General features: G+C 35.7%; 1 long non-coding RNA gene across 2 annotated transcripts; it reads left to right on the forward strand.

Annotated features, from left to right (window-relative positions):
- The first annotated feature begins 3,258 nt into the window (after positions 1-3,258).
- LOC140634960 (uncharacterized) lies at positions 3,259-25,699 on the forward strand. Of its 2 annotated transcripts, XR_012032286.1 has the most exons (4): positions 3,259-3,449; positions 7,297-7,418; positions 18,920-19,003; positions 22,850-25,699. It is a non-coding gene; the product is annotated as an uncharacterized lncRNA (long non-coding RNA). The 2 variants fall into 2 exon arrangements; XR_012032292.1 differs by lacking the exon at positions 7,297-7,418 and having other exon boundaries at positions 3,263-3,449.
- Positions 25,700-72,089: the final 46,390 nt, after the last annotated feature.

Genomic DNA, 72,089 nt, shown 5'->3' on the forward strand with positions numbered 1-72,089 from the left:
TAAGAATGACTAAAATTAAAAAAATAATAATAATGACAACACCAAGTGCTGACTCAGCAATCCCATTCGTAGGCACTTACCCTACATAAATAAAAAAATATTATTCATGCAAAAACCTATACATGAGTGTTTATGGCAGCCCCATTAATAATTTCCTAAACTGAAAACAAAAATGTCCTTCAATAGATGAATGGATATACAAACTGTGGCATATCAATATAGTGAAATATTACTAGGCAATAAAAATAAACAAACTATTGATGCTAGAAACATCTTGGATATCAAAATCATCTACTGAGAGAAAGAAGCCAGGCTCACAATATTGCATACAGTATGCTTCTAGTATATGATGTACTTGAAAAGACTGTAGGAATGAAGGTCAGTGGTTGCCCAGGTTTTGGGCAAGGGGACGATATGATGAGAAGAAAGCAGTAAGGGAACTCAGAAATGGATATTGAGGCTGATGGAACCATTCTGTAACCTTACTGTGCGGTAAATCTATGGCTGTGTTAATAATACACAAAACTATACGCTTAAAACATTTTTTTGCTATAACTTAATTTTTAAAATACAGTAAGGAAAAAGCTCTTATAAAGAGTGAAATAACATATATATTAAAAAGGAAAGAGTATCAGCCATGGTGTCAAATTATAAAGTGTAACAATACCCAAAACATTTAAAATAAATCTTTGTTGGAAATTTGGAAATTTGAGGCATTTGAGACTTTTTTGTGAGTAAACATTGTTGAATCCCAATTCTTATTTCAGGACTTACCTGACGCTGTGGACATTCTCAACGGCAGGAGGGTGGTGACAGGCTGACAGAATGGAATGGAGTCTGAAGCAAAGCCATGCATGTATCTGACAGGGCAGCCTCAGGTGGAGGAACCAGCCTGCCACCCCAGATAACTGCCTCTGCAGGACACCAGTGACTACAGCTGAGACATGATGCTCTCAGCAGAACTGGTCAAAATCACCAACTTGTGGTCATTCTTTTTAAAATTAGGAAGCACTTGTGGAAAATGTCCCCCTTGCCTAATCTATTGGAGAAAGGGTGGGAAGAGATCTAAGAACAGCCTAAAGCTTTTATGAAGGATGCATGTGTTTTTAAAATAGATAATGAAATGAGAGCAAGTCTAGACTGTGTTATGAAGTGAAAAAAAAAAAAAAGTTCCAAACAGCATGGTTAGCATGATCTCATTTAGTATAAAACAAATAAATGCAAGAAAAATATTTTTTAGATAAAGTATATTACTTGGAGGAATACCTCTGTTTATAAAATATATGTAGCCATTTAAACAAATGAGATAGCTCTTTAGGTACTAACATGATTTTGTCCAAGAGTTCCATGTTGCCTGAAGAGCATATTGTTCTGAATGCATCCCTTTCTATTAAAAAATAACTTTGTGTAAATTTATTATAACAAATATGCTAATATAGAGATATTGATGATATAGATCTAGAGGCATATTGTGTGTGTGTGTGTGTGTGTGTGTGTGTGTGTAAGCATAAGAAAAATGAGAACTGTTAATAGGGTTTTCTCAAAGGTAGACATCCTTGTAGAGGATAAAGGAGAAAGAGAGTCCTTTTGCTTTTTATAATTTAAGAAAATACTTCCCATCCCTAATCTAAATATGCACACTTATTTCTTTTAACATGAAGGAAAAGACAAAAGTAGTAGAGTAAGTGTTAACATTGGTTCTCCTAGTCTGATAAAATGAGATATAAATGTTATCTGCTTTTTTGTGCTTTTCTGTGTTACCAATATTTTTACAGTAAATAAGTATAGCTTTTTCAGTTAAAACATTATTGAAAGTACCACTGAATAGAACAAACGATATTTGAGTCACAAACCCTTAATTATATATATATAATACCTTCATTATTTTAAAAATTAAATGCATCATGCACATTCTACCCCATGCATATTCTTAACCCAAACTTTTAAAAATTAGATAAGCCTAATCTTCTAAGATATCAAAAAGGCTTACAGAAATGTAAGAGATGTGTTCCAAAGTTGAAACAGGGTAGAAATATCTTCCTAACATTAAAAATATCACGTTTACCTTTCCTTTCCCCACAGATGCATATGAATCCACCCACATCCCGAACATTCCAGTTATTTATGGCTCACAGTTACATAGTCAAATGAAGTGGTCGCACAGTCAGAATATGTAGATCTAGAGCTTTATAATGGGCAACCCCCATCTCAGTAGTTTATTTAAAAGAACACATGTGTATTTCTTATGCATACTACTTGCCCATCTATGGTTTCCTGGAACCCTGCCCTAACTTGTCTTTACTCAGGAACCCAGGCTGGAGAGCGCTCTCCCTCTGTACATGTGCTGGGAAAAGGAAGAGTGATGAATCACATTCTTGAGTTTTAAATAATCCTCCAGAAGTGACATGAGTCACTTCCTCTCACATTTTGTGAGCCAAAGCAAGTCAAACGGCCATACCTAACCATAAAGGGGTGGAAAAATCAGATCCGACCATTTGCTCCAGAGAAAAGCCAAAACCATTTGATGAACAGAACTAATGTCAACCATAGTCAGAATCACAAGATAAACAACAACTGACACCAGTAAGAATCCAATGGATTTAGCCCATTAAACTTACATTTTTCACATAACAGATTTGTTTTAAGTTGCATGGTAAAAAAACTTTACACTTTTTCTAGTGCCCCAAAACTGTTGTTCTTAAAAAAGGAACTTGAAAAATATTCTTTCATTTTTTCTAAAGAAAACAAAATAAAACGAAACAAGATCTTAAGCCAATTGGCCATTTTCAGGTATCAGACAGACATGACCCCGTAAGGGTAGAAAAATATGAGAAAAAAAGATTTCTATCAGGCTTAACCAGACTACTGCCATTAGTAAGATTTTTTAGAATTTTAATTTATTTGGTTTATTATCTAGATATATTTATTTATTTTACCAAAGTATTTTTGAATGCCTACTAAGAGCTGCGGGTTTTGCCAGGCAAATGCTGTCAACCCTTTGAACTCCTGTGATCAGTGTTAATATTTAAAAATTATGGGGTATCTGGATGTCTCAGTTGGTTAAGCATCTACCTTTGCCTTAGATCATGATCTCAGAGTCCCAGAATCAAGCCCCACATCAGGCTCCCTGCTCAGCCAAAGCCTACTTCCTCTTCTCCCTCTGCCCCTCCCCCCACTTGTGCTCTCTCTCTTGCTCACTCTCTATCTCTCAAATAAGCAAAATAAAAAAAAAATCATGAGTAAATGAGGTGTAATCTAATCTGCTTGGAATCGTGCATAAACTTGCTTCTGGGTTATGTTAGCATAGATTCCACGCCTAGGGAAGAGGACAGAGCATAGCTCATTGAGGTTATCGCTGGCATCTGCCTTAGAAACTGAAAATTCAGGACCAATATTTATGAAAATGTATGTGCTCACAGAAGTTAAGGAGCCATGATTTCAACCTTGGGGTAAGTTCTATCTTTTCATAAAGTGTTGACAAATCCTCGTGCATTCCTTTCTTCCTGCCCATGCCACCCCTCACCACTTCTAATCTCTATTTCTATGCAGCATCCTTGTGGTCACACTTGACTGTCTCTCAAGAAAAGACTTCTGGTTTCAGAGCTAAGAAAGCTGTTTTCCAATCCCCAAAGACTTATCAAAAATCTGAGCTCTTCACTTATATCTAAGAAATAGATGTGCCATTTATTCACACACATCAGAGTAACCAACTGCTTAAGAGGTTCAAGTTTTTGGTAACAGGCACTGGCTATTTACAGATAGCGTGTTTTAGGTTCAACTAGATCGCTTCTGAAAATGTTTCATGGTCCGGTTTTAACACAGATCATTAATATAATAGTTAAATCCTGGCATTTGGAGGATAATTTTTCTTTAAAAAAAGATCATCTATTGAATTAAAAAAAGATATAATGGGGAATAATGTGTATCTAATTATTAATGTACTATAGAAATTAGCTTTTATATTGCAATTTATATTGCAATTACCTTCTTTGTGTTTTAAAGCAGAACAATACAGAAGAAGAACTTCTTTATTAATGCCTAATAGCATGGTAATTTAAAATATTCAAGTTTCTTTAATAAGGTAGTGTATGAAATGTTACTTAATTTGACAAGATTAATTATACAATTAATTTAAGACTGCTCTCAATTAAATTAGTAAAAATTCTTAAGCTTGCTGCTTTTGAAAAGAGCGCTGGAACTTAGCATGAAGTGAGATACCTATTAAACATGATATTAATTAGACAGAGATAGAATAATGCATGTTTTGTTAATAGAAAAGGCATTGTCAAAGAGTTGGTAAAGAGGTATTATTTCATTACTTTAATAATAATAATACTCCAGCCCTCTACACAATTTAGAAGGATCTCCAACAATACTGGAAAATACAGTGGTTTGGGCATACTGAGAAGCACTCAAGACAACAATGACACTAAAACTCCTATTTTGCCAGTCCTAACTTCATGTATTTGGGGATTTTTGCAGACAAAAGTATTGCCAAAAGGAACCGACTGCTGATGAAATACCTCCAAGGTGACATTATCTTGGTGAATTCACCGTAGTCCTGTGTCTAATCTTCAGCTTTTCAGGTCCAAAGGCAAGCTTGCCAGAGTCCCATAGTTACTTAGATCCAAACTGACTGAGAAATATGAGTTAAATTCATAATTCACTGGGATATAATCACAAAATTCTCATTTATGTATTCACAGTGGAGAAGGCTACCCTTTGGGGGACCAGAAGGCCCAATTTCTGTATTTACAGTGAGCCCTTTCATGATATCAGAGTATCTGGAAAACCATTTTAGTGATGTAAAGGTTATTTGGCATACAGAGAACTATTGAGTATAAATCATCTTGGCTGCAAGAGAACCAAAACATTTTTCCTTTTCTGCCACAGAAACCACCTCTCCAGTAACCAGAATATTCTTATTCCTCAGATTTTCTATATTTCTCTCTGCATCCCCAAACCCTCTGCCCTCTCCATGTGGCTGGATCTGTGCTAATTCTATGGCTGGAAGACAAAAGGATGAGGGTTAAGTTGCAGGTTTTAGAGTTTGGTTGGCCGTATAGTGCAAGTCAACTAGAAAGAGGACAAAGAAACAGAGGTGAAAATGCCATTGATCTGGATACAATTAAGTCTTGTCCTGAGCCAAGGATCTTTCTGAATATTTCATGTAATTTTGCCTGCTTTGCGTGGTTAAGTGTTGCATTTCTTAATCCAAGTGTCATACTTCTGGGGGAAAGAGAAGTGTCTAGCATATTAAACCCAAATGGTTCCCTAAATTGGGTTGGGACAAGGGGAAAAACAAGATCTCTACTAGTTTATATGGAGGGAGAAGGAACTTTTTTCCTCTGGGAGGATGCCAAACTGCATCAGGACTATGCCCAGGGAGCAGAAGTGAGACTGAATGCAGTTCTTCCTTCTCCCAAATTTCAGCTTTCCTTTGACCCTAGGTAGGGGAGCCATTGACTATTGCACAAAATGAAACATGATTCATGGAGATTCATTAGAGACATCAGGCTGAGGTAGATTACACATAACCATACTATGAAGGATTCTTCTAGGATCACTCATACAAATGAGAGTAAAATGTACGGTTAAAATAATAGGAAAATTTTTTTTTAAATTCCTATAAGAGTTTGAGTGAATCATGTGGTTGTTAGTCTTGGTTTAAAATGCAGAATGCCTCCAATTTATAAATAACAATAAAGAATTTTGGGTAAACACAACTATAGAGATAACTTTTCCTAAATTAATAATTTTCAGATGAAACAAGAAAAGTGCCATGCAAGGAAAGCTCACACAGTTAATGGTAGAGTTGGAGCTCAAATCTAGGTTGACCTTCAACCCAATGTATTTTATATTATACTTTGCCATTAGGTAACTCTTATAAAGTTGCATACAATATAAATAATTATAAATAGAAAATCTCCCAAGTTGTAAAACCACTGGAATATGTTCTATTAAAGATTATTAAAATATTCAAATAAGGCATGCTCAATGGGTGGCTGTCCCAAGGTGATAGTCTGTATGGAAACAATAGCTTGCATTTGTTGAGTGCTATGTGCCTGGCATCAGTCTAAAGACAGATCATGTTCCCATGGACCTTTCACTAAAAATTGGTGCTCTGCTTTGTCCAAAACAAATGATGGCTCTAAGTCATCTAAAATAAAATTAATATTCTTAATATATAGTAGAAAAATCATCATGTTAATATTTGCAATCCACACTAAACTTCTATCCATCCACTTTACCAGTATTTAAAACTGAACTGATTAAAATGCACTGCACTGGTATTAAAATTTCCATCTTACAGTGAGTTCTTTGTGACTCCACCAGAGTGGAATGCTTAAGTAGAAACAATATAGCCATCCTCAGTTAGAATTTAATAAGGAATAACAAAGGTCCTGTAAATGGAGTTGCTCTGCTATCATCTAGCTATCTATCTATCCAACCATCTATCCATCTATCCATCTATTGATAAATGTCTGTTGAAGTTAGTGTTTTACATCCATACACATACACACTCACACACACACACACTACTTCTGATCAAACCAGTCATGATCTCACGTCTCCAGTGGGTGGTCCTTTCTGAGAATAATGGGTTACCTACAGGGGCATTAAGTATTTAGCAGCAACCCACTAAGCTACTGCTGCCTAGGGATGTTTAATAGAGTTAAACAGGAAGTGCTGTGGTGTTATGTGAGTCCAGAATTTGTTTTCAGGAAACACAGCAAGAAGTTAGTCTTTCCACTGAAAGCCATGTAAAGAGTCTTCATGTTGCCATAGTTATAGAAGGACTCGGCTTACTCAGGACAATGCCACCTCCAAGGAAAGGAGGAATTGGGGTCTAATATCAGACTCACTGTATATCCTTCACAATTTAATGTGTAAATTTATAGTATGAATAATAGGGCTCTTATATTTATAATGGATGCCTCTTTACAAGCTTAGAAAATCCCCTAAATTTCAAACACTGCTGAAAAATGTTCTTTTAATTCATATAATACATAAGCAATGAGTATTTGTTCCAAGGTGATGATTACTAGCAAACAATAGCACATATTTGCTTACTGAGTGCCTGGCATCATTCATTCTAAGCATTTTTTTTGTATATTTCACTCAATTCCCACAGAAATCCTGTCTGATAGGAGTACAATTACCCCATCCCCTTTTTAAAAGAGGAAATTCAACAGAAGTTAAGTACCCAAGACCATACAGCTAGGAGATGGTGGATCCAGTTTCAAATACAGATAGCCTACTTCAATGTGAAGGACACGAATTTCTTTAATACAGGGAAAGGAGATGAGAATACATTTGGGAAAAAGAGCTACAGAGACCAAGGCATCCAGAGGCATACTCCCAAGTTCTGAAACAAGCTTCTTTCACCTTCAACTTCCTAGAAGGATCCTATAAGGGTAATGATCTTATTGGTCCTTTAAGAAGCTCCAGCTCAGCTGCTACTTCTTTTTTTATTATTTTTATTGGAGTTCAATTTACCAACATATAGCATATCACCCAGTGTTCATCCCGTCACCTCAGTGCCCGTCACCCAGTCACCCCAATCCCCCGCCCACCCCTTTCCCACTACCCCTTGTCAGAGTTAGGAGTCTCTCATGTTCTGTCATCCTCACTGATATTTTCACTCATTTTCTCTCCTTTCCCCTTTATTCCCTTTCACTATTATTTATATTCCCCAAATGAATGAGACCATTTAATGTTTGTCCTTCTCTGATTGACTTATTTCACTACTACTTCTAAGGCCATAAAACACTGTTGTCAACTGACCATTCTTTTGGAGATTCTGCTAACAGCTTGCCTGTTAACTAGGTTCAATTAGCTGGTAATGACTCCCGCATATTCTTGAGATTAACCAAAGCTTTATTTCACTTTTTTTGTTTTACTTAAAGTAGCTTTATTGATGTATAGTTAATGGCACATAGCTAAAGTGATGATTTAAAGTGATGATTTCATAAGTTTTGAGTATGCAGTCCATCCATGAAACCACCATGACAATCAAGATAATACTTTATCCCTTAATCTACAAAATTTTCTCCTCCTCCTCGGTAATACCTCCTTCCAACCTCTCCCCTACGCTGACCCTTTCTACACCTCTGCAGTCTTTTTTTTTTGTGATAGACTTTATTTATTTTTTTAATAATAAATTTATTTTTTATTGGTGTTCAATTTGTCAACATACAGAATAACACCCAGTGCTCATCCCGTCAAGTGCCCCCCTCAGTGCCCATCACCCATTCACCCCCACCCTCGCCCTCCTCCCCTTCCACCACCCCTAGTTCGTTTCCCAGAGTTAGGAGTCTTCATGTTCTGTCTCCCTTTCTGATATTTCCTACCCATTTCTTCTCCCTTCCCTTCTATTCCCTTTCACTATTATTTATATTCCCCAAATGAATGAGACCATATAATGTTTGTCCTTCTCCGATTGACTTATTTCACTCAGCATCATACCCTCCAGTTCCATCCATGTTGAAGCAAATGGCGGGTATTTGTCATTTCTAATGGCTGAGTAATATTCCATTGTATACATGGACCACATCTTCTTTATCCATTCATCTTTCGATGGACACCGAGGATCCTTCCACAGTTTGGCTATTGTGGACATTCTTTAGGCTACCACTGCAGTCTTTAGGCTACCACTAATCTGTTTTCTGTTGCTATAGATCAAGTCGGACTTTCTAGAATTACACATGAATGGAATTCTACAATATGTAATCCTTTTTTTGTTGGCTTTCTTTCACTCAATACAATTATTTTGAGATTCCTTCATATTGTTGCATATGTTACTAGTTCATTCCATTCTGTTGCAGAACAGTATTCCACTGTAAGGATATACCACAATTTATCTTTTTCCCTGGCTTCTGGGTATTTGTTTTTTCCCAATGTTTTGGTTATTGCCAAAAAGCTGCTCTAAGCATTCACAGGTAAGTTTTGTATAGACATGTTTATTCTTCTTGAGTAAATATCAAAGAATACAATCATTGGATCATATGGTAGATATACACTAAATTTTAAAGAAACTGCCAAAAAAATTTAAAACATAAAAAATAAACTGCCAAATATTTTACAAAATGATTGTATTATTTTACATTAAAAATAATAACATCTTAGAGTTCTAGCTCCTCTACTTCCTGTCAATATTTGGACATTCACCCTTAATTTTACACAACCTAATAGGTGTTTAATGTTATCTCATTTGGCTTTAATTTTAATTTCCCAAATGACTAATGATGGTAATAATATTTTCATGTGCTTATTTGACAAAAATTTCTTCTTTGGTTAAGTACACATCCTAAAATTTGTCCATTTTTAAAATTTAGATGTTTGGTTTCTTATTATTGAGTTTTTAAGAATTTTTTATATGTTCTGGATATAAGTTCCTTATAAGATATATGTTATTTTCTCCCTGCCTTTATGATATTGTTAGTCATACATCTCACAATTACATATGTTACAAACCTTCATATTATATATTATTTTTAATTAAGCAGTGAATTATCTTTTAAAGAGTTATTATCTATAAAAAATAAATATAAAAATATTGCTTAACCACGGAGTTACCATTTCCAGGGCTTGTTTTGTTTTGTAGATCCACATTTCTATCTGGTATTTTCTTTCTGTCCAAAAAACTTCTATTAACATTACTTGTAGTATGTTCTTATGCAGATGAATTCTGAAATTCATCTACCTGAAAAAAAATTGTTTCTCTTGGGTTTCGAATAGCATTTTAGCTGAATACAAAATTCTGGGTTAATGGTTCTTGCCCACAGTATTGTAAATATGTTCCCCATTGTCTGCCTGCTTGCATTGTTTCAGATGAGAAATCTGTTCTCATCCTTTTCTTTGTTCCTCTGCATATAGTGTGCCTCTTTTCTTTGGCTGCTTTTAAGATCTCTTTGTCACTGGTTTTGTGGAGTATGATTATAATGTGCCTTCTTGTTGTTTGTGTGTGTGTGTGTTTCATGTTCTTGGGATTCTCTGAATTTATAGGATCATACAGGTTTATAATTGTTACCAAATTTGAAAACTGTGTATTGATTATTTCTTCAACTAGTCAAATCTGACTTCATTTCTGAATCGCTTTCTCCTCTCTCCTTCAGACTCCAATTACATGTATATTAGTCTGCTTGAAGTTGTACCACTGATCACTTGATATTTATTTATTTTTTCTCTGCATATTTCATTTGCTGTATTTTCTACTACTATGTTTTCACATTTACTAATCTTTTTTTCTGCAAAGTCTAATTTGGCATTAATCCCATTCAGTGTATTTTAAATAAAATCATTGACATTTTTATCTTTAGAAGTTCAATCTGGATCTTTTTAATATTTTTTATGTCTTCCATTAAGTTTTTCATCTATGATAGAACACAGTTAAAATATCTTTTAGTCATTGATGGCTAATTTTAAGATCATTTTCATTTTTGTGTCAGTTTCAATTGCACTTTCTGTGACAGATTATATTTTCCTACTCCTTTGCATGACTGGTTACTTGATTAAGTGCCAGAAATTGTGACTTTTAGCTTTTTGGGTACTTGATATCTTTGCATTCTTACGGATATTCTCAAGCTTCACTCTGGGGTGCATTTAAGTTACTTGGAAACAGTTTGATCCTCTGGGTCTTGCTTTTTAAGATTAATAAGTAAAGCTAGATTAGTGTTTATTTTAAAGTTAATTATTCTCAAATATTGAGGCAAGATCCTTCAGCACACCATAATGCTGTGTGAGTTCTGATGTTCTGCAGCTAGCTGCGGGAACTGGCCTAGGTGTACATTAAACATTCCAATCCTTTGGATAGTTCTTTCCAAGATTTGCATGATGTTTCCCACATTCATGGGCTGATCAGTTCTCTATTGAATTCTTGGAGGAGGAACCCCTATAGCCAGGGTTCTCTCTTTGCAAAGATTTTTCTTCATACATATTCTTCACTAAACTCTCAAGCTATCTAGGTCTTCCTGTGTTCACAGCTCTCCTTCATAGATTCAAGAAGTCTGTTTCTGCCTAGTTTCCCTCTTCTAAGGCAGTAAACTTGGGCAATCATGTCTGTCAATGACTGATATTCAGCGTCTTGAAAGCATTGGTTTATATATTTTGTCCAGTTTTTTTTTTTAGTTGTTTTAGAAAGAAGGTAACTCTAGTCCTTTATTTTCTAATTTGGCCAGATTCCCTCTACTATGCAGTTTAGCCGATTACAAAATCTCAAAAAAGCAATCTCTGAAAATTTATAAAAAACTGAAATAAATGAGCATAATTCTACATCAAGTTAATGTCACAGAAAATAATACAAAGTCATTTAGAGCACACAACTCTGTAAATCTTTATTGGTATATATTTTAATGATTCATAGAGATACAAAAAAAATTTAGGCTTTATTTAGAAGTGTAATTGTTAAAATAATGGTAGTAATATTACTTTAATCAACATATATTCACATATGTAAAAAAGAAGTTAATGTGGTTAGGAATAAAATCTTCAGCATAGGAAAAAAAATCTAATTATGAAAAAGGTAAATGTTTGAAATATTTACTTACAGATGGAAATATTAATATAAGCTCATGATTTACTTTAACAACACTTATTTCTTAGGCCTGTCCATTGAGGAGCCTAGAAAACATTACAACACAGTAATAATGAACATACCAACAACTTGGATTTTATACTCTAAATGCCATTTCCTACGAAAAGAACCAGGGTTCTTTGGAGGAATGGCTGATCCCATCAGGTTTGGGCAGGTAAAATACAAGATGAGCCTGGAATGCTTTATGGGAACCCCCAAACAAAGAGGCTTTTCAGGACTAATGGTCATGGGAAAAAGAAATTTGAGGCCTACAGTTGCTGTGATAGGGGAGTTTGAACATCAATAAGAATAATGAATACGATTGCTTCAAACATAGTCACTACACAAAAACCTATGAGTTCATAAGAGAAAGAGAGCCAAAAAACATACACACAGCTTGACTGTAAACTAATGAGCCATAACTGGAGTACCAACTCTTTACTATGGAAACTAGCACTTAAAAGGAAAGAATTATGAATTTATCCTAACTTTTTTCTATATAAATTATATTTCTAAATAACTAAAAGAAGGTAAGATCTTCTCCATAGAAATCTTCTGACTAACTCTTAATCCTATACCTGCTGAAGCCAGATAGTATAAATGCAAATTAGGATTATGTTACCCTTTATCAAGGGCATAAAAGTAAATGTGGGTTGAATAAAACTAAATGAGCTTTTTGCCTGATTATTCTCATATAAATGCCATACACCATTTGTCAAGAGGCAAATACAACTATGACAAATAGGCAAGGCATTTTAAAATCTATGAATCTGATTTCTCTTTTTATGTTGTAGTAACCATTTATGGATAATTATAAGAGCTATCTCTGCTTTATCAGCACATCAGTGGACAGGAAAGACGATGGTGTACTTCATCACATTAAAAAAAAAAAACTTATTTGGAGCTACTGAACAGATCTATACTTTTTTGCCATGAGTTTAAAGCAACTATGCTTCCAGCCAGGGATAGTGACTGAAAAACATAATTGTGGGTGCATTTGGCATAAGTAGGATAAAAATGAGAGAATAAAGAGTGAAAATATTTTTTTGAAAATAGTTCAACCATATTTTGAGAAATTGTAGTAACAAAGTCCTAAATGAAATAAAAATCAGACATGGAAAAAAATCAATGAGATAAAATTTTTAAAAGATTAGAAGGTAAAAAACAGCAAACACAAAACTTTCTCTAGAGACTTCCTTAGATGAGGCAATATACATTAGTGTTTTTGAGCAAAGGAATTTTAGGAAGCCAACTATGAACTAGCTTTGTGACTAATTTGGGCAAGTTGCTTAACTTTTCTGAGCATCATTTCTCTCTCATCAGTTATATATGGGCCATTAGTGTACCTATAGCATGGGCTTGTCAAGAAATGATTAAATGAGTTGACATATATAAGTGTTTAAAATAAAGACTGCACATATTAAGTTTGTAAAAATCTTAGCTGGGATTATTTCCTTGACTTAATGTTTTCTTAAATCTCCTCCCATATTTGTTCTCTAGCATATAACTGAATGCAAAATTTCATTCTTTGATGTTTTCATGTTAACCATTTGGAATTATGGAATTTCCTCAAAAAATGACTGCTGACACATGATAGGTATCACTGATGTTAACGACGACCTTAATAGAGAGAGCTTTGATAGTTCTGAATAAGACATTATTGAACAAAAATGATAGTTTGTAGATTGAGGAGGCAGACAAGCATGCTTGTCTAAATAAAAATAGATGGAAGATTACTGAGATAAGCATAATCTATCCTATCACAGTCCCTGATGACTTGCCACCAAGGAACTGTAAGGACTGGTGAAAGTCATCCTAAACCTAATGGCTTCCATTTTAAAGAATTGCTAGTAATATATCTTATGCCAAGAAGGAGACACTGTAAACTATACTTCTTTTTCTTTTAAATAAGAGAAAGAGAATTCAGAGAATTATTGGCTAATAATTTCTACACTGAAAAGACTGTATAATTAATCATCAAAAAATCAATTTGAAAACATCTACAGAAGACTAGGCCATTGGCATTTTTTATGAACAGTTCTAGACTGATATAAGCTCCATCTATGACAGAATGGCAGGGCCGCTGGATGGGGCAGAAATGATGGACATAATCCATCTTGATTTCAGCAAGGTGTAGATCCTGGCTCCTGTTACATACTTATTAATAATGTTGGCATGATATTCTCCATCAGTGTTCTCCTCTCTGTGCTCTGACACAGGTTTGCATTGGTCCTGTTTGCACCTCTAGATGGTTTATTCCCATGTTCATGAAGCCAGACATTGGGACCTAAGAATGTCTTACATTTAATCAAGCTGTGCCTTCTGCAAGGATGTCTTGCTTTACTTCACTTTCTCAGACAGTGGTATTTTACTTATATTTCTAAGATTCAACAGAAGATTCACTAAGTCTCCTTTTTTTTGAATCATCCACTATCTCCCATGTGGTCCTCCAACTTTGTTTAGATTCTTTACTCAATTAGAGACCCAAATGCTCTTAACTGTATCAACTGTTCAAAAATTATGCCATCTGTAGGGAGATAATTAATGTGTCAATTTTGGTTATTGGCTTTGTATTGGTGGATGAGTTCTGTATATATGGGGTAAAAGAAGATACCAAAATGTTTTAGATGGTATGGAAGCAAATTAACAAGAGATGAAAACATAGTGGCTCATTGAATTACATCAAATAGAGGCAGCACAGATTCATGAATCCTTATACTACCTTAGTAGCTTTGTGTCTTTAAATAACAAACTTTCTGTGCCACATTTTCCTTACCCATCCCCTATTTTTAATGGCATGCTTTTTCTCATTGTTTAATCCACACATCCCTTGAATAAAGACTATGTTAGTTTCACTCAATAAACATTGAATGAGTGAATGGATGGGTGCATAAAGGAACAAAAACTACAAGTATCAGTGTAAGCTGGGCCACTTCATTATAAAATATTTACACTGGTTGTTTTTGATAGTCCTACTACATTATGAAATAATGAAATCTTATACATAAAAGTTCAAAATCAACATCATTGTAAAATTATTTCAGTAAAAATTTTTTTGAATAAACTCATATGGCAGTTTGAGACTGCCCTAATAAGGTACACCAAGTTTTCTATGTCAACATAGAACAGAGACACACACATATTTCTGAGGGAATCTGGTTTGGACTTTTCTTTCCATTTATAACTAAAGGCAATTTTTACTGAGTAACCTGTTCTGGTTTGATTATCTTTAACTCTCGTCTTCCTGGTAGACAAGAGGTACTGCTTAATAAGTGTGAACCAAGGTGCACTCCTATAGGTTTGAATTAAAGAAGCCTAAGGTGGATAAAAGAATTTTTGTGTCTTCCATGTTCTGTCTCCCTTTCTGATATTTCCCACTTATTTTTCCTCCTTTCCCCTTTATCCTCTTTCACTATTATTTATATTCCCCAAATGAATGAGACCGTATAACGTTTGTCCTTCTCCAATGGAAGACTCCTAACTCTGGGAAAGGAATAGGGGTGGTGGAAGGGGAGGTGGGTGGGGGGTGGGGGTGACTGGGTGGCGGGCACTGAGGTGGGCACTTGACGGGATGAGCACTGGGTGTTATTCTGTATGTTGGCAAATTGAACACCAATAAAAAATAAATTTATTATTAAAAAATAAAAAATAAAAAAAGTTAAAAAAAAGAATTTTCGTGGATCGTATGGTTATAACCTTAAAAAGGGGGCTCTGACTCCGCACATACCACTATCTTACTCTGATGGGAAGGACCAACTCTGCATAAAAATAACTTTTTCTTAGTGTAGTAGAATATGGCTCCATTGAGTTAGCATTAGGACCTTTACCCACAAGAGGGGGAACATATTGATATGGAAGATGTTAGAAAGATTTAGAGAGCATGATTAGAGGTTTCTTCTCTCTGGTTTGGTTCCTCCTTACACTTTATCTCACATATTTTATTTAGGTGTGCTACTTTTCCATGATTTGCATGGTAATGAAAATAGATATTAGCAAATACATTTTTAGGAAGACTCAAGTATTTATAGTATTCAAGTACTTCTAGAGTAATAGCTGCAGAGAGTACTAGAAGTATCATAAAAAAGTGAGTCCTCAAGATTGTCAAGCAAATGTTTTAAGAATCAAAACAAGGACAGATTGGAATCAGTATCTGGAAATGTAAGGGTATTTTTCTTAATCTAATGGAAAACTCATATTCAGCATTCTTTCAGGTGTGGAGGAGGGAATCTAGGTATTCCTAGGGAAGTCACCCTGATTAGCATGAACACCACATTCACTTAAGGGTGAAGAGGACTAAAAGTTAAAGAAACAGTAGTTGGGGGCCTGTGGGTTACCTAGACAGATCAGAAGGGGTGAGGTCCTAGCCTGAAGCAGAGGCAACAGCAGGAAACAAGGTTGAGACATAGTGGATTTGAGTGGAATTGCTAAACCATGGTCAAGAAGGTCAGAGAAAGAAGTGAGAAGATCCTGAGATGTACTTCAAGGACTAGAGGGTGAAAGGGGCAACCTTCTAGCAGAAGGCTATCCTAAAGATCTTAAGGATTTATGTGCCCACCTCTCCCACCTTTGAATTTACAGGGCTTTCTAACATTATCATCCATATTCATAATCTAATATGTAAGATTATTATCTTATACAGTAATCAGAATGCCAAATGCACAAATGTACCCTTTGGTAAACTTTTATTGGCCAGCTTAGAATTCTGCAACAATCTTCACACTAAACCAGATCAGGTCTCCTGCTGTTTTTTTTTTTTTTTTTTTTTAAAGATTTTATTTATTTATTCATGATAGTCACAGAGAGAGAGAGAGGCAGAGACACAAGCAGAGGGAGAAGCAGGCTCCATGCACCGGGAGCCCGACGTGGGATTCGATCCCAGGTCTCCAGGATCGCGCCCTGGGCCAAAGGCAGGCGCCAAACCGCTGCGCCACCCAGGGATCCCCTCTCCTGCTGTTTAACACAGGTGATGCACACACAAGGTTTGAAGTCCCATAGATGAGATGTGGGAGAACTTCAGACTAACCCCACTGTGTTCTTTTAGCCCCCTCCATAGGCCCCCATGAAGCCAAGGAGACTCACTAGGAAGCAAGTGGAAAATAATACAGCGAGTTTTCAAAACTTGTAATAACTTTTAAAGCAGGTACCTAAGGGTAGAAAGCAGAGTACAATAGTTACATGGGAAAGGCTCCTCTACAGACTAGCTATGTGATCTTAGAAAGATACTTGATCTCTCAATGCCCTGGGACAACAAATGCACAATAGGGATAGGCCAGTACTTCTCTCACAGAGTGGCTGTGAGGATTGAATGAGATAAACCTGTCAAGTGCTTAACACAGTGCTTCTCACTTAGTACAATTTCAATAAACATTACTGTTAGTAAGAGTTGAGGATCATTTGAAGGTTGAGTATGTTATATATTTATGTATTTTATTATATCACATATAATAATATATATTTACATATATACATAAAATAAAGCAATTTAACAACCTGTAGTGTTTTCAAAATAGCGTATAATACAATAGAGGAAGAAAGAGGGAAGAAATAAATGTTTTCCATGAGAAATTCTAACACACCTTCAAAAAAGAGAAATTGAAGACTATGGCTTTTGGTCAATCTGAAATTAAAAGCCCTGAGGTCTAAGAAAATTTTAAAAAGTACATACCTTTCTGAATAAGTGAACTAACACTTTCCTAACTTTCAAGGGATTTTTGTGAGACATGTTGAAGTGAAGAGAAAAAAAAATTTCAAAGTAACCTAGCTAGTGAAGATTTCATAAGTTCTTCAAATACTGTAAAAGAAAAATGATGTATCTTTAAAACTTTCCATCTAGATGAAAAACTATTTTTTCAGAAAAAAGAATAAACAAACCATTTTTACATTAGTCAATTAAAAATGGAAAAAATAGTTGAAATGTCTAGCCCTTCTCTTTGAAGTATTTTATTTTTGCAGCATAGAATTGGACTGCTGGAACAGATTTCCTCTGCTGTGTCAGGAGGGTCTTACTGCAGAAGATTATTGCAAAAAAATTTTCCTCTTTTGAAAGCACTTACTTTTCTTCCATTGATGCTTATAATGGCCTATTATTTAGTTATGGATTAAATAAAAGATTTAAAGGAATGAAAGAAGTTGAATGTGGGCATGTTAAAAAGTTTTTATTTATTCATTTATTTTTTAACTTTTTATTTTGCAATAATTATAGATTCACATGAAGTTGCCAAGATAATAGAAGGAAGTCTCTCCTACTCTCTCCTGGTGGTTATATCTGATATAACTATAATACAAAAGCAAAAACAAGAGTTTAATTTTAATGAAAGTTTTGTAGATGAAATAGCTGTTCTGTGCAGATGTGCACATGTGTGTGTGTGCCCATGTGCATAAGTGGGAGGTATCCTGAAATTTCTCTAAGAGTTTCAGCCTGGAGGCAACTTCAATCAATAGCAGCCTACTCACTGGAAGGGCAGAAGGCTGGGAAGCCTCTAATAGTGACAGCAGTCTTGTTTGAAAATCAGGTCAAGCCCAGCAGGCTTGAGACAAATGGAAGAATAATCTGGAGTTGCAACCAAGACCCCTGTGTCAAAGCCTCTACTATCAATGACCAAACAAAACAACCTGACAGATTGGAAGAAGATTTATGTGATACATAGATCTGTATCCATTATCCCTTTTCATTCTCCCAGAGAAAAGGCCTAATACTAAGCACGATAGATCTTTAAGAGGTTTGTGTCCTTAAATTCCATCAGAAAATACAGTACAAAAGTAGTGCTTCTTAGTCAGCTTGTATTATGTCTGTATTATCTTTAATATGAGTTCTTATCTTTAATATGGGTGCTCTGTGAATTGGAAATATTTTTTAGGTCATGCTCTTGAAAGTATAACGTATTAATAAAAGTAATCCGGAGCCACAGTTGACTGGAGGCAATGGGATGACATGTAGTGCAGATAGTACACTTCCTGACACTTCTCCCTCCAGAGGCTTTGCCAGGCATCACTAATCAAGTATGGCATCATGTCCCATTGGACCAAGATACCATTTTTCACATGGGGTATCAAGCAGCCAATACCAGCTGATTATACTTGGCATAAGAAATGGAGCCTAATCTGGGGTGACCGGTGATAGGGGAAAGCTTCCATAAGAAGTCAGGTTTAAAAGCAATTTGACAGAATTGAAGGAAGAAGATTAGACAAAGAGAAGAATCAAATACTTCATGGCCAGATTACTTTTACTAGTAGTCTTTAAATGTTTGTTTATAGCTATATCACTGGGACCTAACAGTATGTTTCATACAGCTGGTACTCAATGCATTTTTTTTCTCAATTAATGAATGTTTTTTCTTATTTTAGCTATCAAAGAATGATAACAGAGAGGGACACCACCTAGCTCTTCAAAGCAGATCTCCATAGGGGAGGAATCCATTAAGGGATAAGGTGTGGTCTGGTTTGGTTCTTAGTTCTTTATGTCCAGAAACATAATTCTATAGTGTCCTGTTCCTAGAACTGTTCTTCTTCCAGTCACAACACTTTGGAGCCTTTTGATACTAGGTTTTCCTTTACAATAAATCATATTTGGATTATTTAATGTTGCATATCTCTGCCTACACTGAAACTGTACCACTAATGTCTTAATTGCTACATTAGCTTCTTAAATTTTCAATGGATTTTATTTCCTCTGCTTAAAATTATTCTATGTTCTATTAATAAATGAACACTATATAACAAACTTGTTTTCTTTTACTATTACAAAAACTTTTAGGTATTGTAGGAAATTTGGAGTAATTATGGAAAAAAAAGGCAATATAAAAATCATTCTTAATGCCGTCAACCAGAACTGACCAGTGTTAGCATGGTGATTTGTATTTTAATAGCATTTCTTATTTGATGATATATTGTTTTCCTTTCACAAAAATTTTCTCATGTTATGCATATTCCTTTGCAATATGCTTTACCCTACCTAACATATATTAAATATTTTTTCTGTAATGTTTTGTTTGCTAACATATTGACTGAATGTTGTCTTACCTCATAGATAGTGAATAACTTATTAACCATTTCCTTACTGATAGACATTTCCATTTTATGCAATGAAATACTGCTGTCATAGTATAACAATGAGAAAATTATCCAATGAGTTCCTTGGAATAATTTTTAAAAGATTATTTCATAATTTAAAGAGATGAAAAAATTTAAGTTTTTCAATATATACTGCCATAATGCCTGACACAGAGATCATATTGATGAAACTCCCACAAACAAAATGTAAAGAATTACCACTTTAATAGGTAAATCAAACAGATTAGATACAACTGAAGGAAGAACTGGTGAACTAAGAAATAAATCTGAGATAATTTATCCAGAATATAGAATACAAGTGAAAATCTAGAAAATACTGAAGAGACATTAAGATGTGGAAGATGTAATTAAAAGTTCACAATCTGGGACTCCTGGGTGGCTCAGCAGTTGAGCATCTGCCTTTGCCCCAGGGTGTGATCCTGGAGTCCCAGGATGGAGTCCCAGATCGGGATCCCTGCATGGAGCCTGCTGCTCCCTCTGCCTGTGTCTCTGCCTCTCTGAAATAAAAATAGAAATAAAAATCTAAAAAAAAAAAAAAAAAAGTTCACAATCTAACAAGAATTTAAAAGGAGACAATAAGAACAATTTGGGAAGAAGAATATTCAAAGATGCAGTACTGAAAGGAGTTCCAGAATTAATGAAAGATATGAATCATCAGATTTAAAAAATCAAAATGAATTCCTCAACAGAGTAAATAAAAATAAATCTCAAAACAGTGAAAGAGAAAATCTTAAAAACAACCAGAGATAAGGCAATTCACTTCCAGTGGAAGAGAAACTAGAATATCAGTAGACTTATCAACAAAAACATCAGAGATAAAAAATAATAAAATTATAGAGTCAAAACTTTGATGGAAACTGGATTTTATACTTAGCAAAACTATTATTCAAATGTAAGTTTAGAATTTTTAAAAAGTGACAGATTTTACTGCCTAAAATTCTTCACCAAAAGTAATGAGGAATAAAACAGTAGTAGTCCAGAAAAAATACTGAATTTAGAAAATTGGTATGCATGTAGGTAAATATAAACAAATACCGAGCAATGAGCACAATAATAATGATAATGATAATGATTATCTTTAGGAGTTGAAAAACAGGATGGAAATAAAATACCAGATGATAACATTTTAAAATGGAAAGAGTGTGTGGAATTAAAGCGTTTTAAAGTATTTTTATTGTTCAGAAGAATAGTAGACACAGTGCTTAAATTAAACTTTGTTAATTTAAGTTGACAGGTTAAAGATTTCAATGTAAATGAAATTTCAGTAAATGAAATAGAAGACAACTTAGAAAAGAGATAGTTTAAGAATATGAATAAAACAAGAGGAACCTCATAAAGTTAAATAGATGCATATTTTAGGCCTAAGCAATTCTACCCTAGAATACTTAGATGTAAATAAGAATGAATGAAAAAAAATAAACATGAATGAATGAATGAATGAGCAAGCCAATACAAGATTTTAATTACAACATTGTTACAGTGACACTGAAAATTGAGTAAATAGGCTTTGGCCTATTCATGAGATGAAATACTATACATAATTAACATTAACTATATCTACATGTGTCAAGATAGCTAAATATCCAGAATATTGAGTATAAAAGTAAGTTGCTAAAAAACGTAGAGTATGACACTATTTTTGTAAGCTTTTAAACAGAATAGTACTCTCTTCTACACTTGGTGTACAAAAAGTAAAGAACAAACTATGAAGGAAATGTACTTTCCAGCTTCAGAATACTAGTTCCCTCTGAGAATGGAGTAAAAGAATTGGATGGAACTTTGGCTATATAAAACACTTTATTTCTTTAAGAAATACAAGTTTGAAGGAAATATAGTGATATCTGTGTAATCTGACTTGGTTGATGCTGGACGTCGTCATATTTTATTTTCCGCACTTTGCAGTCTACTTGAATCAATTCAGACTTAAAAATAACACTTAAAAGAAAATATCTTACATATCCAAATTACATTAATGAGATAAATGTTTTTAAACAGGTTGCTTCAAACAGTTTGCTACTCAAGCATTACTTAGCCAAAACTTGAATATCTAAAGCAAAAGACATCCTTTTTAAAGTAGTTTGGCTAAAGACTAAACACTCCTTCCTGTGATATTCCAATTGTTCAGAAACAATTTTAGAATCCATCTTTTGTAATTTCCTAAAGCTGCTTGTTGGTTTGAGTTACCATGAAAATAATATTATTTTGTATTCAAATCTTGTGTATTACTTCATGGGCACTCAACCTTCCAGTCACTATTTCTGTGATGTGAATTGTGGTCAGGCAGCATATACATATAGAACACTTGGTACTCAATGCCAGGCATAACACAGTTCCTGCCCTCATGGGGCTTTTTGTCTAGGAGTCTCCCAATAAATCCAGACTCTTCTGCACATGAAATAAATCTACCCTAGAAAGGGAACTACAAGCTATAGAAGGGGAGTGAGGGAGGAATAGCCTTTTCATGTAAGAGAAAGGAGCAAGAACAACAACAACAACAAATGGTGTAAAACATGAAACAGTCCAAAAGTCAAAGAAAAATTGGAAAGAAACTTCAAGGTATATGAAGATAAGAAAAGTAGCGTGAGGGATGCCTGCATGGCTCGGCAGTTTAGCATCTGCCTTCGGCCCATGGCTTGATCCTTGGGGTCCCTGGATCAAGTTCCACATCGGGCTCCTCACAGGAAGCCTGCTTCTCCTTCTGCCTGTATCTCTGCCTCTCTCTGTGTCTCTCATGAATAAATAAATAAAATTAAAAAAAAAAAAAGAAAAGTAGCATGAAATGAAAATAAGACACAACTAAACAAAAACTGTGATATGAAAGGCTTAGGATTCAGAAAGAGACCTGGAGAGAGACAGAGACATACAGAGACATTGTCCTGCAGAGAGATACTAAGTGAATTAGGAACTAGCGTTCCATGCAGAAGGAAACAAAATGTCAAGTGCTTTTAAAGGCCATCTCGAAGAAGAGAAGCCGCGAGACTGAGAAAGACCAAAAAGAAAGATGATCTGCCATGATAGCTTTCGAATTCCACCTCGATGAAATGGCAGATATATAACCCAGCAATTGTAAATGCCATTTACTTTGTACTACACCCAGCCTTCTAATTCCAATTAAGTATGCTGAATTCTTTGACATATGCAGGGCTCGAAAGGACGAATTTCCAACACTCTCTTAAGAGAATTCATTAGAACTTTATCTTTCAGATCTGGCTGCAAGAAACCTTGAATGCCTAGCACTTGATTGAGTGTCCTTCATAAGGAAGACGACCATTTTTAACTCGGTGTCTGGGAGTCTGTTCCAAAACAAGATGGAAATCGCCGCCTGAAAGCTTCAGTTAAAACAGTATAATGAATGTTACAGCAGATTTCAAATATTGTAATTTGTCACATGTTTATCCCCCAAAGAAATCTGCAATAAAATCTCAGGGTGTGCAAGATAAATGTGCTGAGTGCACAGAGCAGTGATTAAGAGTGTGGGCTTCCAACTCAAACAGAGCTGGCTTAAATCCTGCTTCAGCAGTTTAGCAGGAGGCAGCCCTGAGCTCACTTTTGCCCTCTGAGCCTCAGTGTCCCCCATCTGGTAAACATGGCAAACGATGGCTACTTGTGTAGATGAATTTTGAGGAAGTAGGCAGGGTAGGTAAAAGTTTGGTACTATCCAGCTAGTTTCAGCGCCCATTCACTACTTGCAGGGGTCTCACCAACAGCAATGACAAGTGGTATAGTAGTGTAATGGATGTGCTAATGCTCACCATTACCTTTACCCTATATACTTAACTTTGCTGTGACAGCCCAGCTCCATGCAGATCACTTCCACAGGGAAGGTTTCCCTGAACTTTAGCGTACATCTGGTCCCTCTGCCACAAGCTCACATTTAAGTGTTATTTTATATTTGTATTTGGCTCATGCTAGCTCCTCACTGTGGCTAAAAGTCCTTGCACTTAGCACCTAGAGCTGAAGCTGACAAAATTGTCATCTGGTAAGAGCCTCTTTCAGGAAAACACTGAATCATAGATTACTGAGTGATAAATGAACAATAATTATTAACAATGATTTAAACTTACAATTGGCTCCGAAAAACCTTGTGCATCTGTTTCTGCCGCAGGGACATGCCTGGCAGTGGAAACAAGGACACACTCTCCTTAGTATTTGAATTCAGTTGTTAGCTAAGTCATTCATTCTGCTCTGTAGGATGAATGTCTCTGATTTCACCCAGTTTGCGTTCATCCCACAGAAAGCAGTCTTATTTCCTTAATAAAAAGAGAATTGTTGAGAAAGTGAACTGGAACATGTAGCAAATATACAGTTCTAGAAAGACAGAAAGAGAAGCACAACTTCTCATTCACCCAGATGCCAGCCATCTGCACACCTATAAGTTGAACCTTATTTTTTATGTCACAATTGTATTCCTTAAAATAAGATGGCAAATTGCTGTTACTACAGCAACTGAGAAAGAACTGGATATGAGATATACCATGAAGACCACAACGTCTGATGGTGACCACAGATTACACTGGGAGCAAATAGAAGCAATGAATCATCAAAGCAGAATGGGTACCTTCCCTGCCTCGCCTCCCATCCTCCACATTCTAGTTCCCTAACTAATACAATGGAGTGAAAATTTGAATGCTAAATACTCTACATTCATAAAAAGAAATTGTGCAATATTAAAAGTGCTGAGAGCCAACTCCATATGGCAGAGGGATTCAACCCTGGTCATAGTGAGAATTAGCCTGGAGTGCTTCTGAAAACCATCCTATACCTGAGGTTCACCCCCAGAGTTTCTGACTCGAGTGATTCTATGGGCAGTGAGCATTTAGAACCATGATAAACCATTAATTAGTATCAATGGACTTACTTCTGAAAAAATAGATAATTTTCTCAGTAGATAGAAAAAGAGATTTTCCTGTTTTAATATGTGAATGTTCTAGGCAACAAGAGGGGAAAACGTTATGTATTCACCAGAACAAAGAAGACAAATTTCACCTTTTTGTGTGTTCTTTGGGTAAACAAATGTATGGTGGTGGACAAGAGCATTGGCGTTGTCATAATGGAACCACCTACAGAGGTTTCTCCAAGCACAGATTTATAGCATTGTCTTCTCTTCAAGTCTTATAGCAAACTTCCTGGCAGTCCCAGTGTATGTATGACTGTGAACCTCAGCCCCATCACTAGCTCTAGATCCTGCTGTGCCCCAGCAGCCGACTATGGTCTTGTGCAGATCTTCCCTAGGATTCTGAAGTCCTGGTATAAATAAGAGAAACCACGTGGTTGCTCCCAACTGAAGAGACAGCTGGTGTCCATCCATTCGTTCTCACATTCAGCTCACTCTCCTTCTCACTGGGACTCTGCAGTGGCTATAGGTGTGTCCTCCTGTTCCCCATGGACTCTTGACTGGCCAACGAGGGTGGCTGAAGGGCCCCTGACATTTCAGAAGTGGGGGGTCTAAGCACAGGAAACTTTGGTGTATAGGAATTCATATTTTCACCAATATTTCCTGGGCTTCAGGGCAATATCTATTTTGTACCCCCAAGATACCTTACTAATTTCTTAAATGGATTATGAGGCAAACTAATGATTCAGAAATTAAAGTTTGCATTTTTCACCAAGTAGAGTTTGAGAACTCCCATGGTGTGTTAAGTTTATCTGCTAGAGAAGCTAAAGCCTGTTCTTCCCATGCTCATTGCAGACCTCCTAAGATCCTATTTCCTAAATTTTATCAGGCTCTTCTATCTCTCCTAATGGGTGTGTGGTGTCTTTCCTGTATTCAAAACAAGTATCCACTGATTGGCCATTTGCCTTTGAAGATGAGGTCATTTACTTCATCATTAGTAATACCACTCATGTCTTTCTAATTCCTTTTTGAGGGTTCACAGAGCTGAGGTGAAGGAGTGCAAGCAGATCTTTAACAAAATGTCCCACAAATTCTCCTTATGTAATCAACTAGAGAAATACGATGCCTCTGTTAGGGTTTTAATCTATCAACATGTTACAGTTTATTTGATGAAAGACTGTTCCATGCTGGATTACCAATAAAATATGAATTATACATAATCATCTCATCAGAGTTAACTTCTTTATGTTTTAAAAATACGAATCCTACCTTAAGGAAAGCTTCTATTTTCAAAGAGGAGTCTTTTCTGATTACTCTTGAAACTACAGTTATTCTCAAATGCCCTAGGGAAAGCAAACAGCTGTTGAATCCTACGCAGAACTATGGGTTCAAAATCAGTACTTAGACTTTTCATTTTAGCCCAGCAGGGCCACCCAAGTGACATTTCCGGGGAATAGAATCAACATCCAGTAAATTAGCAAACTTACACCACAAATGGAAATATTCAATTGAATATTTATAAGAAATAAAAAATTGAAGGTATATTGAAAAGAGAATAGCTTTCATTGTTGAAATGCCTAATGCTTCAAGCTAATAGTTTAAACTAAAAATCAGGATGTTGTTGGGAGGGGAGAGTAATTAACATTTTATGAGTAACCGTGCAATAGTGTTGGTTATTATTAAAGGAAAAAGAAAAGGAAATACTTCCCAAGCATGCTTTGTTCATTTTGATTTCCAGTGACAGAGCTTTTTGTGCTGTTTGGTAACGTTACGGTAAGAATGCTGAATTAGGAGTCAGGAAACCTGAGTTTGGCCAGAGCCCTCTTGGTCTTAATTTTCTTCTGTGTGAAATGAGAAGGAGGGACTGGGCCAGATGTTTCTCATGTATTCACATGCCAAGTCTCTTCTTCAGAGATTCTGATTCAGTAGGTCTGGGAGATCCACCTTGAACATTCTGGGATTGGACCTCACAAGATCAGCGTTCAGCTCAGGTAAAAGTGATATGTGTGGGTCAAACATTCAAGAGCTCAGAATGCTTACAAGAAAGAAGGTACAAGAAAGGAAAGGAGAGAGAGCTGCTGGAAATCATGAGAACTGAGATGTCCTGTTCAGGGGCAATATGGAACAACACTGAGCCCAAGTCACATAAAATACAGGTGTCTACATCATGCATTTCTGAAGGAGAGATAGGTCATAATTTGTAGGTTTCTGACATGACTCAGGGGTGCCTACAGGCAGGTGGGGCTCTGACTTCCCTTTTTAACCGGGGCATTTCTGCTCAAATTTAAATGTCACAGTTCACTAGAAAAAACATATTTGAGAACATATTTTAATTACATACTCTGTATTAGAACCTGGGGAATCTGTATTTGCTCCAACTTTCTGTATCTGTTCATGCCACTGCCATCCTTCCTGTTGCCCAGTTTCCAAAGCCCATGTCTGGTCATGACCTAGCTTGTCAATTCCTTTATAGTTCATTTCTCACTTATCCCTTTCGTTCATCTTCCATAACCGCTTCCTGATCACTGGCATCTAAATTACTGCGATGGCCTTTTCTCTGGGCTCTTGGCCTCTAGTTTCTTTCTTCTTCAATCCGCTCTGCATCGCTGGCCAAATGAACCCTTCTGCTCCACAGTTCTTATCCTGTTGTTTGCCTTTCCAAAATCATACTTTTGATTAATTATTTCTATGTAATGGCATCAAAATAGAGTTAAAAGGCTCTCTATGATTTGAACTCACCATAGCATTACAAATGATCTTGTTCTTTTGTCTGTTTCTATCTTATGATTGAGCCAAACTAGAATTGTTTCCATATCATATACCTGGGCCCACGATTTTATCTAATTTGGCATACGCTTTTACATATGCTATTGTATCTCTGGCCATGTTTGTTTATTGAAAGACAGTAGGAGAGATCAAAGTACACATCTTATTTTCCTAACACAATTATTTCAATTTTTATATAGCCCTTTCTCTTTTCCTTTTACATATGCATACGTATTTTCATAAATAGAGTCAATTTTACATATATTTTTGCATTCTAGTTATAATCCTTTTCCACTTGGCCACATAATCTTCATAGCTCTCATTTTAAAAGTTGCATAATTTTCCATTCAGCAGATGTGCCATAATTCAGTTAACCATTCTTCTATCTATAGTTAGACATTTGGTTGTTCCTAATTTTTAGCTATTATAAATAATGTTGCAATTTTTAGCTATTATAAATAATGGTGCAATTAATAACTCCATGTATAACATTCTCCCTGGGGTTTATTACCTTTGGATAACTTTCCAGGAGTGAATTAGGCCAAAGATATAAAATTTTTATGGTTTTTGATGTACATTGACAAATTGTTTTCCAAAAAGGTTATACCAATTTATACTGCCACCAATAATATATGAGTACACTATTTTTACTACAAATTTGCTGGCTCAATAAAAATAACTATACCTTATTACTATATGAATTTTTGTATTTTCATTACTAGGAAATATAATTTTTTCATATTTTGTTTAATTATAGCATTTTCTTCTTACATAAAATGCTGAAGTTATTTACTGGCAACATTTGTGAATTTCAGAAGGTCTCAGCCATGCCAGTCTTATTTTCCAGTCTCTACTAAATCTCAGCTCCAGTCCTGGTGCATAGAGATCAGTCAATATATATTTGTGCTGTAAATAAAGACTTATTTATTTTTTAAGGTCTCATATGTTTTTACCAATTCATATGAGCATTTTATATACTATGAGTATTAAGTTTTTGTCATAGGGAAATTTTTCTTTTAGTTTAATATGATTTTAGAAGATAAAAGATTATAACAGAAACAACTGCTATTTTCTTTGTGCATCTTTATATCGCCTTAAAACCTAAAAGTCATACTCCATAGAGATGATGACATAAAAATTGACTTTTAAAAAAAATTGTTAAAGTTTCCATTTTCAGATAAAATCTTGCTAGTTTTCAAGGCCGATCTTCAATGCACCTTTTCCTAAGTTCTGTCCGGGTGTTAGGCCATTTATCTATAAACATGGTCATCTGTGACTTATGACTGAAACCTTTGGTATAAAGCTCATAGGGAACCTCAACTTTGCATCTGTGCATAGGACCATTTTTACCGAAACCGAGGGATTTAAATTAATCCAGCCAACATTTCAAGATTCCAGATTAAGTCAGCACTGCTACTATTTTAGCCATAAAGCTTTATTCTAACTATAACAACAGAATTTCTGCTATGGTTTCATGCTGAGGTACCTGACATTTTAATGTGATTATTTTGATAGAGGGACATTTCAATAGGGATATTTTGATATGGCCTTGAAAAATAAATCATTAAATTTTAAGTACATCTCAGTTCCCAAGAAAGAGTGTGCAGCAGGTACTCTCAACCTATCCAGAAGCCCCATTCTACTTATCACCTCACCAATACCTGTTTTGCTCCCCATTCCTGGGCATCACAGCAAAATCAAAATCATGATCACATCAAAAACCCTAGCTTGTCATTGCCTATCCTATTCTTCATAACTGAATTCCTGTTTCATGTTTTCATCTTTGAAGTGTTGATCATAACCCATGTCGGTCTTGAAAGGATCTTCTGATTCTTGTCAGTGTCCCCCTCCCCCCGCTTCAGAATTACCTGGTGCCACTGCCTGCCTACAGCTATAAGCAGCATGCTTCTGAGTTGCAGTCATAGGGATTGACTGATGCAGGACTCCACCACCTCAGATATTTCAATATATCTTCTTGGATGTTTCTGCCTGGCATGTTCAGCTTCTCTACATGGACCCCATCTGCTATTTCTTCCATAGTGTAAGTCCATTGTCATGTCTCCATTTTATCTGATCCTCTAGGATTACTTTGTTTTGGTCAAATCCATCCAGAGATATGACTGCTCCTTCCTTGATGCTTTCCTTATAACTGGCCCATTACAAGATTCCACCCCTAGCCTGCCCTCGACGGAGGCCCACATATCATTTAGTTCCCATTATTTTCAACCTTCACGGCACTGACCCAACTTATGTGATATTAAAGTTACTTTTATGACAGCTTAGCTCATCTCTAATAGATTGCGAAGTCCTGGAAAACAGGAGCCATGCTACTTTATATTTATATTCTCCTAAATTCCATCAACTCCCATATGCCTTCACACAGAAAAATATTCTTTGAAACAATATATTAATTTTGTTCTACCATCCTTTAACCTTTCTTTTTGTACCTTAAAACCCCTCTACTTCCGTCAAATGTAGCTCTTGGATACTACCGAATCCCAGTTTATACTGCACCTCTAACAGGGAGAGAAACACCAAAACAACAAGCAAAAACAGCCTTTTTTTTCTATTTCTGTAAATCTCCTGGTTCCTCTCCGGCATCTTACAGCTCACTTCAAGAGGCATTCTCCCATCCTAACCTGCAGCTGCTACCCCACTGGACATTTCTCTTCTGTTCACATCGTTGGGCTTTATGGGGCAGCCAGTCCTCCTTTTATCCCTTTGCTCTCTGAACAGAGTAGGTGTAGGTGGATGCAAGAAAAGAAACTTCATAAAGGTAATGCTGATGAACTAAGTTTTGGGGTTTTTGAATTTTGTTTTGTTTTGCTTTCTTTTTAGTGGGGGGATAAATTTGCTTTGACCTATTTACACTGCTTCATACTGTTTCTCTAGTTAGTGAATTTATAAAATAGCTCAGTTGAAGTAGGGTTACAGGGCTTGCTCACAGGATAAGAAAAGTCAGCTGACCCATGGGAAAACAAAAAATAAATAATGTTGCTTCCTTACCCCTAAGTTGGCAAAATCATCACATCTACCAAGAAAAATTCTTACCTTTAGCATCTCTTTTATGTATTTCAGAGGAGCCTTAATTACAAACAATGGACAACCCATTTTGTTTGATTTCTGTGCATGTATTTAACAGGAATTCTGATATACAATAATCTTTTATTTATTGTGCTCACATAATGTGTACAGAAGCATTAAATATTATTATTTGTCCTTCATAAATATTAGTGCTGCTGATTTAGTTACTATCAGTGATATCACCAAGGCTGTATGGACAAAATAAACTGCACTTTTTTAATGCTTTGTGACTAGCCGACACAGCCAGGAAATGGGGACCTTAAAAAATGTAGACATTCTGTTATAACCTCTACCCACATTGGACAAATATTCATTAAAATCCCTTAAAAGTGACAAGATCATACTCCCAGTGTTACCAAAATGAGATAATGCCTTCACAATAAAAACAAAAATTCAGATAGGTAAAAAAGCAAAAACTGAACTGCAGAGTTAAAATAGAGATTTATTTTAACCAAAATATTCACCCTTGGTCTCAAGCAATATGTTTCAAGGGAAATAGCAATTTTGCACTGTCCTCTTCTCCTGAAATGGCCATGTGGTCTTGAACTGTTTATTGCATCTTGCTGAGAGGAAGGCTTAATGTCAATAGGAAGGCTAGCACCAACCCCAGGGAATGAGTGCCAATTGCAAAGGACAGCTTGACTAAAAGAACTTGGTGCCAAATCTCTATACACATCAAATTCTTCCTTTAAAATAAAACCTTCAGGGATGCCTGGGTGGCTCAGAGGTTGAGCATCTGCCCTCAGCTCAGGGTGTGGTCCTGGAGTCCCAAGATCGAGTCCCACATCGGGCTCCCTGCATGGAGCCTACTTCTCCCTCTGCCTATGTCTCTGCCTTTCTCTCTGTGTCTCTCATGAAATAAATAAATAAAATCTTAAAAAAAGAAGAAATAAAACCTTCATACACTTGATATTGTATTTTTAAATTCTCTTGTCTGCTATGTATTATGGCCTGTTATATATATATATATATATATTTGCTAAACAGTTCATAGTTTATTATATAACGACTTTTAAAGTATCTCCATCTCATTTGATTTCCCAACCACACTACAAAATAAGCTGGTTGCATCATCAACTTTACTCAGAGAGAGAGGAAACTGAGAGTATGAGTGTTGGAGCAACAAACAAGGACCGATTAGTGGAAACTGCAGAGGTGGAATGCAAATCCACATCTCTGACTCCCTCACTTCTTTTCTTTCGGGCTCTATTGAACCGCTTTTTGCTGGGTATATGCATAAACATTCTGGCTCTGGAAACTGAACTCAACATGGAGATTTTGATGTATCCCCCATCTTAGAGCAATGGTGTCTTCTTTTGCTGAATGAGTTTCCTGAGGAATTAATATTTATATCCTCCCAATAAGACACTCCAGGGTGCATATTATGGACGAGCAATGATATGCCTTTGCAGTTAATGGCACTCAGTCAAAACTACCAGGGCATGTCATTATTAGGTCATAATACCCACCCTGGAGTGTCTTACAGCTTAATTGTTCCCTCTTCCATCCCAGAAACCAGCAAAAGACATATTTTACTAATGTTTCTGCTTTGTTAATGAGTTCAGAATGGATGAACACATGTGTTCTGCCTATCAAACATGTATCCAGAAATAAACACAGGTCTCGTAATCCCCAACTCCAGCTTGCGTATTTTGCTACAAAATGTTTGGCATGGCTCTGTTACTTCGGAAAGTGAAGATTTAGTATGCAATGTCTGCCTAAATATTCAGACCCTGAAAACTGTGGAGACGTCCCCTTCTGCCAATGTCCTTAGCATTTATCTCCCTACCATCATCTGTTTTTCTGCTAAAAATTTCCATCAAGTGAGTTATAGTTTAATCTGGACTAGAATCCACAATAGACTTTTGACTATATAGCTAGCAGTGGCTTAATGAGTATTTAAGCTTCGGTGTTTTGTTTTGTTTTGTTTTGTTTTGTTTCTTACCCACATTCACCAAAATTCTCCAATCAGAATACAAAATTCATTGTGCATCTTTAGGCTCTGGTTCTTCTACCATAAAGTCACACTTTGTTTACAACCACATTTTAAATAAAAAGCAAAAGGCTGAGAAGTTATAGGAAGAAAGAGCAGACCCAAATCTGTGTGATTCTAAAGTATGGCTGCCTAGCAATAGAGGGCATTTGACTATTCAAATAAACATGATGTCAGAACACATTATGAGATGTTTCTGTTTAAGTTCCCTCAGATTGTATGTAGTAGAGACCCATGAGGCTTAATCTCTCCCACTGCGTAGGAAGTACTTGGTGAAGGTAGTAGAAATTTGAGGCTCCAGGTCAATGAAAGAGATGCAGCTGGGGGGCTATTTAAGGGAAACATCTCTTGTAAGGTTTGTGGTAGAAAGAAATTGATTTTAGATGGAGTTGTATAATCTTGGTTCATACTCCCAGAATAGTACATAATAACATATAATGAGTAAAGAGATCGACTTAATAATTTTAAGACTTTCCACAAAAGCCTATTTCCCAGATGGCTTCACCAGTAAAGTCTATCAAACATTTAAAGAAGAATTAACATCAATTCTTCGCAAGCTTTCTCAAAATACAGAAATGGAAGGAATACTGCTCAGTTCATTCTATGAAGCATGACTTAATTACCCTAATGCTAAAACCAGACAAAGACATCACAAAAATAAAAAGAAATACAGTTCAATCCCTTAGGAGCATAGATCCAATATCTTCATCAAAGTATTACCAAATCAAACCCAGCAACATATGAGAAAGATCGTATATCATGACCAAGTAGGATTTATCCAAAACAAGTTGCAAGTTTGGATTACCATCTAAAGACCAATTATGTAATATGTTATATTAGTAAAATAAAGGACAGAAACCTCATGATCATCTTGATAGACATAGAAAAGTTATGTAAAAGTTTTACATTGTAAAATCACCCAAGAAACTAAGAATTGAAGTGAATTTATTCAGTCTCATAAAGGCCATCTACAAAAAAACCAACAGTTAATATTATATGTAACAGTGAATGATTGAATGATTTTCCCATAAGATCAAGAACAAGACAAAGATATCTGCCCTCACCATTTGTGTTTAACATTGTACTAGAAGATCTATCCAAGGCAATTAGTCAAGAAAAAGAAATAAAAGACATCTAGATTAAAAAGAAAGATCTTTCCACCACAAATCATATGATCACGAACCTAGAATATCCTAAGGAATACACTAAAAACTTATTAGCAGTAATAAGTTCAGCAAGGTTGCAGGATGCAATTTCACTATACAAAAAATTATTTGTGCTTTTATACATTGGCAATAAACTATCCAAAAATGAAATTAAGAAAATAGTTTCATATACAATAACATTAAAAGGAAAAAAAATACTTAAGAATAAATTTAACAAAAAAGTGCAATACTTGCAGTTTTGAAAACTATAATTGACAAAGATCTAAATAAAAGACATCTCATATTTATAGATTTGAAGACTTAATATCAAATTAATCTACAGTTTTAACACAATTTATATCAAAATACCAGCTGGCTTTTTTTATTTTTGCAGAAATTGACAAGATAATCCTAAAATGCATATGGAAATGCAAGGGAGCCAGAATATCCAAGACAATTTTGAAAAGAAGAACAAAGTTGGAGGACTTTTATTTTCCAATCCCAAAAGCTACTAGAAAGCTATAGTAATCAAAACGCTGTAGCACTGACATTAGGATAGAGATATAAATCGATGAAATATAACTGGGAATTAGAAATAAACATTGTCATTCATGATCAATTGATTCTCAACAGTGTGCTAAGATAATTCAATAGGGGAAAAAATCATCTTTCTAAGAAACTACACTGGGACAAGTAGCTACCTACATGCCAAGAAAATGAAGTTGAACTTCTACTGCACACCATACACAAAAATTTACTTTTAAATCAGTTAGAGACCTAAATATAAAAGCTAAAACTATAAAATGCTTAGAAGAAAGCAAACAAATCAATCTCTGTGGATTTGGGTTAGACAATAGCTTCTTAGATATAATGCCAGTACACAAGCAACAAAAGAAAAAGAAACATAAATTGAACTTCATCAAAATTTAAAACATTTGTGTTTCAAAGGACATTACTAAAAAAATGAAGGGACAATACAAAGAGTGGGAGGAAATTATTGAAATTCAACTAACAAGAGACTTGTATCTAGGACATGTGGAGAACTCTTTAAAAAAACTTAATACATGTGTAAAGCATCTGATATTTTTTCAAAGAAAATATACAAATTATAAGTACATAAAATATGATCAAGTAAGTAGGGAAATACAACTCAAAACCACAAGAGACAGCACTTTTTGGGGGTAGGGGATGGCTAAAATAAAAAAGACAGACCATAACAAGTGTTAGTGAAATGTGGAGAAACTGGAACCATAGTTTGTGGGTGGGAATATAAAATGATGCAGTCACTCCGGGAAATAGTTTGCCAATTTCTCAAGATGGTTAAACATAGAGTCACCATTTGACCCAGCAATTCAACAATTCCTAGGCATATACCCCAGAAAAAAGATTATGTCCGCATAAACACTTGTATATGAATATTCAAAACATCATTCATAATGATAGATCAAAAGTAGAAAAAAACATAAATGTCCATTAACTGATGAATGGCTTTAAATGGTAAAAGAATATCCATACAATGGAATATTATTCAACAATAAGAAGAAATGAAGTACTAATATTGATTACAACATGGATGAACCTTGACAATATATGCTAAGTGAAAGAAGCCAGTCACAAAAGGTCACACAATACATGATTCCTTTTATATGAAATGTCTAGAATTGGCAAACCTGCTTAGACAGAAAACAAATGTGAGATTGTCTAGGGCTAGAAAGCGCAGGGTATGGAAGGGCCTGATAATGGACACAGAGCTTTTTTGGGGGGTGGGGGAATAACAAATATGTTCTAAAATTAGATTTTGGTGATGGTACAGTGAGGGATGTATATCTGTGAATATGCTAAAAATCACTGAATTATGTACTTTAAATGGGTGAATATTGTGGCATACAAGTTAGTGAATTGTGGCATAAGAGTTACAGCTCAGGAAAGCTGTTTTTTTAAGAAAAGTAAAACTGAAGATTGCATTGAAATGAAATCACAGACTCAGCTGTGTAGAGGCCCAGAGATAATCAGGTCAAGTGAGAAGAGGAAGTAAGCATTGATATATAAAGAAGAATGGGAATAATTGCTTCAACAGAATCCAATTTGAAATATCTTTGTGGTTTGGCAAAAAGACCTATTTGTTCTTTGGTTAACTTGGAAGAAATGGGAGATGCTTCAAAGCCCTAGGGAAAGAAATAGATGTCGATAAAAGATAATGATCAAAATATGTGGAACACTAAGATTTGTCATAACTTAAATTACCAAATATGGGGAAAGATAGTTCACTGGACCTTGTTGCTTGGAATATTTTTTCTTCAAATGACTAAGACTAATAATCTAGGATTTTAGTAGTTTCCTGTAAGTGACCTAGTATACAATAAATTATATTTGCATAATATATTATAAAACTTTTGTGAATTATATTCATTTCCGGTTTATAGAACTAATCCATGGACAAGGTACAGAATAACTTACTGACATGTAAAGGTTAAATGTGAAAGTATAAAATTGGACTCTATGGGCATTAATTTCCTCTTCGTCTTAGATAGTAGAGAATGAGAAGGTTTGGGACAAGTCTTCCTCAAAATGTGCCACTTGGGCATAATTATTATTTTGATCTAAAGGCAATCAAAACCCAGCAGGTTCAGAAAAGCTCTTTACCTCTCTCTCAAAGACCTGGGTTTACAGTGGGAGATGAGCCTGTACCAGAAAGGAAGCTATTAACACAGGTAACTTTTTACCTAAAACATGTACTGGCACAACAGGGCACCCTTGCTTTTTCAAACACCTCCCTGCCTTTCTGGGAATGGCCTTCCACTTCTTTGTATTCCCAGAACCCTGCCCCTTTCCTTAGCTCAGAATATTATAGAAGCCTCAGTTACCTGGCTGTTCCCCCACTCTTCTATTTTTAGGAGGCTCCTGTTGTATGTAATTAAATTCGTTTTTCTCCTATTAATCTGTCTTATGTCATTGTAATAGTTTGCCTGGCCAAGCAACCTAGAAAGGAAGAAGGGAGAAGTTTTCCCACCCCGACAACAATCAAGAGACTCTGTATTAAGTTTACAGATGAGGAATCAGGAGAACAATTGTATTATTTTAAAATTTGAAAGTAAACAAAAGAAGAACTGAAAGTTTTTAAAAAAATTTTTTATTTTACAAAATGTAAGAAGGGGGTGTGAAAGGGGGAGGGGATTAACTTGTTCACTAAAGTTTATGGAACAAGAAATACAGATTAGAATGTATTATTTAGGATGATAAGACTTAAAGAATATACACAACTTTAAAATGTTTGCCTCCAAGAAGCTTGACTGGGGGAGCAGTGAGCGATTGCACTGTCCATTTAATGAGTTAATGTGATATTAGAGGTTCTCAGGATCATGAACATGTGTTAAGTTTAGGAAAGAAAAAGTATCAGGGACAATATGAAATTGAAGTCTTCAAAAAAAATAAACTATAAAATCATAAGGAATTATTTAAAAACAAACAGAAGCAAAAGAGACCTTATTAGAAAACTATGGCTGCTCATCAGTTGGTCTTCCTCATTTTGCTTTTATAATTGAATTTTAAGGATTTCAATCGCTCAGTAGGAATGCACAGAACAAGGTACAGTCTCGGGATAGCTGTGGGTCTCAGTTATGCATTTTCTCAGGACAGAGCCACTCAGCAGTGAGGTTCCAAGGCTCCAGGCTTTGGGGAATCTGGGCTGCCCACCAGGTAACAAGCTATCTGAAGAGGCTGGGCTCGTGGGGCCCCAGGCACTCTCTTATTCAGCCCACACAGAGAATTCCCCTTTCATTGAGATTCTCCTCTCATCAAGGGTTATCAGTCCAGCAGTCAATCGCACTGAACCCTTTTATCAGCCCCACTTGGTAATTATAAAATATTTGCAATTATACAATATGCTAATTCTTAGACATCTACAAACAGCTTAATCAATTGAGTGCGTTTTATTATTTCTAGTCTAAACATTATGGACTCACATGAAGTCTCTGAGATCAGTAAATTATTCTAGATTGTTAAACTGCTGCCAAACCAATCAGAAGTTTTATTTGAATTTATTAGGCTTGCTACATTATTTAGCCAGCAAGATTGAGAAAAACAACAGAAACAAAGAGGCATCCTGGAGTCACACTGTGAAGCTTGATGGGTTCCCAAGAATTACAGAGCGGGGGAGCCAGCTAAATTCAGGAGGAACCAGATTCACCGGACACCTTCACTGTCGAGTTGAAATTAATGGGAAGCCAGGTTCTGGAGGCATCTGGGTCTCTTAAAAGCCTTATTTCCCCATCATAATATGTTCGATCGTGTATGTGTGTGTGTGTTGTAAGTGACTAGACATCTATGTTTACAGGTAAGTATAGGCATATGTGGTATATATGTCTCCAGCTACTTTATTGAAAGATTTTATTCATGCCTATCAAGACCTTCAGGGATACACCACATTTGAACATCCCAAAATAGAGCAAGAGATGAAATGCTCTGCCAGTATTTATATTTAAATGTGTTCAACAAGAACCATATATTCCCAAACATAAGGCAGGGCTTTTACCCACTTCCAAATTAATGCTCCTCATATTCAAATTTTTACAGTCTTTTATACTCCTGGGTATTACCAACATCCCAACCCATGACTTGATTTTTTAACAACTGAGTTGTCTTTGGAGAAAGCAGATTTCCTCAAAACCTCCTCAAACAATGCTTGCTTTGGTTGCTTCTGAAGATCATCTGATTAAATAGGTTTAAAACATTAAAAAAGATAGATGTAATACATATTTAGTCATTATTCTTGGAGGTATAATTTCCTAGCTTCTAGGCCTAGATGCTGTTTTAGTAAGTCAATTAAACTGCATTTTTAAAAGTAAGGTACTCAGTGGTTATGTTGTATGGGTCATGAAAATGCTCTTATAGCACAAAGTGGAAAATTTTTCCTCATGTTTCAGTGAAAGTATTTGCAACCCCAAGATAAAATTTCTGTCAATACACACCCAGAAGAAGGAAATGCTATATTTTAAAAATTGTGTTTAGAAGTGAAGATGATGTGCTTTATCGCAGTGATTCTCAAACTTTACCATGTGTGCTTATCTGGGGGTCTTATTAAAAATGGAGACCCTGATTCGGGGCCTGGGATGTTTCATGCCAATTCAGGACCCCACTTTGAACAACAGGACCCCACAAATCTTTGTTAGATCATCCAAAAATCAACACTAAGGAAGGTGAAGACAAGGATTACTATGTCAACCATGCAGGTGAAGAGCTAAGGAAATTGTTTTAATGTAACGAGGAAATGGAAAGGAGGAATGCACACACACACACAAACACACATACCCCAAATATGCAATTTTTTAAAGATTTTATTTATTTATTCATGAGAGACAGAGAGAGAGAGAGAGAGAGGCAGAAGGAGAAGTAGGCTCCATGCAGGGATCCCAATACGAGACTCAATCCTGGGACCCCAGGTTCATGCCCTGAGTAGAAGGCAGATGCTCAATAGCTGAGCCACGCAGCAACCCACTAATATGCAAATTTTAAATGCATTAGTATGATTAAACATAAATTAAACAATTTAAGAAGATGTTTATTAAGTTAATAAAAAAAGACATTTGATTCTTCAATCCATATTTCTAAATGTTTATATATATTTAAGTTGTCTGGATTATTTTTGTGTGGGATACAGGCAGACTGCTTTCTATTCATGGTCATATGGATGGCATTTCTCCCAAAAATTTCCTGCTCTGCTTAACAGATCTGAGAGACATAGCCAAATTAGAAATTTTTTTGAAAACTGGTTATTTGAACTGGAATAAAATGGGGATGTTTAGATTTCTTCTGCTCAATGATTAAATAGGATATTATGCTGAATTGATTTATTCTCACCACAGAATGAAAGTAGTACAAACATAAAAAAAAGTGAAATGCTTAGATAATATGTAGTTAGCCAGATTTTAAAGACTATTGTACATAACACAAAGGAAGGAAAGAAGCAACTCCTACTGTTCAGTTGTATAAACCTCAGGACCAGAACTCAAGTAGGAGATGCGTATGAGCCTCAGAGGAGAAGGCTATCACAACAAAAGCATTTTTTAGAGACGACAAATAAATAACATTAGTTATAACAGATCAGTTAAAGCTAAATGAAAGTAAAATGCTCCGAGTACATCTTCAGTTAAGTTCAAAACAGTTTTAGAAAAATATTTCAACTCTATACTTCTATAAGTACAGACACAAAGTTAGGCTGCCCTCAGAAGTTTCTGTCCACACTGGATCTCTATTTTTGTTGGAAAGAGATATTTCCAAGAGCAAATTCTTGCCATCTTTTCTAAAAATGTTCACATGGCAGCATAGAATATACTATTGCTATAGTAACTCTCCTAGAATGTAACTCTGCATTTACATGCAAAAAGTAAGAAAGATGTGTAATGTTATTAGTTAAAATTACTTTTGCCTCAATTGTGAACCAGGTTAATAGGACTAGTCATAGAAATGAAATAATTAATGTAGCTTTATAATATTGTATTTTGTTTCATCAGTGAAACTGTTCCTCTGTTTCAGAAAGGATCTAAAGCCTCATGATTCTGGTTTTGTATTTTTAACACTGAAGTATATTTCTATAAAAATTTTGTGTCTAGAATGCTTAAATTAGAGTAGAAGAGTTGCCTAAAAACAAATATAATTGTGCTGCTTGAAAAAAAAAAAAAGCAGAATGTTAACAAATCAATTGGATGTGGGGAACAGAGTGAGGAAATGAACATTAATGTTGTAAAAATTGTCTTTAAAAATAGTGATATCACAGCTGGTATTGTAAAGTGTCTTTAGTTTATAATCACTCCAGTTTTGTTCTTAATATGATTCCATTCTAGAGATACAGTCAGTTGACCTTATATAACTGTGTTAATGTAACCCACAAATAAATGATTAATAGCAAAATGCTAGGAAGATTTTCTGTGAGTCCTGCCATACTATAGTATATCGTGATTAATTGCTTATAGAATCATGGTTAAGTATATGGTTTTCATTCTACAGTGTAGGATGGCATCTTGATCTTTTTATTGTCATAAAATCCTAAATTTAAATGCCTATTAATGCACAAAGATTTAATTGACTCCAAGAGATAATTATAATGAACATGCCAGGGCCCAAAAGGGTATAAACAGATCATTTTCTTAGAAGAGAAAATATAGAAAACTAATAAATCTGAAAACTATCATCCTCACTGTTAATGAAGAGTAATATTAAAAACAAAAATGAAGTAGTTTGAAGTGGGGCACCTTTAGGCACAATAGGTAGGAGTAAAAATCGGTATAAGCCTTTTAGAACCATTTGGCAGTATGTTTGAAGAATCTTAATGATGGATGTACCCTTTGGCTCAGAAATGGTGTTTCCATGAATCTAGTTTAATAAAATAATTGAAGATGTAAATAAAGTTTATGAAAAAATATATTTAACCCAGAAATATTTCCAATAGTTTAAAGTTGGAATTAACTCAAATGTCCAACAAGTTATGGTATATCTACAATGTAGGCTACTTTATATTGATTACACTTTTGAAAAATTTTAATGACATAAGAGATTGACAAAAAGAAAACCTCATTTAAGCTAAATATTGCATTTATGAATAAATATGTATTAATAATTATATAGAAAAGAAGGTATTAGAAAATAGGCTGAATGAAAAATTATGAATTTTGTTCTTCCTCATTCTATTTTGTGATGTGCCAGTTCCCCCTCCAACACCAGTTAGAGGATGTAGTACTTTTACAGTCAGAAGAAAACCCAACAACAAAATTTAACTGTATGTTGTAGCTTCCAGAGAAGGCAAAAGAATTAAAATACACTCATTACAGGATGGGTCCTAAATTCTACCAGTTTGGATGTGTCTCACAATAAATTACTGCATTAACAGTTTTTTTAAAAGGATTTTATTTATTTATTTATTTATTTATTTATTTATTTATTTGATCTTGAAAGAGACAGTGAACACAAACAGAGTGGCAGGGGCAGAGGGAGAGGGAAGGGAGAAACAAGCTCCCCACTGAGCACAGAGCCCGATGCAGGGCTCTATTCCAGGACCCTGGGATCATGACCTGAGCCAAAGCCAGACACTTAACTGACTGAGCTACCCAGGCGCCCGGTGTCAACATTTTTTAATAAGGCTTTTTATTGGACCTTCTTTTTTGGTAACTTTTCAAACCTAGTTCTCAAAAAAAATTCCATCAAATATTCAGTAGCAGATACTGACTTCACGGATGACACATTTATATCTCTTTACTGACAATATTAAAATCACTGGTCAGGCATGGGTAGGGGCCCTCTAAGAAGATCTGTGGTTTGAGTATTTCTCCTCCTGGTTCTGCATCCTGATTTCACAGAGCTCCTGTAATGCTGTCCATGAGTCACCATTACCTTCAGGTCTGGCTCTATTGCTGAGTGCTTCCAAAAGCCCTGCAGCTAAGAAGAGACCCTAGAGAAACATTCCAGTCATGTAGGCAACATAACTTAAAGCCATTTGTGTGGACTTGGCTTCAAATCTAACTTTCTGGTTTGGCTTATAACAAGGTGCTTGCAACGCAATGCCGTTGCTTTCATAAAAGATGGCAAAAGTACTATTAGTGACACTAATTAAGATGTGTGAATATCATTTAGATACTCCTCCTTGTTGCTTTCCAAGTACAAGCTATGTTACCTAACACATTAATTGGTAATGATACAAGTGCATATCTTTCAACTACAAGGTCAGTTTTTAAAGCAGGGCTTTTATTATTAATGTGTTTTAAGTTCCTACACAGCCCACGTAGAGATTCCATTAACAAATCTTACTACTGTGCTGCTCTTTAACCCCATCACGGCTGTATCCCCTCTCACTCACCCTGAGTATTATATTATGGGTTAGAGCATTTCAACTCTTTTTTTTTTTTTTTTTTTGCATTTCAACTCTTTATCTGGCCTTAAATATAATGCCTAAAGCATTGTATATACACCTAGAACCTATTTGCATAACTGTTAGCATTTTAAAGCAAGTCCCTTCCCTGGTTTTTTGACCAGACATGCAAAATCAAAATGCTATTTATTTGAAGCCCACTACTCACCTCTCCAGCATGACTGCCTAGAGTATGTTTTGTGTCTCTTAAGTAAAACCTAGCATGGGAAACAAAAGAATATTAAAGTATAGCCCTTCCTAATATAATATGCTCTGCTTATTTCCTTAGAATTCTAAATGACATAGACCAGTAGATATAAGAGAAAATTTTAGCTGCAGTAGTCCATGTTACAGAAGAGAAGGTGGAGGCTCAAAAAATGGGTCTCAGTACCAGCATATAAATGTCCCATGCCCACTGTGAGATGACTGGTTATAGTACCGTGTCTCTCAGATTCAACAAAGAGTAAGGAGAGCCTATTGCATGCCAGGTTCCTTATATGACTGCTTCCTAATTTAATCTTAGTAAACATCTGTGATTGTCATGCGGACAGTAGGAAACACTTTTCATGCAGAACTTGGTAGCAGTCAAGTGTTCTTGCATTCATGACTTTATATAATTGTCAGATGGGTTATGTGGAGTATGTATTGTTACTCTTATTCTATAATTGCATACCTAAGAAGTCCCTTTGGTTGTGATCACATATGAAAGGCTACCTCCTTAGGTATACAACTTTTTGAGTCTTTTTTCTCCCTTCCCACGTTTCTTGGGGTAATTCCTTCATTGTTCTTTGGCAGAAGAGAAATCAGAGGCTACCTGATATATTCCTTTAGAGATGACCTTCTTTTTCTTCCATGTGAGATTCTTATAGGACATTTTGGTTAACTTCACATTTAAATATTGTCATCATATGTCTATAAGACAAATTTTTATTTATTTTATTTTATTTATTTATTTATTTATTTATTTATTTATTTATTTATTTATTCATTTATTTATTTTTATGTAGGTTCTGCTCCCAGCATGGAGGCCTGAACTCACGACCCTGAGATTGAGACCTGAGCTGAGATCAAGCGTTGGACACTTAGCCAACTAAACCACCCAAGCATCCCAAGACAAATTCATTTTTATTTGTTGCCACTTGAGTTCATTGGGTCTGAAGACATAGTCCTTCCATCCAAGAAAATTATCATTGCTAAAAAGTTTATTATTGCTTTGGTTAAGCTTTGTATTGTCTTGTCCTGTCTTTTCTATAAGCACATTAGTGATACCTAGGTTAGCTTTTTTTTCTCTACAATCCATATCTATCATCTTTTCTCATGATTCTGTTTCTTTCTCTTTTTCTTCTGCATTTTCAGAAAGCCTCACAAAATTATAGTTCATATTAGGGTTTCCTTTTTCCCTAGCAACAGCTATTACCTCCTGCTCCCAGCACTGATTCCAACTTTATGCTTGCTACTCTCTCTACTCGTCGAACTCCTGCTTCCAACACAGGTCTCTTTTTATCCTGTGGTTCCTCATTCATGGAGCTTATAATTTCTCTATCATATCAAAGATACAAAGGAACTTACTATATTTAAAACCCTCTTGGGAAATAATTTCCAGAGGTATTTTTCGGGATGATGTACCAATTACTCCATTGTATTTTTCTCTCTCTTTTTTCTAAAATGATGGGATGTGTCTGCAGTTCCTTTGTGTGTTGCTGGACAGAGTATCTAATTTATCCTTGCTCTTCCTCCTTGTTGTTCACGAAAAGTTAATAGAAAGACAATAGTAGGGATCCCTGGGTGGCGCAGCGGTTTGGTGCCTGTCTTTGGCCCAGGACGCGATCCAGGAGACCCGGGATCGAATCCCACGTCGGGCTCCCGGTGCATGGAGCCTGCTTCTCCCTCTGCCTGTGTCTCTGCCTCTCTCTCTCTCTCTGTGACTATCATAAAAAAAAAAAAATTAGAAAGACAATAGTATAATTCCAAGGAGATTAATAGAATCTTCCTTGTCCTGGATCTAAACCTACAGGATAGACTGATAAGGTCTGGGCTTAGCCCCATTTTCAGTGGCTAGCTCTGTGACATATATGAACAGTATGGATGGGGGTCAAGTGCATAGAGATTTTGGGAAGGGATGTGTTGTTTGAAAAAAGCATGTTTCATATGGTTATTGTTTTTTATGCTCAAAACTAAGTTCTATAAATCTGGACAAAATCATGCTTGGGAGAGATACACAGAAATTGAGTCAGGATACATTTAAAGAGGGAGAGACTAAATCATGTTGAAAAACACTGGAATTGTAGTTGTTGAGCTAGAGAACATGGAAAAACTGAGTGACTTTTCAGGTTTCCTTCCATCCTCTCTGCTTTACTAATTGTTAACTAAGCTTCCCTGGATCCAGACACCTCTGACTATCTTCTTCCCTCTTATGTTTTCTCTTGAAGTCTAAGAAGTGGCTTAAAATGAAATTTCTAATGGAGGGTGGGTACAGATATTATTCAGGTCACCTCAAAAAGTGGCACCTGTGCAGCTCATTCTGAGGTTGGTACTTCAGATTCAGAATGCAAAGCCAAGAAGTAGGCAGTGGGGGAGAAATGAAGCTCTAGCCTGTCTTCTCATGGGAACAAATTTGTTCCTCCATGCAGCAGAAGCTGGGAGAGCTTCTGATTATATTTCTGTGTTCCTCTCCATAGGTTTTGTGGTTGGTGGAATTTTTTCCAAAATTCTGGCAGTTAATGGGATGTCAGTCTTGGTGTACCATTTTCTTGGAGATTTTTCATTCTTTCTGAGTCTTCAAAAGTATTTTGGAAAGAGTGAGAAGAAGCTGCCTCAGGAACTGTGAGCCACATGCCGTGTTGGTTCTAATTTTAGTCCTGAATCGCTTAATTCAGTTGTGCAGATAAATGAATTGTCACAAACTATTTACAGAACCAAATTGAGAACAATCCGCTCTTATCCTCACCTTACTATTCTGAATCAAATCTGCTTGGGAACAAATCTGGTATTAGTTGTTTCTTCTTCAGCATAAAATCATGTCAATATGTTAACTTTCCACATATATTAATCTAAAGCTTACTTCTAATTAAGCGATAGCTACAAATTAAAGGAATTCAAAGCCTCACTGCACAGGCAGGGGTTTCTTCTAAGCTGGCGACCCTGTGGGAATCATAACCCAGACTATGTAATAGGCAGCCTAGCTTTCCCGTAAGAAACCGGCTCTGTCATGTTAATGAATTTGATTATTTTATCCATACGTATCCATTTTAAACTCCCTTCACTCTGACAACAGGTAACAAAATAAATATATACCAAATCCATAAACTACATTGGAAAAACCAGATCTTGAAAATTATTCCAGGGCCAGTTTGATGGGTTTATGCTGAGGTCATCAGCCATAAGCAAGATAGTAGTACCCCTGCCAAGGACACCAGTAGTAGCTAGAGAATTCTAGAGACAATGGCTCAAGAGGCATGACTTTTCAAGTTGTGGGATCCAATGCCAGTGGGAGGAAGGGGGATCCTTAAAGGATAGTCACAATCTTCACACCTTCATAGGTGAAATCCAAACAGATAAGTGTCAACTACCTGTGCAAATGCAGTGTAGAAGGGACATGACTGCATAACTTATATGGTCAAGTAGTTGAGGGTTTAGTGGCTGAAATTGTACTAGATGTTGATAAGTTCTGTGATTGCAACACAGGTGGGATAATAGACTTGTCTGATGTCTTGGATAAAGAAGATGATAGACTCATTCCCAGCTTAATCTCAGCAGGAACGTTGTGTTCTATCCTGGGTGCTATTCAGAACAGTAAACAATCAGATGCATTCAGATGTGGGTTATCAGGAAGTAAAACCCTAGACACTGATGGTGAGGAAGGAGTGAACATCCAGTCATATTTGGATAGCCATTTATAGAGGACAGTACTGAGCAGATGCATGTTTTGTAGGGGTTTGAATGAAATAGCCTGTATGATTACTTTAAACTCTAAAATTCTAAGACTGTAGAATTATCGTATTGTTTCAATAGTTTTTCTCCACTCTGCTCTCTACCAAGTAGTTTTTCTGAAGAAAAAACATAACAGTAAAAATGTCCAGACAGTATTTCTCAAAGTACAGTCATTCCCGCAAAGTTGTCAAACTAGAGTAGGATAAGAAAAACATAACAAATGTTTCAGAATTTCCTGGTTACAAAATTGCTAACCGTGGAAGACTATATTTATTTGTTTGTTTGTTTTCCAGGAAGGAAGCTTTTATGTGTTCAGGCCATTTCATAAATAGAAAGAACCATATATTCCTCAATCTCTCCTCCTTCTTTCTTGTTACAGCAATGAAGAACAAGCCCCAAATAAGAGAGTATTTTGTGGGTGATGCACATTTTCAACATCCCCATAACTCAAAGAGCTGTTGCTATCAATATGTTAAATGCAAAAAAAAAAAAAAGAAAGAAAGCTGAGAACTGCCAAAAAGATCCCACTGCTCTATGGCATCTTTCCCTTTAATTGAAAAATATTTTGTGTATCTATTATACTAGAATTTCTTCTGATAATATAGTACCTGGAATTCAGGTTGTGTTCAATTATATTTTTTTTCACAGAGGTAACAATCTTGTAAGATTTCTAGATTTGTTATCTCAAAATATCATCTATGCTGTCTTGATCTCTAACCTTACACATTTTTGACTGATGAGAAGCTGCTGTAGATCGTCAATGTTGCTCCACCAAGCTCAAATATTTGGAAACTTCTTATTAAAGAATAAAGCTGAATCGTTCATGCTTCCATCTGAACCCATTTTCTATTTTTCAAGTTCTCCTAAGATGGTGCCCTACAGATGGTGAAGCCCTATGCAAGCAGATGTTCACATATTCACTTGACTGGAAAAGAGGACTCCACCCAGGGAAGGCACGGGATGGTAGCTCTTCCCTGCCACAGAGGCTCAGGTCTGAAGTTATCTTTAAGATTACCTAAGACAATTATACTTTACCAATGTGGTAGGCAGAATGATGACCCCCAAAAGATGTCCACGTCCTAATCACCAGAATCTATGACTATGTAACATTATATGGCCAAAGAGACTTGGCAGATTGTGATTGAGGGTAGAGCCTTGTAATGAAGAAATGTTTCTGTGGTCTTCAGAGAAGTCCCATCTGATCACATCAATCCTTAAATATAGAGAATTTTTCTGGCTGTGGTCAGAGAAAGAGATGTGTTCTCATAAACAGGGTTAGAAAAACACTATGTTGCTGGCTTTGAAGACAGAAGAAGAGGGCCACAGAGGAATGTGAACAGCCTTTAGAAGCTGGAAAAGGCTCCCGAAGGAATATGGCCCTGCTGCCATCTTGATTTTAGCCCAATGAGATCTATGGCAGACTTCTTATCCAAGAAGTTAAGATAATAAGTTAGCATTGGTTTAAACCACTAAGATTTGGGTAATTTGTTATGACAGCAGTAGAACCCATCTATTAAAAACAGTAGAACCCATATATTTATGGACTATGAAACCTAAGTGATTTCACCTGATAGGGCCAACCTGGACTTGAACTCACACTTTCTAACTCCCATTCCAGTTATGCTTTCCACTGTGTGATTCTGCTCCTATTTTTTTCAATATTTAGAATAGAATAATCAACTTTTACTTTTCCTTGTTTAATTATTCTAACTGAAATTGATTTTCAAGGCCTCATTTTATGCAGAATTTCCTTCTACTGACACAAAAGTGAATGTATGATTTACAGAATAAAGTATTACTCTGAGTTAGCCTGACTTTCTGTACTCTGAAAAATAGTACTGGTTGCTCATCATTTTGCCTTAGTTTGCCCCTTAACCTTGTTTCTACCTGTTCTATTCTAGCTACCTGTTTGTAGGCTCCTCACCTTCACTCTGCCATGAATTCTTAGAGGAAGCAGCAGCCCTAATTTATCTATTACCAGGATTTGGAATAATTTCTGACATATCCAACTACTTAACAAATGTTTGTTTATGAATCATCCAAGTGTAATATTTATTTATTTAGGCAACACTTATTTAGTGATCCTCCCCCCTTATATACTAGGCATAAAAATAACTTTAAAATGCTCACTATTCATCAAGACCACATAGCCCGGTGAGTGAGACAGATACTTTACCAAACAATCAAAATGCCACATGATTAATATGTCATGGAGATCAGAAAATTGTTGTGAAACATAGAGGCGGGAAATGCACATTCTACTGAGAACGAAGTTTCTTTATGATCAAGGATAATCCTAGAATAAGCAGCTAAGTTTTTTTTAAGTATTTATTTATTTATTTATTTATTTATTTATTTATTTATTTATGAGAAAGAGACAGAGCATGCAAGAGAGTGAGCATGAGAGCCGGGGAAGGACAGAGGAAGAAGCAGTCACCCTGCTGAGTGGGGAGCCTGAGGCAGCTCCATCCCAGGACCCTGAGATCATGGCCTGAGCCCAAGGCAGAAGCTGAACCAATTCAGCCACCCAGATGCCCCAGCAGCTAACTTTTAAAATGCCATTCCACTAGCACTGTCCAAGAAGTCTTTGTTCCTTAAATCATTTACTTGATTGCTATTAGTTTAGTCAATCAGAATCCTAATTAGCATTGATCATGGAAAATTGTTCAAGTTGTCTCCTTCAGGCTCCATAGAGTTATGCAAGGGAACCATCAAAGGAGCCATAGAAATGTTTCTCCTTAGTATTGGGATACCCTTCCAACAGCTGCTGGCAAATTTAAGTGGAATAAAATGTATCTCATCATTTTTCATCTGGGGATTTACCTTTGCTCTGCATTTTTACCATCTTGCAATGAACTTACCTTCAAAGACCACTGTCTCAACCAGAGGCAATAAGGACAGGGATGCGTGTGTGTGTGTGTGTGTGTGTGTGTAGGTTTACCCCCCAGGGGACATTGAGACATTTTTGACTGTTGCATCTTGGAAGCTCTAGTGGCATCTAGTGGCATTTAGTGGGTAGAGTCTGAGATGCTGCCAAATGTCCTGTAGTTCACAGGACAGTCCCCGACAGCAAAGAATTATCCACCCAAAATGTCAATAGCGCTGATACTAAGAAATCCTTTCCTATGATTTACACGCTACTAGAGAAACAGAATAACATTAGCATATTTGTTCATACACATATTTATTTAATTATGTTTATTTACAAAACTGACAATGTGATTTAAAGGAAACTACATTTCAGGTCAATCGATGGGGTTTTCAATGAATGGCCAAGGTACTGGAATGACATGTGTTTTCTGTCATTCTCATACTACCAATGAGAGAGACCCTACTAGGTGTCTAACTTTCAAGGTGCTAAAGACCAAGTATAGGACAATTTATTGAACGTGCTTTGCAAAGTGGTTATAGATGCCCTGGAGGCAGAAGGCTTATTGACTTTAAACCTTAACTCCTCTTCACAATATTCAACTTGTGACATTTGCCAACTTCTGGAGCTTCTGGAAAAATATTCTGCTAAAGCAAAATTTGTATTACTAGCTCTGAATTGAGGGCTCAGCTAATGAGAGGGGAGGGTGAGATACTAAGGGTCTCTCTCTTTTTTTTATGACACACACTTAGCAACAAGGGAGCTTCATTCCAGAATAAAATGTCAAACCCAAAGTGAAATACTATCTATAATAAATGAAGCTCCTCGTGATTATTATGTAGCACATTTTCTCAGGTAATAAAGTCATTGTGTTCTGCATGGCTTTATTCTTTTAGGCAGAAGGAAAGGGAGGGGGAGGTTGTTGGTATTTTGTGCTTCCTTTTTTTTTGATGGGTTTCTTTCCATTCTTCTTGTGCCAATTGTAATGTTTTATGATTATTCATGACTTAGACAATGGTGCTTTAGGCAGTCAATAGCAATTATGCTTGTTGAGAAGAACATATAATTCAAATTAGACCAATATAGATTTTTCCCCTTCACTTTAATGTTTAGTTACCCAGTCAGATTTAAACTGAGTATACAACATTTAATAAATGATTTCCACTAAAATCTAACTGACATTTAAAAGTAGCCTGGGTTTTTTTGTTGTTGTTGTTCTTGTTGTTAATACAGAAAAGTAAGACAAATGTTATTTTGCTTAAAAGGTGTATCAGTTAAAATTAAATACATATGACATTATTCATTATGTAATGTGTTTATACGTGTGGCCTGAAAGTGATCATTCTGTACACCAACCAGCAAATATGCAAAAATCAGCAAGTGGTAACTCTCTAAATCGTTTGTTTTAATGAACAATAAATTCACCCATGGTTTAGATTTGTCTCTCAAGTTTAACAAGAGTCAGAATGTAATTTTGAATATATATTATATATTATTCAAAAATTAAAAATCGAAATAAGTAATACCACAAAGTCAAATGAAAGACTGTAGTAGCCTTACAGACTGAACGACATCATGGCTGTCCCACCTCCACTCTAAGTCATACGTTGAAGCCCTAACCCTCAATGTGACTGTATTTAGAGATAAAGTTAAATGAGATCCGGGACACCTGGGTGGCTCAGCGGTTGAGCATCTACCTTTAGCTCAGTGTGTAATTCCCAGAGTCCTGGGATTGAGTCCCACATCATGCTTCCTGCACAGAACCTGCTTCTCCCTCTGCCTGTGTCTCTGCCTCTCTCTCTCTCTCTCTCTCTCTCTCTCTGTGTGTGTGTGTGTCTCATGAATAAATAAATAAAATCTTTAAAAAAATGAGATCGTAAGAGGCCCAATTCCCACATGACTGTTGACTTTATAAGAAAATGAAGGGGCACACCAAAGGCTTCTCTGTCCATGTACTCAGAGGAAAGGCCATGGGAGCACACAGTAAGAGATAGCTGTCTGTGAGCCAGGAAGAAAGATCTCACCAGAAACCAACCCTTGCTCTTGGACTTCACCTTTCAAAACTGTGAGAAATTGTTAATCCATTCAGTCTGTGGTATTCTGGTATGGCAGCTTGAATAACTAATATAGTAGGGTTTTTAAATATCTGAAGATGTCTTATCAGCTGGCCATCACTAGGATCCACCAAGTTGGCCTTTTCACTAAGTTTCAGACTTTCTTAAATCTGGATGAGTGACCAGAGCTTTCAGACAGCCATCAGGTATATTTCCCAGTAATAAGGACAGCAGTGACACACTTAAGCCCAAAGTTCTGACACTGGTGTTTATTATGAAAAATTGTCTTTATTTTCCTCAAATGAACATGAAGCAGTTAACCAAGAGGCACCAGGAACCATCTAAATTCTAACCTAATAAAAATTAGTAGGCATTAAAATTATCCATTTAAACTCCCTTCTCAATGCCTGGGAGCAACATAATTTCCTGGAAAGATCATAGGCTTCCATGCCAGACAAACCTGAATGTGAATGCTGCTTCCTCATGTTGGAGTTGGGTGGCAAGAGGCTGGCAACTTAGCTCCTTGAATCTTAGTGTTTCCTTACTAAAAGGGAATAATAGCAATCCTAATCATGTTGACCAATAATATCTTGATCATTGGGATCTTGTGGGAACTTGAAATAATGATCCTAAGTACCCACAGTGTCCAGTAACATAATAAAGGTTCAAGGGAGATAGGGTCTGTTGTTATTACAATGATGTTGAAGGTGATGCATAAACATCTTTACACCTAACAAGACCAGAGTCTAGAAAATTGCAGGATCTACTCAAATGGGATCCCCAAAAGACATTCATACTAAGTTTAGAGGGTTATGATAAAAAGTATTGGATAGTTTAGAAAATTTTGAGGAGCTAAGAGGTTTGATTATACCACCACAGATACCTTTCAGTATTTTGCACTCCCCTGATCTGAATGTATCTAGTGCAACTGTGTGTTCATGGAATTTGGGAACAGAGTGAAGTTGTTAGTTCATTTGTTTCTCTGTTTTTAGCCTCACAATGGATTTTTCCCTTGAACATGTGACTCAGGCCAGGATAGTCAAAGTGATGGCAAATGGTTGGATCCTGGGTTTACTGGAAAGCAAATCAGTAGAATTTGTAGAAAGCTGGATACAGGTACAACTGGATATAGGTGAAAAAAACAAGCTGTCAAGGACCACTTCACACATTTCGGCCAGAGCAATTATAAGGAAGCTATCAAAAACTGAGATGGGAAGAGTAGATCACAGGTGCTCTCACCACACACACAAAAGGTAACTATGTGAGAGGATGAATATGTTAATTAAGCTGATTGTGGGAACCATTTCACAACACACCTGTATATTAAATCATCAAATTGTACACCTTAAAATCACATTGGGTAAACTAAATATATACATAACTTTCATTTATTTATTATACAATTATACTTCCATAAAACTGGAAAAACATAAATGAAGGTAAGAAAAATTTGAGGAAGAATATTTGGGTTTCAGCTTTAGACTTGGTAAGTTAAAATCGCATTTAAAAATTACAAATGGTAGGGGCACCTAGGCGTCTTAGTCAGCTATGCAGGTCTTGATCTCAGGGTGGTGAGATTGAGCCCTGCAATGGGATCTATGTTGAGCAAGGAGTCTGCTTGAGATTCTCTCTCTCTCCCTCACCCTCCTGCCACTGCCAACTCTTGATCTCTCTCAAATAAATAAATCTAAAAAAAAAAAAAAGGAAAAAATTATAAGTGGTAAAAAAAGGTGGGGGTGGACTGGGTAGGTCAGTTGATTGGGCTTTTGGCTCTTGATCTCAGCTCAGGTCTTGATCTCAGGGCCTGAGTTCAGACCTTCACACTGGCTGTAGAGCTTACTTACAAAAAAAAAATTAAAATTATAAATGGTTTGGTCCTGCTGTGACAGGATATAAACAGAGGAAAGACACACTGAAGAGATGAGCAAGAGGTCCATCTGCCTGGCCTGCAGGTCATGCTTGGGAACTGAGACATGGCCCTGTAAGCAAAGCTAAGAAATTGAAGCTTGTATTAAGGCAGAACAATATGCTTAGGAGGTTAATTTACCCTGGTATTTTCTTGGAGAGCAAACCATTATCTTCTTGGTGGTTTGTGTGTGTTGTTGTTGTTGTTTGTTATATTTTGTTTGATAATCCCTAAGAAAGAGTTTTGCCCACTGTTCTCACTTAACAGTGTCTATGACAAAATAGATTTGACATCCTTTTTTTTTTTTGTCTGCTTAAACTACTTTTTACATTTCCTCACTCAAAGGACATCACACATTATCTCAGAGGGATATGGCAAGAATTAAATTTCTCAATTTTATAACTTCATCTAATATTGTGAATACATTTTTAAATACTAAATGACAATAATTCCACCAAAATATCTGACCTAGTTATAGATTGGGATCAGGTGAAACTGTGAGAGAAATTGAAGAGTTATAGAGGGAGGCAATGGGGTGGAGATGAAGAGAATTAAATTGATCAGGACAGACACAACCTCCCTTAATCTTACATTCCAGATATATCTGATATGTTCTCACTCCTCTTGGGATAATGGTAGGAATCCCTGAGAAATTCTGATGATATTTTCTCACTCCCTTGGAGGGATTCTAATGCATTTTGAAGAAATCAAGTAATAATAGTTTATTAGTTCAGTAAAAGTCATGCTCTTCCAGCTCTTACATGCTTGGATCTTGGTCCTAGATGAAACCCCTCTTTCCTGCCTATTGAGAAAATGCAAATTTCACAGCCATTAGCGAGAAATTGATCAACAGTATATTTATGTAGCAAAATAACTGACATTTACATCTTATAACATATCTCCATATATGCTCATTAAAATGGATAATAAAATTGGGGTCATTAGCAGTATAGTATTACATCATCAAAATAAGGATAAGACATTGAAGAAGTTTGAATAAATAATAAAATTAGTAGTATTACTTTAGCTTATAAAATAAAAGATGCCAAGGGTTGGTCTTTACTGCTTTCTTCTCATTCTGACCTCAGAGAAGTTGACAAATGCTTCCCATTCTAATATCTCTCTGCAGTATCTTCTCTGTGTACAAAAAACAGAATCTTTTAAGAGTAAGAATTCTCCAGAGAAACAGAACCAATAGGTTACACATCTATCTATCTGTAGATCTATCTCTCTATATCTGTATCTGTAAAGAGATTTATTTTAAGAAATTGGCTCAGGCAGTTGTGGAGACTGGCAAGTAAAAACTTATAGAGCAGACCAGCAGGCTGGAAATTCAGACAGAATTTCTATGCTGCAGACTTGAGACAGAATTTCTTCTTCTCCAGGAATCCTCAGTTTTTGTTTTTAAGGTTTTCAGCTGAGTGGATGAGGTCCATCCACATCATCAAGAATAATCTCCTTCAAGTCAGCTGAATGTAGATGTTAACCACATCTATGAAACAACTTCACAGCAAAACCTAGATTATTGCTTAAATAATAAGGTACTAAACGTCTAGCCAATTGGACACATTAACCATCACACCTCTACATCACAGAACTGTCAATTCCCATTGATTCTAAAAGCAAATTTAATCTTTAGGACATATTACTCAAAGATTTTCTTGATTTAACCACATATATTCTTTTCAGTTTCATCATCCTAAATTACTCATCATTTTTTCTGCCCATAGGAAGTACTTTCTTAACTCCACACTTTTACTCATACTGAAGTATAAGTTCCCTTAGGGTAGCAATTCTATCTCAGGCTAACTTCTTAAAATACAAGAGTGGGATAAGTTACACTTTTTTAAAGATTTTATTTATTTATTCATGATAGACACAAAGAGAGAGGCAGAAACATAGGCAGAGGGAGAAGCAGGCTCTTCGCGGGATCCCAATATGGAACTCGATCTTCAGACCCAGAATCATGCTCTAGCCGAAGGCAAACGCTCAACCACTGAGCCACCTAGGTGTCCCAGATTATACTATTTGCTTACAATTCAGCTTGCCATCTCTGTCAGTCCCATCCTAGACATCAGATTTGACGACACAACTTGCTTTGGCCAATGGGATGAGAGTAGAAGTGATATTGACCAGATATGTTGTATAGTTCCTGGGTCCTTAATTGTTCTCACCCCACTACCCTGAGATTGATAAATCCCAGGGAGAGATTGCCCTGTCAGTTTGGGTCCCGAAAGTGAAGAGCAAGGCTGTAGCAAAGTTTAAAAAGAGAGAGAAAGAGAGAGAGAGAAAGAAAAAAATGGGATGGGAAAGATTGAGAGAGACATGTACTATAAGTAAGAAACACATCTATTTTCTTATAACCCACAAAGGTTCTGGTATTGGTTGTTACCTCAGAATAATCTAGTGAAAGCTGATTGAAACAAGCAGGTATTCCCATATTTAATGAAGGAAAAGATAAATTAATGGAAGAAGTTTAAGTTCACTTCTTCTGAAAGGCCCTTTCCTCCCATTTTCTGATTGTTGAAATTTTATTCATCCTTCAAAGAAGAGCTCAATAGCCAACTCCTGTTATTTCCAGCTATAACTAGTGTCTCTCTGTTCAAAATCTTTTCTGCATTTAAGATCCTTTCCTTCTATAGTCTTTCAGAAACAAATTTGCTGGTCAAATAGAGGTATCATTACTGTTTGGTTTTCTCAATACTTGTTTCATTTATTTTTAATTTCCAGTGACTTGTTTGCTTTCAAGTGAGTTGTTAGCCCCTCAATCAAGCCCTCAATGCATCTCCCACACAACAATCTCAGGCACTCAGTAAACATATGTTGTTGGTAAAGTCAAAATATTTTCAAGAAATAGTATGATGATGGTATCCAGGTATCCTTTAATGAACAACCCAAGAGGCTTGGATTAAATGCAAAAGAAACATATGAGAATGATACTGCAGTGGCTTGTAGAAAAATTCAGAATGCACAAAAATGTGGGTGCACTTCTCTGGATGAGAAAGCTTAGACATGGCTATGAGCAAAGTTTTTGTTGGAGACATTCTGTAGGGTGCTTCACTTCATGCCATATTCCATTACCTCACACCATATTTCAACAAACCCATTTTTACATATGAAGAAAGTGATGCTTATAGAGGTTAAGTTATTTTCCATGATCACACTTCTACAAAGTAGTAGAGCAAAGAATTAAACCCAGGTGTGCCTCAGTCCAGAGCTCAAACTTTAATCATACTGCCTTATAAAAGAGAAGATCTAGAGTTTTTTGGTTTTTTTTGTTACGTTTTGTTTTGTTTTTAGCTCTAAGCTTGCCCTAACCAAGGTCATCACTAAAGTACCAGAAGGTGCTACCCTTGCCCTAAGCATTTTACTAGAGAGCAGGATGTGAAGAAATAGTCCCCAGGATGATGTTCAGAAAAGGTGACTCTGATTGAGACAGAAAGTAGATTAGTGGTTGCCTGGGGCTGGGTGTGGGAATGGAGAGTGACTGTAAATAGACATGAGGGATCTTTTTAGGGTGATAAAAAAGTTATAAAATTGGATTGTGATGATGCTGCAAAACTCTGGAAATTTACTAAAAATCATTGGATTATACACTTAAAATGGATGTATTTTATGGTATGTAAGTTATAGTCTCATAAAGTTGTTAGGAAAAAATACACTCTCTAACACATATTAGGTGTTCTCTCCCTCTCTTTATATATATTATATAAAACACATCAATATAACACATTGATGTATAGACACATCAATAAGCAAAGATTGCATGCTTTTTAAAAATATCCTCTGAGCAGCAGCCTTTTTAATAATAAATATGATAATCACAAATTATTTGTATTCAGTTCAAGTTGCACAAGCAAACGTTTCACTTGTCCTACTGTGTAGTTAATAAAGCTGACTTTTTCTAAATGTTCTCCCTCAGACTTTTTGCCAGGTCAAACTGAGTTTCTCTAATTTAAGACAATGAATAAGTTTATTTTTCTGCATTACAGAATCACGAATGCTGTTTCAATTATCTATGCTTATGGAAGGTGCAAACAAACTGAGCATTTTATACCCATGCCTAATTTCCAACTCCCATTTTAGACAGTAAAAGTGCTGCCCTACAGAGAGTGTTCTCACAGAGAATCCATTCTACTTTTGTCTTGTACTCAACTGTCTGCTATTCAAATCTCATGGCCAGAAAAATGCTATGTGCTTCACTAGTTGATGTTCCACCTAAATTTTCCAGTGACATTTTTTAACACTTTTTTTTAACACTTCTAGCAATGCAGAAGAAAGAAGAAAGAAAGAAAGAAAGAAAGAAAGAAAGAAAGAAAGAAAGAGAGAGGAAGGAAGGAAGAAAGAAAGAAAGAGGCATCTCTCTCTAGCCAGAGCTAATGTGAGCCATGTGAAAGTCATAGGTGAGCAATTAATGGAGTGCTTCTTAAGCGATATTCTTTAAGTATTATTTTAACAGATATTTAGAAGAAAGGCTGAGAGCTGCAGAGGAAAAGTAAAAAGAATGAGGACTTCTTCACCACTATTTTCTTGGATCTCAGGCCAGACTTACATACCCCACTCAGCATAACCATATATTTAATATTTTTAAAGTCTTTGCAACTAATTTAACTATGCTTCTTTAAATGCAGTTAAGTGATCAACAATCTACTCATGGGGAAATCACACTCAGCCATCAATGCCTTGGTAATGTTTTCTTTCCAGCTCCTAGTCCCTGGGAAGATGTCAGTTCCCTAATCTTGCACATTTCCAAGTACAGCACCCCCTGTAGGTGGGTACCCCTGTTAGCTCTCAGTGGATCTGTCTTTTATTTAGCTCTAATTCTATTAGACTTGAGTTCCTTACAAACCAGTCCCATGTAAATCAAGTCAAAGAAAACAGAAAGGTGAGGCGAAATGTTACAACAACCCACTGCCAAATTCCCATAAATCCTGCCCTGATTTCTTATTTCCACAAGTTTGCTGAGCAGTAAAATTGCCAAAAGGTAATGAAAAGGAACGGAAAGAAAAGCAAAGGATCTGGGAAGATAACCTGTCCTCTGGTGATTAAATATTCTTTTGATGGTAATATAATGTTTTCCTGCTGCAAGTTATTTTGTGTTTATATATCTATTGGATTACAATGTTCCCTACAGGCAGCAGTCCAAGTGCATGTATTGAAACCAGGACCGCATACCTGACAATTATGAATGAAAATTACTTTTGAAGAAAACTGCCGAATTAAGCTATTAGACTGTCTGTCACATTCTGACATATTTATCTGTCTTATACACAAATATGACATCAGCTGGTTCATTTTAAATATCATCCATTTGTGACAAAATCCAAAAGGTTTGCATTTTGTAGCATTTTCCTTTCCTTGTATTATTTCAAGTGCCATGTGGAGTTTCATGTTTAATAATATGTTATAGCAGATGTCAATATGATCCAGAACTGAAATGATACTTGGTTCCAAATCATTTAGCCTGCTTCTTGCCGTTTCAGGTTGACCTAATCGAACAGATTCTACAGATCAACTTGACTGCCTCATAGCCTCTGAAAAGCTGACCCACTTATTTCTGTAAAAGGGAAAGTTTAAAACCTGAGAACATGTAATACTCTGCTAAGTGAAATTAGAACGAGCCGATTTTCTTCAATAGTGAATGCATTTGAGGTCTTTCCACTGATTTAACATTTGAGGTTGTAATCCTTAGTTTGTATGCATTACTGCGGGATGAATTTCTGTCAGCTGTCTGTCCACCATTTAACTACGTGGAAAAGCTATACGAAGGACAAATTTTGAGCTGTGAAAGCTATTTTACCTCGCTCTTTTTTATTTTAAGGGAGAATGTGAGGAACAAGAAAAAGAATCCTGGAAATAATTCATTTTTGTTTGAGGGTAACATGTTCATTTATTTAGAAAATGTTCTTTATTATTTGACCTGACTTCCTTATTCTCTACTTCAAAAAGCTACAAAAGGATGAGAATTTGTAAAAAATCTATTCCATTTGTCAATCAAAACTTTAAAGAATGTGGTTTCATAATAAAATTCCCATTAGCATCATCTCATTTAAAAAATGATCTCAAAAATCTAGTAATCCATATATTTAGAAAAAGGCAATTAATAGCACAAAAGGCGAAAACTCTGTGCCAGAGTTATAAGAGCTATCCACTCAAAGATTTCAGTAAGCAAATCTGTTCATGTATTTCTCAACTTATAAAAGTCTGAACTTTTTAGGCAATATGATGAGAGAAAGGCAGGAAGTATATATTAGGACTCCCAGGTCTTTTGAACATGCAATTTAAAACATTTCTTTAGAGTAATCATTTTCTTTAATTGCTTGCTGAGAGATCTGGGGTAAGCTTCACTCTGCTTCGATACTGTTTTTATGTCTTTAGATAATAAAGATCTCTTTCCTCAGCATATTTTCAAATGCCCTAAGTGGGGTTGTATAATTTTAAGTACTTCTTATGTATCCGACTCAAAGACAGTGATTGGATGGTGATATTTTTGAAATGCAGGTCAATTCAGTATTGAAAAATAAACATTTTCCAAAAGAAAAAATAAACCTCTGTAGTGTTACAAATAATTGTAGTGAGATTAGAGAATGCAGGTGAGTCAGCAATCTTCTCCCTTACTTAGTGATGATATAAAGTGATAAACAGATTTCCTTTTAAAAATTGAATGTCACATTCTAATACTATTCAAGAGCTGATGAAACATCACACACTCCAAAAGTAGCATAAGGAAAATTTAAAAATTTACTCAATACAAAATAGGGCTCTTATCACTCAAGAAATTAAATTAAATCTTTTTTAAAAAAACATAAATGAAGTGAAAATGGAAGGAAAACATTTGCAAAATATATAAATTCACACTAATTTTTCTTTCACTTTTTTATTTGAAAATTTTTGTAATAAAGAATATTTAAAAATGACCAGAGTAGAATACACAATATACAAATATCTCACATAGACCAGTAAAAAACAAATAATCTGAGAGGGGAAAAAAAGGCAATAAAGGCATGGAAAGACAATTCCAGAAAATAAGAAATTGAAAAAGTCAATAAGCTTATAAAAATATTAAACCTCACAGGTAGCCAAAATAACATAAATTAAATAACTTTTCTCTTGATTGGCAAAGAAGTAATTTTTACATAATGCTGTTATATATGTGGGAAAATACAAACTTGTATGAAGTTACTGAGAAATATAAGCCTTAAAATTTCTTTCAGGAGAATTTTGTGATATTTATCAAACAGATTTATGTTTATTTTATTTTTATTTTTTTAAGATTTTATTTATTTATTCATGACAGACACAGAGAGAGGCAGAGACACAGGCAGAGGGAGAAGAAGGCTCTATGCAGGGAGCCTGATGTGGGACTCGATCCTGGGTCTCCAGGATCACACCCCAGGCCAAAGATGGTACTAAACCGCTGGGCCACCGGGGCTGCCCCAGATTTATGTTTATTACTTCTATCCCAAGAAGTGAGCTTCTAGATATTTATTCTAAGGATATAATTGTTTAAAAGTGCAAATTTTTGTGACTATATGAGTTTATTACATACAGCTTTGTTTATATTAAAGATAAGTCCAGGCAATCTGAAGGTCCCATAATAAGCTACTGAAGTTATGATGAAAATGTTTTTATCTTGATTTGAAAGACTATGATATGTTAATAAATGAGAATAATAGGTTCTAGCACAGTGTATAAACTATTATTATACTTCTCTAAAATAGATGTATGTGTGTAAATGTACATAATATATACATATGTATATGTGTATCTCTGTATACAGAGAGTGATATCTATATCTATCTCTATCTATCTATCTATCTATCTATCTATCTATCTATCTATAGAGAGAGAGAGGGAGGGAGAGAGAGAAAAAGAAAAAAATATGCCTAAATGATAAGATAGTAATAGTGGATGGATATCTTTGGATGGTTGGCTTGTGGTCATATTTATATTTTCAAATTATCCTACATTGGCCCAGATTACATGTGTAATGAATTACAACAATAAATAAAATTGAAAATTTCTTACCTGGCAAATTTGATTACCTACTTTAACAATATGGCTAACACACTGCTACATCTTTAGCATACACTGAAATATGTTTTAGTATGGCAGACACAAGAAGACCTGGTACCAATTGCCTACCACCCAGAGGATGACATGAAAATGGTACTACTTATTCTCTGATTTTAGGAAATAAGTACCTTTTCAGGTCTCTTTTTTCCCCTGTTGGAGCTTATAGCTTTCTTTATGTTTTTGCTCATTATTTCCAATCTCATAATCTACCTACTTCCAGTAGGTATATTATAATCTATACTACTTCCAGTATAGATTAAGAGATTACACTAGATTTCCTTTATTTACTTTAGGTTTATAGGGATAAATGGATAATATTAGAGGTTCCATCTGTATGTACTGAACTAAATGGCACAAACTTATAAGAAACATTTGCCTTGAACCAGTGAGAGAAACACTTTTCACCAGTTTTTCTTTTCTTTTTTTTTTTTTTTTTAAGATTTATTTATTTGTTTGAGAGAGAAGGAGAGGGAGAGAAAGAGAGAGAGAGAGCACGATGGGAGCAGGGGTGCAGCGAGAGAGAGAATCACAAGCAGACATGGTGCCAAGCAGAGCCTGATGCAGGGCTCCATCCCATGACCCTGTGATCATGACCTGAGCTAAAACCAAGAGTTGCCCACTCAACCAACTTGGCCAGTCAGGTGCCTTTTATGAGTTTTTCTATTAGGAGACTGTCGGAGAACAAATGTTTGTGTCTCCCCCAAATTCATACATGGAAGCCCTAACCCCCAATGTGGTGATATTTGGAGATTGACCTTTGGGAGGTAATTAGGGTTAAATGATGTTGTGTGTGGCAGTAAGAGGGCCATTCCATTGGGATTAGTTCCATTGCAAGAGGCAGCATAGAGCTTGCTCTCTCTTTATGCACACTCACAAAGGAGAGGCCCTGTGAACAGACAGTGATATGGCAGCCACCTATAAGCCGAGAGGAAGTTGCAGAATGAAATCTTCCTGTCAGCACCTTGACCTTGAATATCCCAGCCTCCGTAACTATGAGAAATATATGTCTGTTGTTGAGGCCACTGGCCCATGGTACTTTGTTATGGCAGCCCTAACTGACAAAGACAGGACACATTCACCTATCAGAGAGTGGGGTAGGGGAATAGAAACCAAGATAGCTGTAGGGGAAAGAGATGGATCAAGAGCTAGGGAGAAGGTCACCAACTTTTTTCCCCACAGGAGACAATTGTACATGGTGTAGTTCCCATTCCGATCTGAAGCAGTAACTCAAAACAATGTGTGCTTATCATTTGCTCCATTGTAGACCTGACCCAAATTTGACATTCTTCTATTTTTCACAGAGGTCCTGGAGAAAATATTGGTCAGAACAAGAAATTAAGAATTAAACCAATATATTTCAGACATTGTAACAGTCTTGTCCTGGCCGTCTGACAGACTGTCACTTGGTGTCAGATATACCACATTCTGATATATTGGATTTGCAATAATAGATCCAATGACAGTTTCTTGTGGGTTACAGGACAGGACCATACTGACAAATATTGTAGACATTCATTCACAAACTTTCTTCAGGGTATAATCTAAACAGTGAACTACTTTGAAAACATGATTTTTAAAAATAGGAACCAAAAACATTAATGGAAATGCTTTGTGAGTACTGCTGAGATTGTAAGACTGTGGCAGAGATATAATAAACCCTTGCCAGAATTTAAAGGCAAACCTTCAGATCCACGCTAAAATGCTAACGCTGTGTCCAAGTCCTGCTGGTTGCTCCAAAGAAAGTTTCTGCCTGGGGACTGTCTTGGGAGCAATGGTTTTGACTCTAGAGCCTTGCATGACTGCCTCACAGTAATTTCTCCAGCATTCTGGATCAAATTGACTGCTACAAACTGTATAAGCTTAGTTCCCACCTTGACATCTGCCCATCGACAGCCAATAAAAGGAGAAGGGGTGAGAACATGCTAAAAAGAGCCAGAGAGCAGATTATGCTGCAGCCTTTGAAAGAGCCTGTTGAAAGGATGCAGCAGAGGGTGACCTCGTGTGCTCGTGTCCGTGAAACAGCCCCGTGTGAACTTCCCTCACTGCTTCTGGGTTTCCTTCCTATCAAGACTCCATTCAAGAGGTCCCCATCCTTTTCAGTCTGTCCTGTGGGGATTTTCTCGTATCTCTTTGTTTCCTTCCTCCATTTCTGGTTAGACTACTGCAGGGAACTCCAGCTCTCCGCCTCTGTGGGCTGCCCATGCTGATCGACTTCTCAATGGAAGGGCGACAACTTGCCCCTCCTGACTGCATGAACTTATTTTAGTTCACTCGTAAGGTGATTATTTTTTCCCATCTGTAGCAGGGATTAAATACCAGGAACATGTGCATTTACTCTATGGACATTAATAATATTTAAGCAAATGTCTGTAGATATTGGCAATATGTTTCCACTAGAATTAAGCAATTTTTGAACACATTTTTTTATTAAGTAACAGTGACCCTTTTTTCATACTATGAAATGCTTGACTAATGTTAACTAAAACTGGATGAATCTTCTATCACTCCAGAGTAGCAATGGGAGGGGGGTCAAAAGAGCTGATTGGCTTTGTGGGTCTGATGTCTGGATAGTATGTTTCAAATGTGTTTTGCTTTTCAAAATATTGTTATGGATGCTTAAAAAAACACAGATGATTCCACTGTATCTTGTTTTCTTGTATACTTACTGGAAATATGCAGAAATTGAGCTAATCAGGTATGAAGTGACTTATAAACCAACCTGAATGTCAAGACAACACTTCTAATAGCATTTTGGTTTAAAATATGAAATTTCCCCAAGGGGTTTTAGATTATACTCTAGCAAGAAGAGTGACCATAAGATGGTTTAATTCTTATGTAATTATTTTATTTACATATATATATTCTGTTTCATCAACTCTTCCAAGGCAGAAATCCTACACTACAATTGTATCTGTCACCAGTGTCTAACGAGAGCTACATATAGGAATATGTTAAATCCAGAAACATTGAAAAATATTTACAGCGGTATATCAATTCCTTTTCTCTCTTTTTGCACCATTCCTCAAAATCAGTATCTGGTAATAAAAGAATCCTTAATTTTTAGCCAAGTTTCATGTAATAGCTTATAAAAATAGACTGAAAATAAATATTCATGGTAGTGACAAGAGACCAAGGAAGTATATGACTACTTTCCTCTCTATAGTAATAAGTTTTATTTTTTACATTTCATTTTAAACTCTTTCCTGTCCTGAATTTTTCTAATTCAATCTCTTTGGTCTTTTTTGTTTGTTTTTTAACTGAATCTGCAGCCATGAGTTTTGTCTTCCTGAGCCTTCTCTAGAGCTGCCCCGCATGTCTTCACTCCATAAGAGAAGCACTTTCTGCTTAGAGAGGTACATGTGCTCACTTGGGACTTGGCTGAAGCAGAAAGAGAGTCCTACTCAGTCCACCTTTCAGTTGAATTACCGACTATAGAAAAATGTGTACAACTCCTCCAATTTAGAAATGCCTCAAATGACCCATGGAGAGGTAGGTGGGGATGAGGGAAGTTTTCTCAAAAGGAATTAGGGCATAAACGATGTAATGATAATGATGACTTTCCCTGCCTTTTTGCACAAATTACCCTAAAGGGAGAAATGTAGAAGTAGATGCAAAGGAGTATAGCTTTAAAGTCAAATGTCCATTGTCTATAACTGAGTTGAATCATAACTGCTGTTCTTTTCCCAGAGTAACTAGGTTAATTTCAAAGCCTTCTCTTTATCTTGTTAGCCTCAATAGTGAAATAACCCATGCATTCAAAAGTCTGAAAAATTTAAGAATGTAAGTGTGTTCCTTTAAAAACATATGTCTTTCTGCTTAGCAAAAGGGAGGGAAAGAAGTAACATGCAGAATTATTAAAAAAAAAAAAAGACTCTAAAGCAAACCAATGAGGTAAAGCAGGAGCCTGGAAATGTTGAGATTCTATTTTTGTGGACTTCTAATGCTACTTTTGGCAAATCCCCTAAATCCTCTGCCTCAGTTTTATCATTTAAAACATGAGGATAATGATCTTTCTCATAAGGTGAAAGACAATTTATCCAGTCTTCACTAAGACTAGTCAAGCACTCATGGCAAAAAAGAAAAATAGCAGCCATTATTATTTAACAGTAAGTGGTGTTCAAAATCTCTGAAGTCTATTGAAAATATTCTACTGGAGTCTATAAGCATTTAACTAAATATTAATTAATGCCTATAGAACAAGCACACAAGTTTTAGCTCTTAATCTTCCCTAGAGATGACAAAATATAATTATCTTAAGACTGAACTAAAACCTAACACACACTGGAATGTTTACATCAAACTAGGGCCAGGGAGAGGGGCCATTGATTTCTGTAACTAAGTTCTATGTGAAAAAATTTAAAAATACTTAAAAATATTAGGAAAGAGGAGTATTTTGGTCCTGGAGCCATTCTCTGGTTTTATTCTGATAGTATTTTATTTTGCCACCCTTCAAAAAGAGAAAGCAAAAAATGAAGGGGAAAATCTATAAAACTGATGCCAACACAAGGCATTTCCTTTTAGGTCTCAAGTCTACTTTTCCAAAAAATGATACTGATATGGTCTGAATTTTATGTCCCCCTCAAAATTCATATGTTGAAATCTTAATGCTCGGTGGATGGTACTAGGAAGGGGGAACTTCTGGGAAACAGAACATGAGGGTGGATGGAGCACTCTTGAGTGGGATTAGTGCCCTATTCAGAGGCCTTGAAGACATCCTCAGTCCTCCCACCAGGTGAGGACCCATAGAGAAGTTGGACCTTTGCATCCTAGGAAAGAACCCTCACGAGACCACCTGAGACCATTCTGATCTTGGTCTTCCAGCCTCCAGAATGGTGAGAAATAAATTTCTGTCGTTTGTAAGCTAGTCTGTGGTGTTTTGTTATAGCCTTCTCCAATGGACTAAGACAGGTATTTATATGAAATAGGACATTTCATAACAAACCAATTGCAGATAATCAGTTCTGCTCTGTAGATTAGCAACTTTGACAATATCGGTAACCATATAGCTTGACTAAATAAGGACTAGTGAGCAATCTTATTCTTAAATATCTCTTTGGGCTGTAATCTTTTCTTTAGAAAAGTTGTTTTTATGGCTTTAGGCAGCCATGATGGCAGTTCCCATATATGATCATAAGGGTGCAGTTTTTTCATTGGTATAACTTCTGGAGCATGAAGCAGTTATCACACAGCTCAGAAATATACCAGCAACAAATACTGAAGCGTCTACCACCTCATGCTGTGTCATATTTTAAAAAGTCTCAAACCATGAAAAACAATTGTATTTAACAATTCCTCTGAGAATCTGTTGAAGAGGAGGTGGGTAATGAGAATGTACATCTTGTGTGGGATTCCAAATACACCAGCAGCTCAGAACTGCACGGGTTTTTCTGCAGTCCTCTCTTTGGAATCTCAATGGAGAAATTGAATTCTTGTTATCAATTATAACTTTAAAAAGCCTGTGGCATTTTTCAAATTTTTCTTAGCCTCGGTAATATAGAAGTTGAATCAAATCCTTATTATTTTTTAGAGCTCTTGTGTCTAAAGAAAGGGGTAAATAAGAAGTATAGAGGGTATATAGACAGACATATAAGAAGAAAAATGAATATTTCTGCTTATATTTGTTTTTATATCATTCTTTTTAAACTCCACCTTTTTCTGTTTTTGTTGTCCAGAAAACGTATATCCAAGTTGTATTGTATATCCAAGTTCTTTAATGTGTAGAATATATTGATTGAGAATTATAGGTATATGATTGGAATATAACCATTTATGCCATAGATTTTAAAAAAAAATTTTTAAATGGAACTATTTCTGTCTTAGTTTTGGATGACACTTAAAAGATTTCAAAAAATAAAGAAATCCAAACAACAAAATATGTAGGACAAGTAATCTCATACTCACATATGCAGAATTTCTAACTGGCTATCCAATCTTTAGGCTCAAGGTTAGTGAAGGTTTGATGACAGTTAACAGGCAAAAGTTGATGGTCTGCTGTAGCATCTTTTCTCCTCACCTCCATGGGGAAGAAATAGGATTTTTTTTAAGATTTATTTATTTACTTATGATAGACATAGAGAGAGAGGCAGAAACACAGGCAGAGGGAGAAGCAGGCTCCATGCCGGGAGCCAGATGCGGACCTAGATCCTGGGACTCCAGGATCGCGCCCTGGGCCAAAGGCAGGCGCTAAACCACTGAACCACTCAGGGATCCCCAGAAATAGGATTTTCTTTCCTCTCACTTGAAGCTAGACAAGAGGAGTTTCAAAGTGATCATATTGCATTCTGGATTTTTATCCACTGTGATTTGGAAGACATGATAGATTGATGTCTGAATCATGACTGCAAAAAAATGTTTAAGACTTTGATACTTGACAAATACAATGTACCAAAGTATCCTGAAACTCTATTAAAAAATGCTCAATAATATGTTATGAAAGAATGTATGCTAGAGATGAATTCAGACTTAATTTACTGAGGAATCTTCTGAGCTCCCAGTTCTCGAGTACCTCCACATACCAGGCCACGTAGTGGTTTGAAGGATCCTGTTAGACTGCCCTGCTATGCTAATGTTTCCCTCCCTTCCCAGAAGGGTAATGGATGGCTCTTTCAGCCCAATATAGAATTTATCTGTGTATCAGACTGAAACAAACAGTTCCTCCTTGTGTCTGCTCATGCATTTGCTAAAGTTCACAGACTTTCCCAGAGGATTCTAGAAGTCCTGCAGCTTTGTCTTTAAATTAGATTCTCCTTGCCTTATGGCCCCTTTGTCCAAGTCTGGATGTTTCCAGGGACAGCCTTCTCTAGGCAACTCAACCAGAAACCACACAAAGGCCAGAGACACTGAGACGCAGGCTAATGGGGTTGAATTTCAGCTGGAATGTGTCCTCCATTGTTCATAGAATTGTGCTGATGCTAGGGGAACAATTACTGAATGAGTATTAACAGCAACAAAAATAGTAATTATAAATAGATGCTCTTAAAACTGATAGGGACATTTTAAAAAGAAACCATCAGAATTTAAAATGTATAATCAGTAAAAATAAAATTCAAAGGAAAGGCTTAATAGCAGATTGCATAAGGCTGAAGAGAGAATGAGTGAATTATATTATGTGTGTGAAGAAATTATCCAGAATGCAGCAGAGAGACAAACAAATGGAAAGTATGAGTAAAGAGTTTCAGAGACCTGGAGGATAAAAATTTCCAGCAGTCACTTACCAGGAATTTCACAGAAAAAGAAAATTTTTAAAAATGGGAAGGGAAAGAGGATATTAAAATATATTACATATTTAATGTACATAAAATATACATTAAAATGGTAATTTTCAAGAATTGTTTATTCAAAGACAAATCCTCAGTTTCATGAAACTCAGTGAATTTCAAGCAGAATAACTATAAAAGAAATTGACCTAAAATACAGTATTGAAATGTAGACTGTCCAAAACAAAGAGGTGATACTGACAGATTTTTTTTATATCACATTCAAAAGTCTGACATTAAACTGAAAAATGGATTGTTTTTCAACAGTAACACTGGAAGCCAATAGAGTAAATCAATATCTTCAAAGTGCAGAGAGTTAACTATGAACCCAGAATTTTATATTCCAAAAATTTTTAAGAGCAAGGATGAGATACATTTTCAGATCAGCAAGAGCAGAGTTCACCCCTAAAACATCTTTACCAAAAGATGTTTAAAGGACATACTTCCAGAATAGGCAAAATGAAAGCAGAGAGGAGCTGGGAGATGCAAGATGCCACAGTAAATAAAATAAATGAAAAACTACTTGTAAATCTAAACATTGTTGCCATGAAACAAAAATAGTAACATCGAACATGGTGGTTAAAAAATCAGCTGGAAGGTGGAAAGAAAATGCTACACAATGTCTGATATATCTTAATAGAAGGACTAGTGATAAACATTCTAAGAACGGTTTATTTCAAGAAAAGGGGGACTTCGTGCAATTTCACCCTAGCATTTATTTAACTAAATCTGTTAAATTTATTTATTTATTTTAATTTTTATTTATTTATGATAGTCACACAGAGAGAGAGAGAGAGAGACACAGGCAGAGGGAGAAGCAGGCTCCATGCACCGGGAGCCCGACGTGGGATTTGATCCAGGGTCTCCCGGATCGCGCCCTGGGCCAAAGGCAGGCGCCAAACCGCTGCGCCACCCAGGGATCCCTAAATCTGTTAAATTTAAATAAAGAGTATATCATCTTATTTGGGAGAGGAAAAATAATAGAGTGAGGAAAAAATAGAGAAAAACTTCAATTGAGAATTCAGAAAGGGTAGAGAAAGGGAAAAACAACTAAAAAAGCAGGGTAAATAAGATGGTATAAATAAATACAAATAAGTCATATATATTTTGTTAAAAGGTACAGATGGTCATAAAGAGGAACACACCCTAAAATTCTATAAAGCTAGTTTACACTTCTTTTTTTTAAGAACTTTATTTAGATATAATTCATATACCATATAATTCATCCATTTAAAGTATACAGTTCAATGGTTTCTTGTATATTTACAGGTATGTGCACCCATCTTCACAGTCAATTTTAGAATTATTTTTCATTATCTGAAAAAGAAGCCCCCAGAGATACAGAGAACAGACTGGTAGTTGCCATCGGTGGGAGAGGGCTGTCAAAAGTGTATCAAAAGATAGAAACTTGCAGTTATACAATAAACAATTCCTGGGAATGTAATGCACAGCATGGTGACTATAGTTAATAATACCGTATTGCATAAGTTGCCAGGTTGCTAAGAGAGTACAATCCTAAAAGTTCTTATCATAAGAAAAAAATTTTAACTACAGTAATGGATATTAACTAGACTAATTGTGGTAATCATTTTGCGATATATAAATACATCAAATCATTATGTTATTCAGCTGAAACTCATATAATGTTATATGTAAATTATCTATTATATAGTTCTATAAATTTATATACATATTATATGTATAATATATACACATATATTTATAAATTCTTCCCTTTCAAGAATGTTTGGCTATTTTAGATACCTTGAGTTTTCATATAAATGTTAGAATTAGCTTGGCAATTTCCTTGAAAAAGCCAGATAGGCCTTAATTTGAAATTATGTCAAGTCTATAGATAATTTGTGAAGAGCAGGTATCTTAAAAATATTGAGACTCCCACACGTCTCCAAAGGCAAGGGAAACAAAGGCAAAAATAAACTACTGGGACTTCATAAAGATAAAGAGCTTTTGCATAGTGAAGAAAATAGTCAACAAAACCAAAAGACAACTGACAGAATGGTAGAAAATATTTGCAAATGCCATATCAGATAAAGGACTAGTATCCAAAATCTATAAGATGTCCATCGACAACTGAATGGATAAAGAAGATATGGTACATATATACAATGGAATGTTACTCAGCCATCAAAAAAATGAAATCTTGACACTTGCAATGAGGTGTGTAGAACTAGAGGATATTATGCTAAGCAAAATAAGTCAATCAGAGAAAGAAAATTATCATATGATTTCACTTATGTGTGGAATTTAAGAAAAAAATCAGAGGATCATAGGGGAAAGGAAAAATAAAACAAGACAAAATCAGAGAGGGAGATAAACCATAAGAGACTCTTAATCATAGGAAACAAACTGAGGGTCCCTGGAGGGGAGAGAGTAGGGAATGGGGTAACTGAGTGATGAATATTAAGGAGGGCATGTAATGTAATGAGCACTGGATGTTATATATAAGACTGATGAATTACTGAACTCTACCTCTAATAATACACTATATGTTAATTAATTTAATTTAAATTTTTAAAAAAAAGTATTGCAAAAAATTTTGGGTCTTCCAATCAGTAGTAAATGTTTTACGATGGACTCTCTGGGATGGGATAGGGCATCAATTCATAGCATTTTGTAATTTCTATAGAGAACATTTACCCATCATGGTTGATATCAAGCTAGCAACATAATGTCATTGTATTAGAGTCAGGAATAACTGCTCACATTTGTATATTTTGAGTCATTGTGAACCCTCTGCAGCTCAACATCACTTTTAATTCATGAACATGGTATTTTGTTGCATTTAATTATGTCTATAATTATTCTAAAAAATACTTAGTAGTTCTTGTTGCTTTGCAAGTCTTTCATTGGATTTATTTCTAAGTAATTGATATGTTTATGCTATCATAAGTGGCATTATTATGACTTTACCTTTTTTGATGGCATAAAGAAATAAAATTAACTTTTGTACAAGTTGAGGATATGAAGCAACTGGAACTTCTGTGTATTTCTTATGGTTGTGTTCAATGATAGAATGGCTTTGGAGAACAATTGACAGTGTCTTATAAGGTTAAATATATGTTTATCCTATAAAATAATAGTTCTACTCTAAATATTACCCAAGATAAATGAAGCATCTGTTCACAAGAAATACTTCTACAAGAATATTTATAGATTTTTCTATAGTAGCAAACCCTGGATATAATCTATATATGCATCAATAAAAATGGTTAAGCAATTTATGGTTTATGAATACAATGGAATTCTATCAGATAAGGGAAGCAATGAGCTAGTGTACTGATACACTAAACAATATGACTCAATCTCAAAAACAAAAGACACAAAAGGTACTCTGATTTTATTTACTTTCAATTTAGCAATAGGCAAAATTAATCTATGGTGCTAGTAATCAGAAACATCTGCCTTTGGGTGGCAGGCCAAATTCGACTAAAAAATGCAAATGAGGACTTTCTCTATTGAAAATATTTCATGGTTTGTTTTGTGTGAAGGTTACATGGGTGTGTATCATTGTTAAAACTAACCAAAGGGAGTCTTTAAATTCTGTGCTTTTTATTGTGTGTAAATTGTACCTCATCAAATCAGTGTTAGATGACTCATTTTTTTTTAAAGTTTCT

The sequence above is a fragment of the Canis lupus genome, chromosome 1, assembly GCF_048164855.1.
Source record: "Canis lupus baileyi chromosome 1, mCanLup2.hap1, whole genome shotgun sequence".
Taxonomy (NCBI): domain Eukaryota; kingdom Metazoa; phylum Chordata; class Mammalia; order Carnivora; family Canidae; genus Canis; species Canis lupus.